General features: G+C 44.9%; 2 protein-coding genes across 2 annotated transcripts; both read right to left on the bottom strand.

Annotated features, from left to right (window-relative positions):
- Positions 1-15,671: 15,671 nt before the first annotated feature.
- Positions 15,672-17,236, bottom strand: LOC118502382. Its single transcript, XM_036034604.1, has 5 exons — positions 16,535-17,236; positions 16,360-16,440; positions 15,973-16,078; positions 15,856-15,886; positions 15,672-15,741 (listed from the first exon to the last, which is right to left on the bottom strand). The coding sequence occupies exons 1-5, from the start codon at positions 16,679-16,681 to the stop codon at positions 15,672-15,674; spliced, it is 435 nt and encodes a 144-aa protein (XP_035890497.1). The 5' UTR covers positions 16,682-17,236.
- A 4,955-nt stretch (positions 17,237-22,191) lies between these two features.
- Positions 22,192-29,940, bottom strand: LOC118505848 (centrosomal and chromosomal factor-like). Its single transcript, XM_036042222.1, has one exon. The coding sequence runs from the start codon at positions 28,344-28,346 to the stop codon at positions 26,043-26,045; it is 2,304 nt and encodes a 767-aa protein (XP_035898115.1). The 5' UTR covers positions 28,347-29,940; the 3' UTR covers positions 22,192-26,042.
- Between the last annotated feature and the right edge of the window lie 31,008 nt (positions 29,941-60,948).

The raw sequence follows: 60,948 nt of genomic DNA, 5'->3' as shown, positions 1-60,948 counted from the left end.
CTGTAGATTCACCGAGTAAGTAAAGAAAAGGCTACTCGGCTCCTTATCTTGCAGTCCAGTAGCTGTGCTGGCATGTCTAACGATCAATGGCTAAAAGCAACTTGGTTTTGTGTGGTGTGGAGTGGTGAGTCCTTGCGTGTGGAGGGAAAACTAAGAACCTAAGGACCTTTGCTCCCACTGGGTGGGAGGGTGCCTGAGCTCTATTCGTGTTGATGGCTAAAGATTTTGCCGTTTGCACGTCTTTCTGGTGGATGGGTGGATGCGGGTGTGGGCAGTTTGTAACCAGAGTTCAGTGACGAGATGCTGAGCGAGGTTCATTCATCGACAACTTAGAATTTGCAATCGATCGTACATTGTGTCGAAAGAAAGAGGAGACAACACTCCCATCAGAAGGAGACGTGTTTTTTGACACGTAAGACTAACTCTCAATAACTAGTTACTCGAACAGGATTACACAAATTGTACCTAAAATGACAGGTTGTAAAAAAGGACAAAAATGTGTTATGGATTTTATTTTTTGTTGTGTCGTTCAAGTACTGTCACAGTTTTATCTAAATTTATTGCAATGGAGGACCTATAGAATCGTTTTAGAACGTAGAATCGTCAGAGTAGATGTTTTTGGCTCCAACTATAAGAGTTTTTAGAGAGTTTTTAAATTCAAATTTCTTATTATTACAATGTTCGATTTTTTACTTGTACAGTCCCAGTACTCAAACACACATGTAAGACATGTCTTTCTGTCTAAAACTGACCAGATTCTCTTAGCTCAAAGAAATGCATCGAAGGACAACGTATTAGTCGGTACTCAGACGAGTTCTAAAAGGTCCATAATGGCCGTTCGAATTAGTCTCGCAAGGCTCTGTCATGCGAACGGCACCGTTCAACCCTGCCCGTAAAGTTTTTTTAATCTATTCATGTAGATAAAAAAAACCCAAATTCGACTTATGTTGCAACTTAGACTTAGAAGACTTATGTAGTAAATTATAACGTCTGAAATGTAAATTAATTGTAAGAAAGAAAGTGACAAAGTTTTACAGAATGAACGACTATGAAACGACTATGATTTCTAAACGTTTAATCATATTTTATTCCTCGAATCTTATGCATGGAAAAAGAAGACATCTTTACGAAATCCTGCAGCCAGGAGATCTTCGATTATCATTTATGGTTTCCATCATGACTCTATTTTGCCCGCTATTTAGACAGTCTTGGTAATACGGCTACGAGCCTAGAGCTTTACTAAATAATAAATAAATAAATAAATAGATGGTCAGTCCGCCGCAGAGACTCTTAGCACGGCAGGACCGGGACTCAAATCCTATCCAGACCAGACCTCCCCGTACACAAGACAGTAACTGGTAAAACGAAGTCAAAGTCAATATTCGATCCTACCGTATGGAGGACTGGCATCGCTATTACAAAGCCACAAGACAGCCTCCATGTAATGTAGATTTATTATTAGTCACTTTTTTTTCTCACTCGTCAATAGTTATACTTATCTTTTAAGCCTTATACAATGTTTTGTAGACAATTTATTTGCATCAGTAGCGAATATTTAATATATAAATTCACTAAGACCTTACAAATCTAAATTTAGCTTCATCTAGTGTTACAAAATCGGATTTATCTTCAATCCTCCCAAGAAAATCCATTCTACTTCGATTACAAAAGCAAAATACTCCAGAAATTCCTCCACCATCTTGACAGTTGGAATTGAATATCCTTTCAAATGTTTTTAATCCATCGAAGAAATTTGATTTCAAAACCTTACCACGGTTGGTGCGCTGCTGCCCAAGAAATAAACCTGTACCGGGAAGCATGTCTTGTGATTCTCGAAAAAAAGGAAAAACTAGCTTTTACGCTTTTCCAATAGCAACTTCCGTACGTCGTGTCAGGTACATGTATCACGTTTCCACATCCTTCATCGCGTTTTAACGATTACCGAAGTTCTTCTCTCTCGCACCCGAATGACCATGGTAACAGGGAAGATGTTTTTCAAAGTTCCATCGTGCCTTCCTCTTTTGGAAGAAACATGATACGGTCGTTTTCGGAAAAAGCGAAAGAAGCAAAAGAAAACACGAAACACATTCTTCCATCCAGGGCAGGGCATTACTATATTCCATACCGACGCCGCTCCGTCCCAATTAGGGGATGCAACAACACCACCCGTCGGGCAGAGATCCATGGCGCAGGTTAATCAATTGGCACAAGCGGCGGTAATTAATTTTCAATTTCATTGCAAACCCGCGCAGGAAACTCGGATGTTCGCCCGGGAAGGAATTACCCACCCTCCCCCCAACACTGGCTTCTGTTCCTACGGGTTCCTTGTTTCGCTTTAATTTCGTACTATTTGTTTCCTTCTCTTGTCTGGTGGGCATTCGATTTTCCAAACTCGAACTTTGTTTCCGGCTGGAAAGAACTGCTCGCAGGGAAACTTCCCATCCGGTGGGTGAAGTTTTCTCCCATTTGGTAAATTCTGCTTCCGGTCTTTGTGATGTAACAGAAACGGGACGGCTAAGAACCACGAAACGCACTTGGACTCTTCCGTACACATCAGAAATTTCATCATGGAAACCATTTTGTTGCGATCGTATGCAACTGCCTGCAACCGTTTAGCTACAGAAGAGAGAAGCCGAAAGAGTCGGAACGAGAGACGGACAACGCAAGCATGAAGAAAACAATAACACTAATGTGATTTATAGTGCATAAATTGATTTTTAATGGCCTCATTTTTGTAACCACCAACTTGTCTGCACCGAAGCCCATCCGGTCCATCGAAGGCCTTTCCTTCTCTCTCGCTCTCACTCTCCCTCCTTATATTGCGTGTCACTATTCTTTCTTCAAGGAAAAACTATTGATAAATGGAAGCCAAGTACGTACGCAAGCGGAGTCGCGAAGGAAAAACGCAGCTGGAACGCTTGGCCGAAATTGGCGTCGAGCGTCGACACACAATGGTTCGCGCCGTGTGATGCCGTATTCTTATTCATCCAGCTAATGACGTCTGTTTGTTTCGCGTTTCGGCGAGGTAAGAATCGATGGAACACAAAATTGTCCAACACAAAATAATAAAACAAAAGCCGCCACCCGGTGCCCGAACAAGACTTCCGGAAAAGCCACGCACAAACTCACGTTGGAAAGGGGCCAGTTTGACGTCTTGTCTTGATGGTCGTTAATAAAGCTCATTTTGGAGTGTTTTTTGGAGACACTCACTCACACCCTGTGCGACTAATGTGTTTGTGTGGTGAGGTTCTTGTGCTTCCCAACCCCCATCCTCCCGGACCCCAGCAACGGAAACAACCACATCAATTATAAACACTTCCGCGTGTTTAGGAGGATAGGTTCGAGTTTTTCTTTCAAGCCCCCGGTCGGGTGCAAATGCGTCCGGCAAATTGAAGGCAATTCGCTCGAAATGAACCACACCACAGCACAATCAAAAAGCACCCTCAACAAACAAAACACGGAACACGGGGGGAACGGAAGCCCCAGGAACGGAGTGGGCCATTGTACTGTGTGTGCATGTCTGTGGTCGAGGTTTCCCACATGCCTCCCGTTTATTGGAGGGACACACACACACACACACCGGCCATGCACAAGATCCAAAAAATGCGATCAAGAAGATAAAAATTAGATTGCCTTGGCCACGGAGGGATGCGAGGAAGCCATGGTGGCATGGGGGCCGGGGCCACGTTTTGAAAGGTTTCGGCCGTAATTAAACCATTCCGTTCGCTTATTGAGGGAAATTAATATGAAATCTTCAGCCTCGCGCGCGCCAGTTATCGCCAGCCGATCGACGGTTGGTTTCGTGCCGTTTCGTTCCTCGTTTTCCCTTCCCGTCTGGCTGTGGCTGGCGCTGATTGGTGGTACGTGGAAAAGTAGCAAATGGGGTTTTTGGGAGTCGAGGCGAACGGACCGGCCTGGGAGCAACAATGGCAATGGAGAAGGCTTTAAATTTTCGAATTAATTTACCGATAAACAAAAGTTTGATAATTTGCTTTTATGCGCTCTTGCCGGTTTGCTTTCTTGGTGGAGAACCTGGAACTCTTCCAGCTGCAGGACTGACTAACTAATCAAAGGCGAAGCAGAAATATAATTCCATTATTTATTGGTGAACTCGGCGAGAAATAATGGTGAAATTATTTTCTTTAATTTACGTGAGTTTCGAATTACAGTAATTACGCACATCCCATTTATTGTGCATCAATTATTCCTAGGCAACGGCAAGCCATTTTGTTTTTCACGCGGCTTATAATTTTAGAACATTCTGAGTCTTGCCTTCGGTGCGTGCAGGTATGGAATTAAACCTAAAATATTCTATCGCTTTCCATAAGATTAAAAGTGTCGATATTTCTACCCCGTCAAGGATTTTCCGATGACTTTTATTTTCTCGTACTCTCTTCCGAATTTTGTTGCCTTGGGATTTTTCTACCTGTCGTTTAACATTTTAATGATTTGTAATGATAATATCGTGTTGGACAATATTATGTTGAAAAATGAGAGACAGGTGACTGGTACAACAACAAGCTCGAAAGATCTCGGTGAGCCATTTCCAGCTTTTAGTGACATGATTTTATTCGAAACTAGTCCAGTGCATGGGGAAGGGTTCTGGATGGGTGTCTTAGGGTCAATATCCTCACTTTAAATAATGTCAATGAAGCGTATTTAAAATTTGGAAAGCAATCATGACATTTACTCCCCAAGGCCATCTCCATGAAAATAATGTCTCGACGTCTAATAATTTCTAGACGATTTACGTCTAGAAATCAGGTTCACTTCTACCTAACAGATCCTCTGTGATTTGATCCAGGTTTTTGCCAAGTATACCTCAAAAATGTTACTGCCAATATCTTGTACAACATCGATCAAACTCGAGCTTGAGATAAGTTTGATAAGTCATAGCTATCAAAGCAAAATATTTGCCATAAACAACATCAGCTTTATTGACATATCATGAGGTCGACCCCTCGATAGTAGAGGCGATAGCGGCGCCGGTCTTCACAGGTAGGACCAGGGATCAAATATTATTCGGACCCTGCAGTGACAACAATCCAACTTCATGATATCATTATGTCTCGTAAATAATTTTATAGAATCAATTGGGAAACTTTAACATTGCTCAACTAAGTTTAATTTGATAGTTTGATGATACTTTAAGATACCTACCTAGACATATCAAGTATTAATTTCGGGTTAGAAATCTAATATTTTCCGAATTAGTAATATCAAGCCGAAAAGTATGACAAACTCCAAAAGCAAACTTTTTGCGTCATTTTAAGCTGTTGCAATATCTGAAGACTTCAAAAATGCCAAAAAGCCAGATTAATATGTGAGCATGCGTGTATTGCTCCTGAACAATTTTTACGATTTTATTAGATTTCCCGGATCTTATAATTCGTTCGTTTTATAATTCACCAAATTTGATCACTTTGATACGCACGTTGACTATCCATTACGTGTATGGATACCACATTTCCCATCTACGAAAACCGATCCGAACCACCAAAGCGAAAGACGATATCGATATGCACCGACACCGATTACCAGTTTTACCATAACCAGTTCGCAGATTTGTGAGCTTTCGCTTCACATGAAATATGTTAACATGCGTGATCCTCCCGTGCAAGTTCCGCGCCGCCGATTATGATCGCCAAAAAATCGTTCCACACCCAAACAGAAAGCAACCCAGACCAGGGCATCGCCACAGCCATAAAGCCAAACTCACTCTCAAGTCATGCACGAAAAGCAACAAAAAAAAACCTAACCTCCCATGGAAAGGCCAAGCAAAGCCGGGGCCCTCGAAGACATTTGAGCTTTCCGATCACCTTCCCGGTCCTCACACACAGACACACCGGCTTGGAGCTTAATTTGCAATTTAAACATTTCAGACACGTAGCGTTGCAGTCGTGCCAGACATTAGCACAATACATATACCTGTGAGGAACGGTATACGGGGCCTGCACCGGTGGTGGGTGCGGTAATTTCCTGCGCTCTTTTGTCACCTTTGCCAATTTGAAATGGTTTTGTACCCTTGCCTGTGGTGGTGTCTCTCACCCTAAACAAGCAGCGGGTTAGTTTGGCTTTCGCGCCTAATCCGGACCGGACTATCCCGACCGCTGCACTATTGACGATGATTGATCGGTTTGAGCCAACAACGAACAACAAGCCAGGAAAAAAATGCGCTAACCATCAAGGGCTCTTTTTTCTACCGTGGTAAAGCCCTGTTTGCAAAAAGGGCCGGAAAATGGGTACTTATCGAGCCACCGATCGCTGGCTCCATGGACGTATTGAATAATTTTGCTCAGGATTGGCAGGAGCCTGTTTTTGCCTTCTACTTTCCGTCGGAATGAGAGGTAATTTATACAAGGGCCTACTTTCGCACCCCAAAAACGAGAAATGATGCTCAGAAAAAGCCCAGGCCTAAGACACTGTCTTAACGGAGAACGGTGATGTGTGTGTTAAGGTTTCTGCTTCACCGTCGAGCGCATGTCCGCGTGACCAAAACGAGAGAAACAAAAAAACTTCGAGCGACAAACATCATCGACTGTCTAATTAATGATCATCGTGTAGCTCTTCTTGCGCGTCTTCTTCCTACCCGTGACGGGCATGTCGGGTTTGCTAGACACGGAATTTAGCCATTCACTCGCGGTTGGGTTTGGACGAACTTCTTTCTGTTTCTCCACTTTTCATCTCCACTCAGTGTTGAACCTCGCTTCTTCTTCCTCAACGTTCCCTCTTCGTTTGGCGCTATCTTAAGCTGATGCCTTTCATCACGTTAATCACTGTGTGCTCAAGATGAGTTTTCGAGTGTGAGTTGGGTTTTTTATGTTTATCATTGGTTCGATGTTGGGATTTCTTTTGTTTTATTCTCCCGGCACCCCCCTCCGAACCGAATTCTCTGGCACTCGGGCGTCCGGTAATCGATCGCCGCCGATTAGCTGCGCACTCCTCAGCGAGCGAGCGAGATCGGTTTCAGGTGTCTTGCATGCGCGGCAAATGGTACACTTACAATGGATTTTTAATTAACCCTCAATACCGGGTGCCGGCGGGGTTGGGAAGCCATGGGAAGGAATGACGGGGAGAATGTATGTTAATGAGCAGCGCCGACGGGGGGCCTGCGGGGAGATTGGGACTGCACAGCGCACCTGGATTGATTGCAGAATCGATTCGGAGTGGATGTTAATGCTCATCGAGGTGTTGTTTGGCTGGTTCGTTGGTAAAAAAAGCGCGTGATTATCACTAATTCATGCACATCGCATTCGTTCGTGCAGCGCTAGGTGAAACAATGGACCCTCAATGTGTGTGCATCAAAATACCCATCCATCACCAGGACGGTTGGTATGGAAGTGAATGAGCTGAAACAAAAACCCATCCATAATTTCGAAATCAAATGTGGAAAGATATGGAGGATATCATTAGGCAATTGTGGTTTAAAAATAGGGTAGAAAAAAAAACGAATGGAATTATTTTAGGACAGCGTTAATCCAAGTTGGAATTGGGCAATCACTCCATACAAGGTTATCTTTGGTCGAATAAAAAAGTGCAGCAATTTTGTTTGAAATCAATAGCTTTAAATTAGACTGATCGTGCACAATTTCAAGAGTGAATAGTTTAATTGTTATTCCTGCGTACGGTGTTTCATCATCAAAAGCACTCTCTGACATGTCCCACAGAGATCACCTATGAACACGTTTATGAATTTGAAGCCAAGAGATCACCCGTCATGAGGACAGGTCTAAGAGGCTCGCTAACATCGTCTTACCTTAATACTAAGATACTCCATGTTAGCCATGGCTATCGCTAATACAACTGTTCGAATATCTTCAGCTCTTTAGGAGCCATCAGTTGCTACAGAATGATAGGAGAAGGACCTTATTATAAGGAGCCAATAAATCCATTTATCGTTGCTGAAGTCAAAAAGGAGTTTGGATTGGATAATAATTGGAAATATTGGCTGAAGTCAATAAGGATCTTGGACAATGATGTTTTGTCTTGTTCAGGATATTCAAATAGACATTCAAACGCCTGAGATCAAGTTTTACAACACCGAAGGTACCAGACGATAAAGTCTCAGGTTTCCTTGTCAGTATTTGGGTTCAACCCTGTTCTGTTGTAATACTTCTAGCAGCCTATAGACACATGGGTAGATACATCTTTGTCCTAACTTAGAGTTTTGTTTTTGTTTTCATCAAAATTTAATGACATTACTCAAAAGAGCTGTCTTTGAGAGCAATCCAGCAATTGTAACAAAAGTTCCTTAGCTCACCTTAGTTCACCTCATGCTTTGACTCACCGACTAACGGTCCGACGGCTGTCAAATTAATAATAATGTCTTTAAAGGTTGAAACCATATTGATAAAACTTCTAGTTGCACCTGTTACAACTGATGGTGAGAATATGCCTCACTATTGCCAAGTTCTTTTGCTAGAGGTAAATTTAATAGTACGAAAACATATCTCGTAGAAGTTCCTCCACTATTTTGTCTATAGTAACACCTCATCAATCAATAACGCTGTAGTGTTGTGTCTGTAAAGCATGATACAAATGACGAAGGACAATTTGATGGGACTCTAAGACACCTGGCACAAAGTCTTGGCTTTACAATCTCGATAGGTCTTGGTCTGCCAATAGTAGCTCCCTTGATCGGCCTTTTTCCGAAGCTGGACAGGCAGGTGTTTGTGTACGAGTCGTCCAATAGAAATTGTTCAATTAGGCCTTCTTTTGTTCTTAACAACTGACAGAAACATTGCTTTAAACTATCTCCACATATTTTTGTTCCTTTCACAAAAGAGCTCTCATATAGCTCTTTTACGGACTGTTGAGTCTATATGCAGCTTCATTTTTTTTCCTTACTCATTTTCCATCACTTCAAACCAGCGCTGGTGTACATTAATGAAGCTTCGAAGGCAAACTCAGACTGGGCCAGGGAGGAGGTAATTTTGGCAGCAAGCAAGCAAGAAACGCTTCAAAGATGACGTTTGCAGCGTGGGGTGTTCTTTTTGCGATGCTGCTTGCGCTGCTACAGCACTTTAACCACAATGGATGCCATTTCGCTCCGCACGTACACACTCTTCTGCTCGGTCTGCTTGCGAATGCTTAGTGCGCGAAACGAAATTGCAATCCGCTTCATCTTGCCGATACCAAGAAAAGCTTGCCAGAGCCATTTTCCACCACAGTTTTCCCAGCTGCCGAAATGAACGCAAACTCTCATTATCTGCTCGTTTCAAAGTGATTTGCTGCGGTTATTATTGCGCTATCGGATTTATTTTTCCTTTCAGCTATGCTTTTGCGCTCCATGCTTCACCCGCCCAATGCATCCAATCAAAGGCAGACAGCGAGCAAGAAGAGCAACAGTCACGGGAAGCTTGTGGAATCTCGGATCGATGGAACGAGGGGCACGTTTTTCCACCCCAAGTCTCATTCGTCGTCGCCTTTTTTTTCGCCATCCATTTGCAATCCATGAATCTCTTGGTAAGAGCCAGTCACGAGGCATTCAGACGCGCCCCAGCCAGCCATCAAGAAGAAAAGCCTCATTGTCGTCAATTACAATCGCTTTCCGATGGAGATCGATCGATGCAGGCCGCGATGCGATTGATGCTGGCCGCGATGCGATGGTGGCACAAAATACAATAGCTTCTTTATGAACCGTCGTCGCTTCCCACCCGATGATTGCCGGCTGGTGTGTGACACCGACCGACCGGGACCCGGGTCTCGATGGGTTGCGGGAAACTTAATCATTTAAGTGAGACGATCCGGACGAACTAGGGCATCAGCAGCAGTCATTTCAATGCCATTTTTGGCATTAGTTAGATTAGCGACGACACTGGTGCGCTGCGGCCATCCCATCGCTCTCTAATGGTCGCTGATCGTCGTTTGAAAGTTTCAATCGCAAATCTAGGACGTATTATCATAATCACTTGGCTTTATGTTATTGCTCGAAGTTTTTTTTTTAAAGAGTGCTTATGAAGACAATCGATTAATAAGGTATAAAAAACTTAAAGATTACCTCTCAATTATCTGTCAACAAAGCTTGGCTATCAAGAGCAATTTATGAGGTTGACTTAAAAAACTTCAAAGAGCTCCACAGAGCTTCAAATCCATTTTTAACTAGGATCAAAGTGAGCTTCAAAAGGCCTGGTGAAGGTCTCTGCTCCAGATTTGATATCTTGTATAAAACTCCTAAAAAAATCCAGCACCTCTCATTTCTCTGTCTCAATGTAACAAGCAGTTGAAAGGGTCCCGACTAGTTTTCATTAGCTTTTGTTACTTACTCTTAGTAATTATAAGCTCTACTAGACTCTTCAGACTCTCATTGAATCCATCTACAGCAGGAGTCATCCGAGCTGTTCAAATCGATTGATCGTATTTTGCCGTCTAATGTTTACGCCCAGATATTCTTCCAATCAGATCTTAAAAAAGTAAAATTCCAAATCTTTACAAAACTTGGAGGGCTTTGTACAGATAATTGAGAAGATCATCATCATTGATGCGGGATATAGCCTTGGTATTCTTCAATGCTTCTATCGCAGGCTGACTTTGACCTTTTGAGGCATGTGAAGTTTTGGAGGACATTCAAGTAACAGACGCTTGCCTGTGATCGCGTGGTCGGCAGTTGGCACCTCACTAGCGAATATTGAATAATGGTTTGTTGTGATAATAGAAACTGCCATAAACACTTCCATAAATGCGCAACTGATTTCTTTGCCAATCTTATGCAACGATGTTTATAAACGCCATCGCAATCACACTAATGCACGGTAAACAGAACCCTTTACACCTTAAACGCTACTGCAAAACGCCCAACCGTTCCAAACCCAAACCCATCCATGTGAGCGTGGAGAATTATTCGCACCCTCGGGAAAATGAATAGACATTCCTGAACAGATGCCACGATCCTGATAGTTCTTTGGAGCTTGCTCGGGCGAATGCAAATGTGTTTACACCCATTGAAACACCTCGTTTTCTTCGTTCGCATTTACACGTTTAAATGACGCCCCGTTTTTACCCCGGGGCACCTTCGTTCCAGAACAGATGCCAGCCGGCCAAGCAAAAATGGTTGGTTTGATGCAAATCATCATTCCAATTGTTTTGCCCTCCACCATTAACCTAGATTGATTTACGGCTTCGATTCGATTCTCCCGCCACAGCCTATCAGTTCCTGCCTGGTAGTGGAGCGGGACCGAAAAAGTACGGAGTCGCGTACGTGGAAAGGCGTGTTGTAGATTGTTACTTCTCCGAAACCAACAGCAAAAAAAAAGAGTTTGCGCTAACAACACGCCATCGGACAATCTATTGCTGTAACAGGCAACAATATGCTCTCCCGTCCGTCCCGTCCGTCCGTGCCAGTCATTGTTCTCGTCTTCTAATGATGATGGATTCTGAGGTCGTGTTGTTTTTGGTATGGTTTGTTCCTTCCCAACATGTTATCTTCCATCAAGCAAACACACATACGCGACCAGCTGTTTGGGGGTCTCTGGTCCAGCTCTCCCAATCGCGTAGCTCTAATAACAATAGTGGATATCTACATAAAATCAATCTGGAATTCTCCAGCCATAATCACATTTAGCGAAACAAATAAGTCCCGCGAAACGCAATGAGAATTGAATTGTTTTCACAATAGTCAGAAAATCAATTATCGTCCAATATCGAGACGACAACCTCACGGGGGTCTGTAGGGGACCTAAGACTGGCTGCCCTCATTACGCACCGGGGAGAAGATAAAGTACGCTCCGATCTGATCGCACGCACACAGACTGTGACGTGGGGTGATGCGTGTTTGGCGTGTTTTCCACCGTCTGTCAGACCACTTTTTCGCGACCACTGTTCCCGTTGCGACAGCTTTGATTTCCATCCATCTCTCACGAGTGAGACACTCGAGATGTCAGTGTGGCAGGATCATGGAGACGCAGTAAGTCGTGGCAATGCGTCATGTTAAGCCTTATGACGTACGTTGGACGAACAATTCGATGTCAGGCTATTGTTTCGCGACGCCCTACAAAACAGCCCCCGGCAGATGACACTTGCTATGGCCCAACTGTGGCAGGAGGCCATAAATTGAAATCGGATGTGTCTGCTAATGACGCACCGCGTCACTCCCTCGTGCTCCAACGGTAAGCCCTCGGAGTGCAAATATTTACTATTTTCTTCAACTTGCAGCTTATCACTAACCACCACCGTTCGGTGCTTGCACCACCGGCACTAGGTTGTGTTCGATAGTGCATCACGTTGCTACCGGAATGATGCGAATCCCCGAGAGCGCTGACGTCACCGGCGAATCATGTGCGCCCCCCTCTGGAAGGTGGAACAGCCGGGTCAAATCAGCTGTCATTGGGATATGAGGAGTTTGGGATTCGATGGGAATTCAATTCAATTACTGTGGGGGATTTTTTTTTTCTTTGTGCTTGCCCCACCGGCATCCTCCAGCTGTAACACGGGCCTGACGCAAACATTATCTCAGGATCGCGGGTGAGTGTGCTTAATCACCGCTAGCCGTCGTCCCGGTCGTGCCCGTGTGATAATTTAAACGTGCCAGCGAGTACACTTGCTGGCGTGTGACTTTCGAGGCAAATTTTACATTGAACTACACTTGATGGTGTTTCGCTATGGGTTGGAAATACGTTCCAGGGTCCTACCTACCTACCTACCTACCAAAGCAAGCGACAGGATGGAAAATTGATTTTTAACATCGTGAAACTCGTAAAATGTCGATCTCGGAACAGTTTAGTTTATCCTCGACATCAGTTTGCAATTCGCGCCTCGCAGAGTCATCGCCGTCTGCTCCAACTTCTGGAACTGGAAAATCAGACACTTCGGGTTGGCCGATTGACAACCGGCAACAAAACGAGAACGGAAAATGATGCCAGCCAGTCAGCAGAAAAAAAAACGGTCCACGGTTCCAAATATGCTTCAACGCGCGCGTGACAAGCATGCTGGGGCAAGGGTCTGCTTTGTCAGTTCTTTCGAACAACGCTTCCAAACATGCACACACTCCCCAGAGTAGTGTTGGTCGGTTGGCATACGCGCGCGGTTCCCACGGGGGAACAAACGGATGACCGATCGTTGCGCTAGCGAACCCCGTTTGCCGTACCGTACTCGACGTGACACAGAGTCATGTTTTATGAGTCTTTCCTGTGTGTTCTCTGGTCTTCTGGGCTCTTCCTCTTCTTTTTGTCACTGCATCTCTAGCAGTGCTGTTTTGACACGGGACGAACCATTAACCCTGCGGCGAAGCTGTCCAACAAACGCCATGCTGCTGAAGGACGCATGGAACGCAAACGGAATTGTCAAAACCTCGTACGAGTACGTGTGTGCGCTCGTTGCGCTGACACCGAGACCATAGAAGCTGCCGGTCAACTGCTGCTTCTGCTGCTGCTGATCATCATGCTGATGTGTGCCCTTTCCTGTCTGTGGCCAACGGGGCCATTTCGGTCGTTTCGTCGTAATTCGGGGGGTGTGTGTTTTTTTTCGGAGTCCCTCTCTGTTGCCTTTCTTTCAAAACCATTCGGCATAACGCCCAGTGTCATTAATTACAAACATCTAGCACATTAAGAGCCACCCCCGTGACGAGTGTGTACCAGAGTTGGCGTCACATACACCACTTTGGGCCAAGGCGTACGGTGGAGTGTACAAAACAGTATGCGATGCTTTTCGTTTCTTTGTTTTTACTTCACTCGTTTATGAAGTGCTACAGTTTGTCCATGACAAATGGGGAAGAAGGCCGCATACACGCTCGTACATAGAATCCGGGCAAAAACACCCCCCCAACTCGTGTGTATGCTTACTACGGGTGGTTAAGGTTTGGTAGACTGGGTTGGAGGACCGGCTTCAAGGTAAGACGGGCAGGGCACAGAGGCAAAGCAATAATTGATTGATGATGATGATTTACGACCTTTGATCGGATGGTTTAGATGAATAGGTACTGCTTGAATATTTTAAATGTTTTGCAGTGTGTCATTGCTACTTTCATCCGATACCAAAAAGGGGAACGGGAACCGGGACAGTGACAAGGTTGACTCAATGTCGTAGGTGTATACTATATTTAAATTATTTAGGAATTGCGACAAAACAGGAGTACTTGGATTCTCAGAGAATGAAGGAATGCATTTCAAGTTCAACACGATCTTACACTTCGGGATCTTACAAAACGAGCGAATTAAATAGAAAATATTAAATTACCTTCATTAAGACCTAACAGGTAGTTTAGCCGATAAGAGAGATGAGAGAAAGACCTGCTGAACAAACAGATCTATAACAATGATTTTAAGATCTATAACAATGTAAAATGTTATAGATCTTAAACTAAAATAATATCAGAATGTTATAAGATAAAGTTGAAGGTGAACACTCACAGTGTCTTCATATAAAAGTTGTCCAGCAGGAACTTTTGAATCACTCTGGTGGAATATTTCACCTGAACAGTGGAATATTGGAATACAGGAATATACCAGAAATTACCATTAACCATGCCACAATCGAGTTGCAAATTTCTCTTAACTGAATACAACATTTGAATGTATCGTTCTAACTTTCATCAACTCGACCACGTGATTGTTGCTGAAATCGGTGGTGGTTTGTCCTTCTTCTTCTTCCTTGGCACTACAACCTCGAGAGGTCTCGGCCTGCCATTTCTGGCTTTCTGCGCCTTAAATTACCCGTAGCAAAGTAGTCAGCCCTACGTACGGGGATGCGCTCTGTATGGGATTTAAACCAGTCCTGCCTTGTGAAGACCGGCGCCGTTATCGCCTCTGCTACCGGCCCGCCCCGGTTTGTCCTTAGGGAGCTGAATTGGCGTCCGCCAGGAACCTACCCAGTCAGCAGCTTAGCAAATGTTGGCAAAATCCCTCATATAGAGAACCTAATGATTCAGTAAGGACTGACTATCCAATTACGTAGTACCATTAAGTATAGAAAGCCAGAAATGGCTGGCCGAAACTTCTCGTGGAAGAAGAGAAGGAGCCTCATGAAACGCGAATTCATGTAAGGGGCACGATATCTGGAACTCTGCCACCTCGTGTAAGGAGTCTACGATCTAGCTGTTTGGAGCCTCTTGGATGTTTTCCATTCTGCCTACGACCTCCAAGCTGCTTCATCCGCCACTGGTTAAAACTATCGAACAACTAACATTTCATCCTTTTGGCATGTACCGAAGAACTATTATCAAGATCAGGCTAGACTAGACACTTCAAGAACAATACTATGATGAAGCAGTACGCCACTTTGTAGACCTCCGTGATGGCTAAGATACCGAAGCAAGTGAAGTCAGTTATTGGAATCTATTTTGAACTATCTGTACTTACCTTCTAATCAATCAGTGCTGGAGTTCCAATTAACCATGATGGCCGTTCTATCAGATCCATCCACAGCATTGAGTAGCCTCCGTCCGGATAATCGTTGTTCTTATGGACGGCACAAGATAAGCTTTTGGAGTTAGATCCATCGGTGCCACCACGCTCGTGATCTTGGTCTGGAAACCAATTTTTGAGCCCCTGGTAAAACCTTTAGAAAGCTTCCAGTTCCAGTAGAGATCGAAATGATGATTCTTTCAAAATTTCACAAAAATGCTTCCATTGCAATAATCTCTTTAATCATTCCACCAGCTCCAATGAAACACAGCTCAGCCGCACACTACCGCGCTCAGTGGCTGTCAGGTTCTATTTTCATTCTTGCTGGCATGCACCCTATCTCACCGGTGCCATCGTTGCAGTGAGCGTGTGCATCACCGTGCTCGGGATGACGATAAACTTCCACCTATAATGATTATGAATTGAACAAAACAGCAAAAAAAGGGCAAAATTCTCTTTTCGATCAAAAGTTTCCGATAAAAGGCGGGAGTCACAGTCACGTAGTTTACCGCCATCTTACCCACAGTCAGCCACTATCGTGTTTGCTGAATCTGAAGCCACGGTGAAGCGAAATGTGTTATTAGTTTGAAGTTAAATTTAATTCCAAATGCCCGTCTTCCAACTGCTGCGCGACTACCACCGCATTGGCTAAAACAGTCCTGCCAAGATAAGGATGTCAACGTCGGGAACATAACATCTCCCCTTCGTACAGGCAGTTCCCCGGAGAAGGATGAGCCGTGCAACTGAGGATGGAAGCCGATTTGGAAAAGCGATTACAAAAGTAACGACGAGGAAGTTCATTCGAGTGTCCAAAGTTGAAGACAGTAGTGAACTCTATCCAACCGGGCCTCGATCGATAAGAAGGCCCTGGAGATTGGGGCGAGTCCGTGTGCAGCAGGGTAAAGCTAAAAACTAGAACGTGTAGAGCTGCTGCAGCACCGCTTATCTTATCGACCTGAGCTGACATCCCGAGCTGGATTCCGAGACCAAGCCCGAGACCGAGCGGGGATTGATTCGCACTTACCGATAAAACTAAAAATGGTTCGCCAGCCCGGTTCTGGTGCAGTTGATCGATCGTGACATAGGGAGCAGGAATTAAGTGTGCCTTTGGGAAGGTAGTGCAGGGACACGGGAAGACAGGTAGATCATTGCTTGAAAACGTCACCAAAAAAAACCTCCTCGATAGGATTTGTTTTCACCGTCAGTAGGATCACAGCTGCCAGATGAGGATCGGGAAAAAGCGAAGATGATAAAGCCTCTAGTGCGGCTTTCTCGTGGCTTGATGCCCACACAACATCACCATCACCGTCAATCGATCGATCGACCAGTTCACAGTCGTCCAGCATCGCAAAGTGTGGGCAGGTTGGAAGGTTCTAACCAGCAATCCTATTAGCCTCGCGCAGCCATCCAACGCCTATATCTGAAAAAGCCCAGCCGGGGGTAAATCTTTTCCCAATAAACTTAGAACTACCCGTACCCTGTTGTCCAAGGCAGGTCTGGGATGGTGGTCCGCCCCCGGATCAAACCAACCGTAAGAGGAAAGTGATAAAAATGGAAACGAAAGATTGTATTACGACCTTTACGGCGCAGAACAACCAGCAACACACACACACCCCATCTCTGTCTGCCTGCGGCACAGGTCGTATAAACTAATAAAATAAAAACGAATGAAGCAAATGTGGGCCACCACCACCACCACCTGCCCTCGTCCAGCTTTTCCGCGGCTTTTGCAGAGCCGGTGAGCCCTTTTTGGCTGGGTTCATGCGGGCACATAAATGCATGACTTTGTTGTGTACCTTCTTGCCCGTTCGTTTCCATTTCTTTTCGGGGCCCGAGTCCCACACCATCACCGCGTAACTCCCGAGAGAGTTTAAAATAATAACAATAAAACGGATTTTTATATGCAGCTTTTCACACACACACACGCGCACAGAGAAAGAGCATTATGGGGGTTGGAAAAGCTGGTGGCCATGTAGCTATTTTGGCATGTTCCTGCTGCTGCTCGGTACGGCGTGTGTTTTATATCTTGTGCACCGCCTCTGCTTTTGATTTTGCATCCTGAAGGGACCATTAGCTAGCATACGCACAAACACCGGGCGAAAGATCCGTCCCGGGTCCCAGGTCCGTATGATGGTGTGCAGAAAAGGAGCAACTTTTCCTATTTTGTAGTTTTAGAGATTTTGGGTGCGAAAAGTTTATTGGGTGTCCTCAGCTAGCTCGGGACACGGCAGCCGGCAAAGTTGCTGAGTCTGTGTGGAATCGGTTTAATGCTACACATTGTGCTACATCGGTTTGAGCTGCTCAGCTAGAGCTTTGTCTTAGTCCAGGCTTTATGGCGCTCGAGTACAAAGTATGGAGGCCAAGACAAAGCGAGATTTCAAAGTTTAGAATTTCATTTTATCGTCATTAATTCGTTGTATCATTATTCTTCAACTTATTTCCGACAAATTTAATAAAAAGTAGCAGTATTTACCTTCCCAATAAAATCTCTAATAGCCCCAAAACCACCTTCGTCGTGACCATTAAACCGTTTGGCGGCCCCAAGCCGAAAGCCAAAGTTCGGAGTTGCTTGAACATAATTATGAAGCATTGCAGCAGCCTCGAAGTGGCCACATCACGTAAGAAGAATGCTTCCTTTGTCTTGCCAATCGGCAGACACTTTTCCTCGAAGAGTTCTCTCTCCCGGTTCGCTTGGCCATCACCATTTCACAGCGATCGAAGTTAAAATTGATGAAGGAGAAGGAAGTCCCCGGCAATCAGATTTTATTTTTATGTCGGTTGATGGTGACTCCGCGAACCTTTTTGTGCCATTCCCTAATCAGAATCACCGGTCGACAATCGGCTGGTCGGAGACACGTTGGACGCCGTGTGGGTTTGCCTGCCGATCGGAATATAGCAAGACGAACGTGAAAAGGTTTTTCAACGGTAGGAAACACCACCGCCGCGGGAGTTTATCGCTTAATTTATCTTCCTTCTTTCGCCGTGCCTTCGCCGTACAATCTAAAGGTGGGCATCGTCGTCACTGCTCTGTTGGAGTTCGCTGATGTTCGCTGAGCTGGGCTCCACACACAATGTTATGCTGTGTGAGCCATTCCCATTCATGTCTGTGTGTGTGTGTGTATGTTTGTGGTTGCACCAGGACGAACTTCGCGGCGGAAGAAGTCACATGGTGCAGCAGCGGGATGGCGGCTACCACGCCCGATGACGTTCGGAATTCGTTGGAAGCGCGCATGTTACCAGGAAACCAGCTGTTTTCCCTGTCCGGCTTTGCACGTGTATTGGTACGACCGTCGGTACGACCGGCTGATGCCGTACAATTGCGCATATCCACGCGTACCCGAACCAGGCCCGAACACTTTTCCCGAGAAGCCAAAACGATTTTCCTTGCCCTTTTCTCTCTTGCCCAGGCTCTTCAGAGAATATCGTGCATCCTTGTTGGAGTCAGCCAGACACCGCCGACCAGCTGGTGTGTGGAGTGTGGTGGCCATTTTTGTTTTGATGCCCCTCCTTTCATATCCCCCCCTCCTTTGAAAGGCTCCCCTTCAATTTTGGATGTGTATTTGTGCGGGTGTGTCGGGGCATACTCGAACACACGCATACGCGAGCAGGAGCATGACAGCAGCAATCGATTTATACCATGGTGTGGCATTTTCTCGTGGAAAAGTGTGTGCGAGAGCTATCCCCAAATTAACTTCCTTCTGCGTAGTTTTCCTTTTTGTATGCCAGTGTATGTGTGTGTGTGTGTGAGCTTGGGCAAGGTCGACGAACGCGCACGGCAATGGACCACCAGGACGAGGACAACCGAAATGGTATGGATGGAAGCATTTTCTGCCATGAGTCAATTTATTGGTCCTTTTTTTCCCGGACAGCACAAAAATACCAGTGCAGCGCACTTTGGAATGATTTAAACAAACCGGCCGTATTCGCAGAAGGTGTCGGTAAAGGATCCACTCTCGGAACTTGAATAGGGATGGTGTGCAATGGTGTGTGGGACAAATTAAATGAAAACATTTGTTTTGCGATTAATTTTGCTCGGAAAGCGACAACTGGCATCACTCACTCACCGGCTGCCATATGGAAAATCCCCCTCTGCCGAAGGGGTTGCCGAGCTAGTAAAAGGGTAGATCACTCCACAGAATTATCCAGCACTTGTAGCAGCGGCATTTAAGTGCGAGCCAATTCACTTCACTCGAGTATCGTTCCGAGGAAATAAAATCGCAAAACATGTGGAAATGTCAGTCATAAGGGGTAATAAATGAGTGATGGAATGTACTGCACTCACACCCAGCCAGGCCGCCTGTGATGCAACCTAGCCAATCGAATGCATTACACAAAGCTGTTACCGGTGAATGCAGCAGGGGAAAGTTGTTGGCAGGCATGACATGAAGATTTTTTTTATTTCATGACGTTAAGTACGGAGCTTTAAGTTCAATATAATTCCGCAATTTGTCCTAGCATCGCAGACTGCTGTAGAAAGCAAAATTGTAGGCTACAATATGCAAGCTTATTACAACGACAGTGGCCAATACTAAAAGCTAGATTTAGCAGTAAATGGCTTACTCTCTTAGACCAAAGGTCTGCACCAGAAACATGTGTTTGTCTGTTTTCGCAACGCAACTCTTAAGAGGACACAATCGTCTATATGACCCGGTGAAACGAAAACTATGTAGAGTGAGGCTCCAAATATGTATAGATGGTTCTTCCATCGCAGGATAATACGTCTCCCAAATCGCATAGATAAAAATACATCAGAGTTTATCTTCTGTACGCCAATCCAGATGACATACATTGATGACACAGACAGTTACTAGTTTGTGGTTCTCCTGAGGTTAACAGAAGCTCTCGGTTTCAAGATCAATGAGGAGAAAACCAAAATTATCGTGGCACATGCAGAGGTCTAGCCCAAAACATTGATCAGTGTTCATCAGAGAATCGCTAAGACTTTTCAGATCGCAAAAGCTTCTACAAAAGCCGAGACTGAATGATCTTCCATGCTAAATAAACCATCATGTCTTTCGCTATTCCCGTCCTTCTCTCGATGTAATGAAACTTTGCACCGAATTAGGATCGAACGATCCTCTTCTTAAATGCAAGCGTCGCTTCAAACAGGTGTGAGGCGCTCCATTTCATCGAAATCAGCTTCAATCCAATGTTTCCCCCATATAATTAATTCCAAAATTCCTTTAAATCGCCTATTTCCATTCTCTGATGTTGTTCTCTGAAATATTCATACATACATAACACGTTTATAATCCCAGTACTCACATATTACTCTGGCACATAAAATCTGTCGAATGACAATAATGAAAGTCTCCTCGATCGAGAGGAAGATGATCAACATCCGAATCCTTGGTTTCAGATGTGACTTTCAATGAGCTGCATAAAAACCTCACTATTGTCCAGCGAGTCGGCAAGCTCCAGCCTGTTCATGTCATGATAATGGCACCGGACGACCCAGCAAGTAAACAAGTTATTGTGATGTCCTCAGATGATATTCTCATAGCAGCCGTTGATATTGTACACGTCCTTTCAGCGCTCGGTTAATTGCGTGCAATATCAACGGTTACTACGAGAATATCATCTGAGGACATTACAATTAAAGGTATTTGATTTCCCTGTCATACGAAGCCGTTTCCATGTCAACTAGCTTTGTTTGCCATTAGTCTAAGGAGCCTGCCATAAAAATGGATGCTATTGCCCTATCAACTGAAAAACCCTGTAAGTATGTAACTCATGAAAACATTTTTTGGCTATGTCAAATAAAATCACTCCTAAAATGAATTCCAGATCAATGTCCAAAGATATCCGCAAAGCATCTGCACCAACTACAGAACACGTACGCTGTCTATTCGTCCCCATACGCAACAACCAACCATCCAACCAGCTGACCCAGTTTTATCCAACACTGTTACTCCGACCCAACCATCCATCCACCTAACGAAGAATCATATAAGCGGACATGCTAAAGCAAACCAAACCACACATCTTCATTTCGCACTGTCATCATGGTTCCGCCAGAGGGGAGGGGGTAGACCCGAGCTCCCTTAAATCATTAAATTCGCGCCCCCGCGCAAATAATAAGAACCAAACAAAAAATAAGTAAAAGAAAACACACTTAAAATGCTTTTGTTTTAACCTTTTTTTGCGATTATTATTTTCATCCTCCTCTCTTTGATTTTGCTTCGGCAATCTCTCACATCATCGACTCCCCAAAGGTCCTCCCCCACTGACTGATCACTGATCACCCACCTACCACCACTGCCGACCGAGATACATACAGCGCGCGCATTTTCTTCCTTTCTTCGGATTTTATTCCGTTTACGCCATCATGATCATCGGCCCCCTTCCTTCTTTCGCGTCTTGCGCGCGATTATGTTTTGTTTTGTGGTCTTTTCTTTTTCGCACGCGCGATCAGGTTTTTACTTCTTTGTTTCTCTCACCACCCGGTTTTTATGCTATACTTCCTCCTCTCTGCGTCTTTTGGCGTGTTGGTTTTATATGGTTGTGTGTTTATGTGTTTGTGAGTCTGTTTTCCAGTCCAAGTTTGTGTGTAACTACTGTTGCGTTATCGACGTCTAGTAGCGAAGAGCTTTACGTTTTAGTTAGTTAGTTACTCTTTCTGTCCGCGCCTGTCGTGTCACGGTGTATATTTGTATTAGTATGTAGGTGTGTATGTATGTGTTGATGTTGCTGTCTACTCTTTGTTTCTGTTCTTTAATTAAATAATTAAATTATCATAATTTATACACAGATTACTTGTATGCTGCTACCCACCTACCCTCTCGTTTTTCCGCTTCCGTTCCTTTCTTTTTGTTTTTAACCGTCATTGTTGTCTCTTTTCCGTGTTTTTTTATTCTTTCTTTTGTGTTATGTTTTTCTATTTTCATCACACGTTTTTTTCTCTTCCTTGCATTTACCCCCAATCTTGCAAACTACACTTTTTGCACAGTTTGCATTTGACTATGCTGTGCTTTTCCATTAAATTCAGTTCGGTTTTTTTACCATCCTTCTGCCTGCTTGTCAGTTTTCCTCGCCCACTACTATTATTATCAGTTGTTTTTGTTTGTTTGTTTGTTACTTTATTCTTATTAGTTACTAGTACTAATTTCAGTGTTTTTTTTTTGTTCCTTTTTCTTCTCTCTTTCTATCAATTTTCCACTCTTTTTTCATGTTTTTTCATGCCTTTTGCAGATTTTCTGTGCAGGGCATTTTTGCGTTTGTTTCACATTGTTTATTGGAATTTCTAACGTTCCGCTCATCCTCTCCCCGTTTCCCGGTTCCCGGCCTTCCCCCCCCCCTCCCCTTTTCGATACCATTTTCCATTTTATTTTCCTACTAAACACGATTTTTTATTATCAGAGAAATAGTTGCGTTGTGACTAAACGTTTTTGACTTGCTGTCCGTCGGACTGAGTGAGTGTACTATCGGTACCGTTTGTGTAATGTGTTACGTGTGTTTGTATGTGTGTCGATGTTGGTGTGCATGCGCATATCCATCTTCTCTATAGCCTCATGTCTGCCTCATTCCCACTTGCCAGCCAAATCATTTCCATCCCGTTGCTACCAGTTCCCAATCCGACCGACCAACTCTATCGCCGACCTTCGAATATGTACACATGACACAAGTGTTTACCACAGTAAAGCCCTAAAGGTAGTACACACCACAAGGTGTCGCTTGCTGGCTAGTTTTCCCCCATTTTAATCCGTAGAATTTGTTATCATAGTTTTCTTTTATGCTTTTAGTTTGTTTTTGCATACATCCTATTCTACTTTTACATAAGACTTGTTTGTGTACGCTTTACAGCAGAGTAGTTTCTTCCATCCGTTTCACAAAGAAAACACAAGAACAAAATAATATTCATTTCTCTCCCCAGTACTGAGCTGCTGCTGCTGCCAACCAACATTCGCGTCATAGTCATTCCCAACATTCCTAAACCCATAATATGTCTGTCTCTCTCTCTCGTCCAGCAAGCACCACACAACAGCCAATTACGGTCACGAGAAGTTGTCCAACCAAATTCGCAATTCCGACTGAAAAATGTTCTGCCTTTACCCTGAAGAAGATAGATGTTGCTGTAGTGTTTTACGTCTGAGTATATAATTTTCATTGCCATTTTAGTTGCTGTTCCGTGTGATTATGCTCCAAATGCCTATTTTACGTATGCGCCTAGACTAGTGTTTATCTCGCCTTCCGGTTTCCCATTCGATTTTTTTTTCAGTTAGTAGTCTCACTGTGTTATATTAACCGTTTTAAATTGCCATTAATTTCTAGCCTGAATACTCTGCAGTTTTTGCAATAGTGTGTGTGTGTGTAGTTGTATGTTGTTTCGTTTGCGTTACTTTACTTGATTATTTAGGAGTTTTTGTTTTGCCTTTGCTGCTGGGATCCGAAAAAAAGTCTATAACAATTTAGCGTCCAGTTTTCGCATAGAATGTCTTTCGGTATGGTTTGATTAGTAGGATTTGTTTTGTTTTTGTTTTGTGACTTTCCTATTTAGTTTGCTTCTATTATTGGCATACATTTTCAGGCGATCATGCATTAACATTTTGTCGTACCGCATTGTTTGTATTATTCTGTTTTTAGTTTTCCCTATAGTTACCCTCCCCAAATCGGGTTAATGTCTATTATGTTGTCGAACGTTAGCAGGCAAACATGACTGGTGGTATAAATGAACAGCGCTAGCGAAGGATCGGTTCCAGGGCACTTGGTTCCACAACAAACAAGACTAATCTCTGGGAAGCGGTGTGTATCGGGCGGACTCTCGGCCAGCAAATCCATGGAGGAATGATGTAGGACTTTCGAGAAGAGGTGGACATTAAGGTACATAAATTCGATGCACCCATGGAGAGGCGGATGGAGATATTTGATGGAACCCGCACGCGTCACATTTAAGGGGCAGTACCTAGTGATGATTGGGGGACGACGACGAAGACTCCCTTATCCTAGATAGTTTTGGTGCTTGATAAAAATAGCGGAACATAAACCCCAGTATGTATGGCAATGTTCATTCTATATCACAATGGGAAACAATCGAGGAATCAGATCAGAGGATCAGATCGTCAGCTTACAAATTCTTGGAGGGAGCGAGAAATAGGACAGGTCTAGGAGAGACCTCCGGACAACACATACACACGCACACAAAAACGACAACACAAACACACATTTAAATCTACAGACATGCTGCTGCTGCTGCTGCCCCCACAAACGCACGCAAGAACGAAAGGATCCCGAGGGCGGACATTGGGTACGAAGGATAGCAACCAAGTCAAGGAGCAATCAACAAGGACACACAAGGCGAAATCGAAAAACAACTGCTGGCTTCCTCCGGGTTGGGACATAAGGAACCGAGATTTCGCAAAGTGGGTAACCAACCCTACGATAACTACCTCGATCCCTATCTTCATAAGCATATCCTGTCCCTTCAAACCCTTTTTGCGCTTCTTTCTTTGGAACACATACATAGAGACAGAGTAAGGGGTTGGTTTTGTTTTGTTTTCAATTAGTTTTTCCACTAACTTAGCTAATCTGCTTCGTTTTATTTCAGTTCATGACTTATCAGCTCGTTCTTTGTGTACGTTGTTCTCGCACTCTCTCTCTCTTTCTCTCTCTTTCGCTATCCTTCGATTTTGTCTAATTGGTTACATATGTTCGTCTTTCCGCTGTTTTGCTTTTAGTATGAATGCTTATGCAAGTTTTGTTCATGTTTTTGTTGTTTGTGTGTTACTTTTCTCGGGAGCAATTTTGTTGAGGCTAGATAGTTATGTTGCTTCTTCTTCGTTCTTTTCCAACTTTTCTTTAAGATATATATTGTATGCTGTGTGTGTGTATAGATATATGTATATTATCCCGTACTACCGTTCCATTAAAGCCAAACACTCACTACACGTCGGACACACGCCGGTCGCTTGTTTTTTTATTTATTTTCTTCTCAAACATCTAGCAACATAAGTCTTCTCGCTCTTGCTATTCGTTTCCAAAAACAAAAGAAAAATCGAAACGAAAGAACGTCATGTGATCCATCTTTCTACATCTTCTTCTTCTTCTGGCTGTGTTTCCCTTTTGTTCCTCTTCCACAAAACAGTTTCGTGCATACGCTTCTAATTCGATCCTGCTCCTCCTGCTCCTTTCCTTCTTCATTCTTCCCCATTTCCTTGCTTAGTCTTCGATTTTGGGTTTTGTCCACAGAGTTTCCATCTTTTAGCTGAAGTTATTTTGGGAGTAAAAACTACTATCACATTTAAATTTGCAACAAAAAAGTTGCTGTCTATTTTATACATGCTTTGACCGAGCGAGCGCGCGGTACGTTCGTACTACTCTGCTACTGCTACTGCCCCCCATGCTGGCACATCTCCTCAAATTGTTGCCTTCTCAACGACGCCACGTCATTTACCCTCGCACAGCACAGCGTTGCTGATTTTCTCGTAACGACCAAATGAAATAATAATAATAATAAAACAAACCGAGAAAAACAACTTCAAACAGCGGTCGGTCAACACATCACTGCTATCTTTTTTTCTGCATGTTGGCCGCCATGTTGCTTATCACTTATCCCAGCCTCGCACAACAGATCTGCCAACATATCCTGCTGACCATTCTCTTCAAGGAACCAACACTTGCTTTGATCACCACCACCATCATCACCACCGCTCAATGCACCAACCTCATGCGAGAAAACACTGGCACAGGCTCCGGTTGGCCGCTCTAGAATCACACGTTGTAGCAGGACACCTGCTGCATCGGCGGGAAGGCCGCCGTCATCAGCGGCGTAAAGCTGGAGCTCATCATGTACGGGTGAAGCCGATGCGAGACCCGCTGATGCTGTCGGTGGTACTTGGCGAACAGGAGCTTCTCCGAGGCTTCGGCCGCTGCCGCTGCAGCAGCCGCCGCCACCGCAACCTGATGATTGTGATGGTGTTGCTGCTGCTGCTGTTGCTGCTGCTGATGGTGAAGGTGTTGTTGCTGTTGTTGGTGATGATGTTGCTGCTGCTGGTGTTGCTGATGCTGCTGCTGCTGACGATGCTGCGACTGACGGTGTTGCTGCTGTTGTGAGTGATGTTGTTGCTGCTGCTGTTGCTGTTGCTGCTGCTGCTGTTGATGATGATGTTGCTGGTACTGCTGTTGCTGCTGACGAGCGGCGGCCAGCTTGTTGCAAGCCGCGAGATGTTCCGGACCGGCCGCGTGATAGTCCCGCGGTATGGCGGCGGTCATCGAGCTCTTGTCCGGCAGGGTGGAGTTGCTGCTGCTGCCGGTGTTGCTACCACCACCATTGGCTGCCGCCTCCCACAGGCTGAGGTCCGTGCTGGGAATGCCGGTCGTAGTACAACTGCTACTGACGCCAGTATTGTTGTTACCGGTGTGACTTCGGTTATTACTATTACTACTATTATTATTATTATTACTACTATACACTGCACAGCCGCCGGCACCGGACAGCATCGCGTCCCGCTTGCCCCCACTGCGGTAGGAGGACGGGGGTGGCAAGTTGGCGGCGGCGGCGGCAGCCGCCACTACGCCGCCCGCCTTCATTGGCAGTGATTCGGGGCCGGCCTGGAAATCGCGAGGCACTGCCGCCGCCATTGAAGTCTTCTCGATGTCGCCCCATCGCAGGGGCCCTGCACCGCCACCCTCCACCAGGCCACTGCTGACACCGTTGGCGGTGCTGTTGTACACGGCGCAGCTGGCCGGCATCAGGAGCTGCTGTTGCTGCTGTTGTTGCTGCTGCTGCTGCTGAAGCTGATGTTGCTGGTGGTGTTGTTGACTGATACCCGTATTACTTGGATTGCGCTTCATGGACGCGCTAGTGACACTTTTGGATTTGTTGCTATTGGTGACGTTGCTGTTGCTGCTTGGGTTGCTACCGTTGCTGACAGCTATCCCGTTACCACCGTAACCGTTGGCTACTTTGTTGCTGTAGTTGCTACCGCCGTTGCGCACAACGACACCTCCACCACCTCCTCCAGCCGCTCCACCGGAACTGGCACAATCAGACGAGCCCAGATGATACCGGCCCCAGTCGGATGATGATACAGAGCCAGATTGTTGTTGCTGCTGCTGCGACTGGGACTGGCTGTTGTTGGTGAGGTTGTACTGATTCGAGGACTGCCCTGCGAGGTGCTGCGACTGGTGATGATGGTGGTGAGGTTGCTGTTGCTGCTGGTGGCGACTGTGGTGTTGCTGCTGTTGATGATGATGCTGCTGTTGTTGCTGAGCCTGCTGCTGCTGCTGTTGCTGCTGCAGATGACCAGTGACTGTGTTGTTGGCAGCACCGTAATGCTGCTGACTGTTGGCCGCCGTCGAGCGGTGCATTTGCCGCTGGACGTAATCGTCCAGCTGGAGTTGAAGGAACTGGTTGCTGGCGGATGCGGACGACGACGATGACGTCTTGTGCGCCGCATTCCGCCGGCTACTGCTAACGTTATTCACAACACCCGTCGTCGTGCAGCTACCGTTTAGAACCGACGGATCGGTGGCGGCACTGGTGCCGCCGTTGACGACGACGTTGCTACTAGCACTGCTGCCACTGCTGCCAACATTGCTGGCACCACCACTAACACCATTCTTGGCCGCGATCGACGAACTAGAACTACGGGACGAATTTGGCATGTTGTTGATGAACGGGCTTCGCCGCTGACTCTCCATCTTGCGGAAGTAACACGGATGGATCATCAGCAGCGGCTCGACCCGTGCCCCGACCGGCGGTTTCGCCTGGTTCGGCAGCTCGTACTCCACGCTACAGTCCACGTGCAGCGGTATGCTGAAATCCTTCTGGACCGCCATGTTGGAGGCGGCGGCTGCGGCCGCTGCTGCTGCTGCTGCTGCCGCGGCGGCGGCCGATAGCCGCGAGGACAGATGGTGCAGCTGACTAGTGGCCGCCACCGGGCTCTGCTGTTGTTGCTGCTGCTGCTGCTGTTGCTGAAGCTGCTGCTGCTGTTGCTGAGCCACGATGCTGGCTGCATTTCTGCTGCCGCCGGTCATGTGGTCGTAGGTCGGATAGCACGCTGCCATAGCCATTGTGATGACACTGAGTCGCACACACCCTTCCTGTACTTCACAAACCAAGGCCTGCTACTACTCCGCTTTCTGGGTAGTTTCGTACGCACACACACGCACTTGTCACTGCTATTTCATTTGGCACCGATTTTCTTGTGTAATTCCTCTGCCTTCTCACACGCACTCTCGCTTGCTCCGGTTTGCACCAGTAACTGATTTCGCGTTTTGTCACACTTGCATATCTCATCAAACGCACCCTCTGATTGTGGTGGCGGTTGTGGCAGCTTCTATAGCTTCAATATTTTCACACACTTTGACACAGCAGAACACACACACCACGCACTCTTTATTCCGTCACGGAGAACACGGCGGCAGATGATAGGCGACGAGTAATCCTTTCGCGGGGTGCTTTGCCGTCGCGTTGCTATGCAGAACAGCGCGACTTGTACTGCTGCTCCGGTTGTTGCTTGTGGTCAGTCTTGTGCTCCTTCTCCAGCTACTGCTGTTGCTGCTTCTGCTGCTGCGCTGGATCAGCTGTTCCTCAGTCTTCCGCAATGCTTTGGCGACGGACTAGAGGATAATCCTGGTACCGTCGTTGTCAAGCGTCGAATTGCCGTCGGGAGTTGTGGTACGCTCCGGTATACTCCCGTTCGGCACCGTTTCTTTCTATCACACTAGAGAGTGGTTTGCGAACCACACCAACTACACACACACGTACACAAACACTCGCTTATGAAGAAGTGCACTCTCTACGGCGCTGTGCTGGCTGCGTTGTGGTCGCAGTGAAATCAGTAAAAATCACTACTAAAACTTCACCGTCACTTGATATATTCTTCCACCTCTTTGCTCTGCTCGAGCCTACTGAACCTTGAGGTGATGGCGTTACGAAACAAAACTTAGCACTCGTTTACTTGAGGTACTGGCTGCTGCTACTGCTGCTACTGCTGCGGCTCTCTGCTTTGACCCGAATTACTTCGAGAAAACTGCACAAGCACTTCTGTTGCTTTTTACACACCCCCCACAGGCTGTGCTTAGTTAAGCTGAATTTTTACACCTTCCTCGGAAACACACTCACACACACTTTCTTGGCCAACAGCACAAGCGTTGCGAAGAGTGGTTGCGTATGCCTGTTGTTTTGCCTCACACACTCAACCGATTCGAAGGACCAAAGAAGGACTATTGATTTTCTGCCTTCTTCGTCGTCGTGCGCCACTCTTGCCTCTTCTCCTCTTCTTATTCCACCGACACAGCACACTCGCGCACACACTGCTATCACATGCACACAGCCTCTATCTCGCTTTCTCTCTGCCCATCTGCACGGGCCTGTCGAGCGCTATCACTCTTTCACTCACTCGCTCACGACAAAACGGCTCCGATTCTTATTGATATTGCTACACACGCTTCTCAGTTCGGCGCACTGCTGTTTGCTCACTTGCTCCGGACTGCTGTCTCGTACTCTCTCTCTCTTTCTCTTTTCCACCGAAACAAAAAAAACCCTTAACACTACGATCGCGGTCCTTCCTTGGAAGGTATCCTTGCGCGTTTCTTCGGGCGCTCTGCAAGCGCTCTTGTGGAAGTTTCTTTTGCGAATGACAGGCACGGTCGGCCATTCGCCAGTGCACAGCCCCGAGGTTTCGGAGAACGAACCTCGGCTCGTTCGGAGATCGTGTGCGCACTCACACACACGCAGCGCAATGGTACGCACACTAGCCCCGCACCAATGAGCCAGTGAGGTTGCGTTCTCTCATTGCACACCGTTCACGATGGCGCTGGTACCGTCCGATGACGTAGCAGCGTGTAGCGGATGGGAATCCCGCTCGGTGGTGTGCGTGTTGGTTCGGAGAAATAGCAAAGCGCACGTTCCTTTCAAACGATTCCAGCTGATTTCGGTGACCAACCAACGGAGAGAATGGTGCGCACCACTACCACTGCTGTGCGTGTATTCACCTTCTCACGCACATTAACGTGCCGTGGTAAGGCAGGGCTCGTAAACCTGGATCGGTTAACAAGAAGTTTTCAGGCCGATTTAACTTTTTGAATGAATCATGCTGTGGAAAGCATTAGCTTATATGGCACTTGATAAATTTTATGAAGCGGCTATTGCGTTTTAGTTTTTATTTTAGTATGCATATTTGATGTGTTAGATATAAGAGCATTTATAATAAGAACTAAAACAAATGGTTGCAAACTTTGTAGAATTTATTTTCATCGTAAATTTTCGCCTGAAACATAATAAGTTCTCGGAATATCGACATTCATCTTCCCTGGTACTAGATTCCCATAATGCTAGTGGAATTATGCTGGCCCGCATGTCACGCACACACACGCACGCAATTATGCTCGATTCCGACTTTCCGTGTCTGTATACAGCATTCGTAACATAACTCTGCCGCATGCACCTTGCAGCGTAACGAGGACAGCACAACGGTACCTATCTCTCGCTCTCTCTCTCTCTCGCCCACTCTCCAACACTTACTCAGCCGGTCTTGTGGCAGCCTTCATAAAAGTGTCATCTTCACGATTTGACCATCTCTTATGAGCCCGCCCGTCACGACCTGCTCCGCCCCAAGAAACGTGTACGGTTCGTCGAAGCGTAACAGGATTTACTTTCTTTCATTCCTTCATTCTACCCGTGTCTTCTGCCGCTACGCACCCAGTCCCTTCACTACCCTGTCCCCGGAGGAGTACAGGTAGCTTGACGACGTCTTGATGGTCGTTTCTTCGATTAGTCGGCAACTCACTGTGATTCACATAATCTTCCCTCACGGGTGGATGTGTCGTCACCCTGGGCCGGGCGCAGATTTTGCCTTTACCTTCACCTTCACCGGTCGTAAAAGAGAAGACTCCCCACTCAACTTAACCCTTTCCGCTTGGAAGGGGTTGGATCGATCCACGGTGGCAAGGAATCTGCAGGTAATCGAGAGTACTCGACTTCCATCGCTTACTGCCTAACATCTTCGTCACACTTTTGTTTTTTGGGGGGGAAAAAGAGTTGAGCCGTCCTACCGTCCTATATCATCTACCCGCAGAGCGGTTTTTGGCTCCCAGAAATGCGGGAGGTCCACCAGATTGCTTTGCGGTCTTGGGTGGTATTAGCGTTTAATCTTCACCACCACGATTGGGTGCTCGAGCTCAGCTTATTGTCAACCGAATTTAGCTTTTGCTTTTGCTGTTCTCTTACTTACGGAGGTTAGAACACACTTTCTGGAGGTTACATACGCCGTTCGCAGCCGTTTCGACTTTCAATTATTGGTTAAGAAAAATTGGTTCCAAGAGGAAGTAAAAACGTTCCCAGGCTGGTACATTCGTCTATCTAGATTAATGATCACACTCTAGTTTTGCTAGCTCGGATTAAGATTAGTCATCGTGTACCGTCAATCCTTTCACATCCGCATCCATCAATCGACGGTCTAATAAATAGCTTTTCATTTATTTCTCCATTCACCCACTAGACAAAAGCGAATAACGGAAAGGAACAGGGAGCCCGTACAACAACAAAACAGACAAAACAGCACCGACTCCGCCTCCTTTTGACGCCCGGAACGCACGATTTACTTTGCCAAATATAACAATGGCTCCGATGGTTTTGCTCCAACTCCAACTATAGGCAAAAGCGTGCTAGCCAGTATGTACAATTTGCTTATCGGTAATAATGGCCTATCAGTAAACGGCAGTCCAAAAGCAGCATAATCATCACCATTTAGCGGACTTTTTGTGTCATGTTTGGACCAAAGAGCGACCTCGGAAAAGTGTTATAGTTGGATGAAGATGTCGTGGTCGAAACCATTTCAACAAGGACATTGGAAAGGAAATAAACATACACATATACTTCAAGCCCTAATGTCATTAACGATCGCAAAAGGGATGATTTTATTTTTATGACGGAATCGATTATGATTCTACATTTTATCACTTTGAAGCTCTCGCCGGCAAGGATTGTGTTGGTTTAATTACCTAGGAAACGTTGGGAAGCCCTTATAGCTTAATCACACATCGTGTTTTTTTTTTTAAATTATTAAATTAAAAGGCACAAATTGTTGCCTTTCAAAAAGGAAGCAATAAACCAGCACCAGCAATAAGTATGGTGGATTTTTCCTTGAATTGGTAATTGGTAATTACCGAGCTCCGAAATGGCCCGCGACCGTGCACGAGTTGTAAATCCAATTATAGATTAATTTGAAACACATTACTTCAAACGATGGTTTGGAATCATTTGCCTTTTCGATTGATGTGTTTGATGATGTGAGGGAGAATGTTCGAAGGTTTGCTTAATCGGGTTGGTTATTACTGTTCAGAGTATAACGGGTAAATAACCTGATATTTTCAATGTCTAACCTAATCATTTTCTTAATGGTATTTAGTTGGAAAAATATATATTTCAAACTGTCAAGCATTTTGTTCAAAAAAAGGATAAATAAATACATAAAAAAATGGATCTCTTGTCAGTGCCAAGGACGCCATATGGTACATTTCTGTTCCGATTTTAAGTTAGCTGGAAATTTGGTGCAATTGGAGAATTTGGCCTGGTTTACTCGTTTTTTCTTACATTTTAAAGACATCTTGAAGTGGACAAGACATTGAAATGAACTTGATTCGATTGTTAGAGATACCATCAATTCCGTAGACGATGATTGTAGAATTATTAGCAAAACAAAGTCCTCAGGAGTTCAAGCATTCTCAAGCTTACGGAAGACGATGAGAAATATTTCCTTGGATGTTTAGGTTCCCTGATGTCAATATCTTTTAATTCAAGATTAAAATTTCCAGATTTAGAGTCCTTTTTTCGTATTTTTCCGATCATCTATTGACATCAAATTTTTAAGTTTTGAAATAGAATCTTTTGATATCAAAATTCCTACAGCGAAGCATCAACATTGGACAACAGAACTTTAACTCAAAGTATATTGTTTCTACCGTCGTGTTTAAAGGCAAAGCATTAATTAATTAGTGACTCACAACGGTCATTTGAAGCTCTCCCTAACCCAATAAAACTAAAAGTTATTGCTTACAATCTAAAGCAACTTTAAATTGTTGAGCCTCGCAACTTGAAACGCCGACTAATAAAATGCAAAAATAATCAACCATAATTGAGATAAAATTCACATCCATATCACATTTCCCTCTCCGCGCATCGTTCGTCGATTTTATGGTGCAACAATGAATTGAATACATTTTATTACCGCTCTTGGTTGTGAGCGTAGCTTTTATTTCCACAGAACACAAAAAACCGCCTCAATTTTCTCCGGCCGTCTCACAGTTCAATCGCGTCGTTCGCGGAACCGATTATGTTGTTGCCCAAATGTCAAATCTAGCTTAAACTTTTGCGCGGCCCAACGTCCTATGACAATGTAGTTTCCCCCACTCCCCCCTAATTCCCAATTACAGAACTGCTCGATGTTATCTATTTTACTTTTATGTGCCAAAGGAGAGGAAAACGAGAAAAAAAAGGATGAGCATGGCTCATAAAACCTGGTCCGCTTCATTACCATCTTCTTCACCGTCGGCACCGTCGTGCCCGTGGATGATGGACGGACGGACAGGCAGACGGACGGAATTGGTTTGGTCCGGATGGATGGATGGATAAAATCGTCTCATTCATCGAAACTAACGAGTGGCTGTGCGCAGCAAGCGTTTGCATCGCAACCAGGCCCAGGTTTCTTCCAACGTTCGTGGCCGTTGTAACCTCCGGGACACAATCGAAAGGATAATTAATCCCGCAACCGAAACGAACGGCCCACGGAAAACGGCGGCTGAGTCAAATCGGCGCGCATGCAGCGAATATAGAAAGCAAAAGGTAATATAAATCCTCCCAGGTTCGACGAAAAGCTGGCCCGAATCGATTGTTGCGCATTCCCCGGCCAGACCAGCCGACCGATGATGATTCGTGTTCTGGACAGGGGGCAATAAATGCGACCCGCCAGGACCGAAACTGAACGAATCATCTCCGTTTGAATAAATCTTTCAATTATTTTAATTAAATCATCTTTCAATCTGACCCGGCTCTCTGATGCGGCTCTCCGATACGGCTGCGTGTGCTGTATATTTTTATGATAATCTCCCACCGATGGTTCCTTTTTTTATGTTTCGTTGGTCGTGGCCTTAAGGCCCGTAGTCGGCCCGAAACGGCTTTGGAGATCAGTTGATCAGTCGTCAGCAACGAAAAGGGAACGAACGCTCGTACCAAGGCTCGACCCAGGAACGCGCAAGGAACCGGCCCAGCCGTTCTTCCGTTCGCCCTGCTAGAAAGAACCACAACCAAGTGGGCGACCGGAGCCGGTTGTCGACGACCGACCAACCAACAGCTACAACAGCGACGGTGGGTATATCTGTTTGGCCGTATCTCGGCTCAACACGAAAAAATGGCCTCGCATCCCCTAATCCGTCGCAATCGGGGTTTGTTGTTGACTTTTGCGCTGGTTTTGTGCTTCGCTTGCTGAAGTTATTTATGAACAGTGTATTACAATTTATTCCTTTCCGCAGCTAAACACACGCGCGGACACATACACGCACCGCCACACATCGTGCCCGTGGTGAGTATATGCTGGCGGCAGTTGCGATGATGCGTTTTGTTGTAGACTTTCAGGCTTTTCCCGACGCGACCTACGAACGAGATCGTGCATCCAGCTGCCTCGGCCACGTTTTTGCTGCTGCTGCTGTTGCTGCTTTTGCTACCTCCGCGACCATGGTGGTAGTTCAGGGCCAAACGACCACCCCGTGCGGGTTTCGGTCGGTGGCGACTGTGGCGCGAGGGCTAAATAAAAATAATGTAATATGTATGTAGCATGAGGGCTCCAAATGCGATATTTATGTATATTGCGCATTCAGACACAACCCCTTTTTCGAGATGGGGTGTTTTTCGGGCGGCCACTGCTGCTGCTGCTGCTGGTACGCCTGGTGTTTAGTGTTTTCTCTCACCCGGGGTGGGCAAACAACCGGCACCAGGATCGGTTCGGATGGGAATGTTTTTCTCGTGCACTGTTGAGAGAGAAAATTGTCAGCGATAAGTACCCAAACTGTCGGATTTGGAAGAAACCTGAGGAGCGGCGAGGTGGCTGCGAGGAAGGAAGGGGTTTTTGTTTTTATTTTTCCGAGCCACTAGAGAAGATATTTTTTAAATGTAAAACTTGAGGGATTTCAAAGTGCTGAATTACCAAAAAAGACGAGCGCATAGATGGCAAGATTTGATCACGGCACGATTGACCTGGATCTCGTTGCGGTAAAGCCAGCCAACCAACCAAGTTGGAACGTGCAGTAGTTGTTTTGTTTGAACTTAATTTTCTCTAACGTTTGAAGACACTACCGGGGCTATGCTTATTTCTATAATCTGTGGAAACATTCCGGGGAACGTATCTCAGACAAAGAATTACCGAAAATGTTTTAATAACCCATATCAGTAAGACCTGATGAGTGTCATGGCTGTATGCTGGTACACTCATGGTTTCTTTGCATCTCACAGTCTTATCAACTTATCTTTTATCTCTTGGAGACAGAACGACCGGTATTTCTTCTTGGTTGACATATCCATTTGGGGTAATCCTTTTGAAGGACGTCCTCCGCGAGATCTTTACTTCTGATATTCTTCATAGTTTAACTACAATTTTACGACCTGCATTGTCATCTTTCGCAGCAGTGTCTTTAAATTCACACACTTAACCTTTGACTTGAAGCCATAGTCAAAGCAGTCGGAGAACTGCAATTGAAGATTGGTTCGTATCATTAGCAGTTTGCGAATCAAGGTCTTTGAAAGCCCCGAGCAGAATGGCAGTAACGGCCCCCTCTAATTGTGACTCGTTTGTAAGTAAGACCAACAGGAATTCCCTCGTCGAAAAGGTCTTGAGCGGTCGATCTAGTCAAACCAGTGATCATTAGTTTGTATCCTTGGGCGAAGAAGTTTAAGACCGTAAGACAAACCCAGATGAACCAGCTATGAAACCTTTTAGTGTAATCACAACTTCAGAAAAAATAAAATGTTCTAATAGATGACAGATTCTGGCCATGAAACAGTGTCACCGTGAAATGTAGGAAACACTGAGGAAATCCAAGGATTATCCTTAACTTACCGTCCACGTTTAGGAAGCCGGGAGATATGCATTAAGAATGAGCAGCTGACAGCGCTTGTGAATAAACATCTTTATGAAGTTTACTGATCGTCGATTCTAGCCTAAGCTGCGATCAGTAGAATTTTTGGTGCCCTTTTCTGGAATTGTCTCGAAGAAGGTTATCAAAGCATTTTGTGTAGCCAGGAACAGAGCATTAAATCCCTGAAAAATGCCGTACCCCTGTTGTTAAGATAGTTTAGCGCTTAATTCGTAAGTTATAAGGCTTTGACGATCATCAGTTAATAATTCTTAGGTCTTATGCCTCTACTAACAGCTGATGAGCCAATAAGGAAGCAGTCGCTATATTTGAATGCTCAGAATAAGTCATTTATTTATCAATTCCAACGCTTTCAAATCTGCCAAATTACAATGAGAGGTATTCTATTGCTGTTGGCTCGTAATCTTATTGCCTAATAATGCTCGCTCATTTTTGATCCGTACGAAAAAAGTTATCAAAAATCTTAAACTTTAGTATGATTTATTCGACAAGTCTTGTATGTATAACCTTTAGAGTTATTGTGGTGTAAGCATGCATGTTTCAAAAACTGAGCTAAAGGTGTTTAGCCACGTTTCGATCGTTTCATTTTCATTGCAGAACCGACCTTTAATTTAACGAATAAAGCAGCTGGCTTGTTTCCTGTTTGTCATGCAATGCCCTGAGCTTCACCAAACCATGGCCTAAAATCCAATTTCTCTAAAACAACTAATTGATAATGAGGAAAAAACATGTTTGACATCAATCGATTTTACGTTCGCTCAACTGTTTAGCAAAAACAAACAACAAATCAACATGCATGTGGCATTTTTAATTCAATGGAAAGGTTTAAAATGCGCCAAGCTGTTTACATGCATACACAGAAACGAAACGAGTTGTACGCCTGTTTATCATAACATCACAATGTAAACCACTATCAATAATATGCACAAAATTGGAACTGTGGTTTGTGTTTCTTTTTTTCGGAACATGACATAAAAACAACACTAATTCACCTTTTTGAATGTTTGCTATCCATCCGGCATTCGAATCAAGGCTCAGTCAGCAACAATCGAACGATTCGATGTCATACTGTCGTGCCGTTTGCCGAACGTGTATGTTATTAAACCTACCCCATGGGGTGGGTCTCATGCAGGCATGCACCACAACAACAACAACAGCAAAACGGGGTGGTCAGTAAATATAAATACAATAACAGTGCCGAGCAGCGCACATTTGCTTAGTAGTGCAATGGCACTGCAATTTGAACAAAACACTTCATGCAGAAATCCTACCGCACAGGTTTGTGATGATGTGTTTGCACGCGAGAGGGAAAGATAAGGGAAACACGAAACGACCGACCGAGGTTTGGCATACTTTCTTAAGCTGCTTGGTTGGTTGGTGGTTAAGGAGGTGGAGCCGTATGATGGGGTGGCCTGCGTTCCGTGCACATTCCACACTTTAAATACCAATCCGTTCGGGGGGCTTTTTATGCACCGGTGCAACTTCGGCGCTTCATGTTTTGATGAATCTTCGTCACAAAACGATAATTAACGAATGTACGAAAAAAGCGGCCGACCGACCAACCGATGGATGGCGGCAACGAATGCGAAATGCGTTTCACCGGTTCTAACTTGCCGCTTGATGGTAATTAAAATTTAATAACTCTTAATCATTTACAGCCACACATTTGGGTGGGTAGGAAGGCAGATGGAAGGTACGGGGAAGGCCTGAGGCCGCACCGTGTTTGGCATGTGTTCATGTTCGTGTGGTACACGTTTCTCTTCTGGTTTAATTTGCCGTTTGGATACTCAGCTGACTCAGCTGACAGAGAACGATTCGGACAGCAAACGACCGTCCGACCGACCATCCGGGTCCGCCCGTTTTCCACACCGCCACCCCGAAGAAGCGAACGAACTAAAATTCTTCTCGACCTCGACCCTTGCAAGACCGCTCTTGCGCGATGGTTTCTTGATGGAGGCGCCGAATAATGAAGGAAAGGAATTGGACAAAAAACCAGCAACCTCAAAAACTAAGAACTTAAGTTGTGATCGCGCATAAGGGGCCGCAATTAAGAAGGGCGGCCCTCTCGCATCCCTTCCGCAATTCGAGAATTGCGTGTGTTTGTGTTGTAACGCACCGCAAGATCTGCAATCTTGTGAATGCTCGCCAACCCGGTACCCTACAATTTCCTCAAATCATATTTTCCACTTCCTGCTACCGTGATGGGGTACGCTCGATAAAAAGGCTTGTCTCCTGATGAGATCGGCCGCATAAAACACGGCCAACATTAGCAGCAATAAGTAGAAGAAGACGGGGAGAGAGAGAGAAAAAAATAAAGCGACATCCTGCTTCATTCGGCCACCCCTACGTATGCAACCCAAGCCGTTGCACGTTGGAAGGATAATTAGAACCTGTAATTACTATGCAATTACATTACATCTCGGAAGCACCCAGCGTGTGGGGTTCGAGTACTTCGCTCACGTACAACTCACAAGGGTCGCTGTGGAAGTGTAGTGTGGTGGCGCCTTCTGGGACGAGCATGACTAGTAATCTGGGAGAAACCGAAGGCACTATCGAGTACCAAGAATGCCTTTGAGGAGCGCCCATGAAAAGTGGTATGAGAAATGGAATCAATCAAGAATTGTTCATTTGATCAGGCCGTTTCCACGTTTTCCGCAGATGATAAATGCATTAAAGCCGGTCGTCGTTAAGTGGAAATTCAATAGCAAACCGGGCCAGAGTGAAGATCACGAGTTGCTGGGCTATATTTACGTTATCATTACAATTATTAATTCAAATTCATTCCACGCTGTCCCATTAGCGTAAATGGGTACAATTACGTATGCATTAAAAAAACTGGACTGATTTGAATGATTCATGAGTGGCATGAGCGAGCGATCTAGCCGTCATTCTATATCTGGGACCTCGAAAATGCCTAATATAAAAAAGGCTGAGTTGTTTGTAGTTGGCAGACTCCAATAATATGATGTTCTTACTACGGGCTTGGAGATCCATCTCTCATGACACTAATACAATTATTACTAATTTGGATAAGTTCTTCTAGGAATCTCGCAGAATCTATTCACAAAAAAATTACTCGTTCACCTTGTTATCTGCTACCATGGTCCCGTGAGGTTTCATATCCTTCGGCTCAGTGTATTTTCTTTCATAAGCTGACTAGCGGATTCTTGGAGCGAGTGCGTCCACCCCGTACATTGTTGATTAAATAAACTATCATGCTTCTAGCAGTTTCCTAAGAATCTGACCGCTGTTTTAAAAGAAACTCAGAACATCAGAATTTGGCTCAAATGAACCCCCTTTGAAATTGATCTTACAATTGTCTAAATAATACTGTAGATCCTCAAGAGAGCAATAGAAGAAAGAAGATAGAAAAGTAGAGATTTCTATCGTCCTTGACATAATTTACCTGAAGATGATCATAATACGCAACACTGACTATCCAGCTACGGGTAAACTAAGCTAAGAAATCCGTTGAAGGTTTACCAAGACTGAATACTGTAGTACTAAAGAAGCAGAAATAGACTCCTAGCAATTTATGGCAAGTTGCCTGATCTAATAAAAATAAAAATAAAAATTCGAATGCGAGGAATTCGCTGATTGATCCGAGTCAGCAGAAATTATTAGCTGATAAATTTACAGAGACTTAGATTTTGATGAGAGACATTGATCAAATTAATTGTTGGTATCTTTTACTATTGTAGGGATACATTTCCATCTTAGATCTGTGTTAGAGCATATTCGGGAAGTGCTCGGGATCTCGGTGCAAGGTCATTCAATGAAATATTCCTCTTTCTAGCGTCGGTCTTTATTGTGCGAAGGCACCTTATCCTCGGTGTACTCAGACGCTTTGTTGTCTAGAATTCGGTAATCCATTTGCGAATTCGTGTTCGTTCTCAACTATATCCCTATCGCGTTCGGATGCTGTTCTATCCTGGAGCTGTATAGTTTGTTCATGAGTGACGTCTCTCTTGCTTCTCACCGATTTGTCCTTATAATGATTTGGTCTCTGCAACTACATCAAGCTGCAACTGTGTGATCAGCCGGACTTTTTGAAGCTAAATGCTATGTTGCAAGCAACGTTTTATTATTTAAACAATCTCAGAGCAGTGTTCCATACGCAATTTATGGACAAAACCTACAAAATACAGACAAAAAGTACAAAATATATCTATTGTTCAGGACATCCACCAGGTTGATAAAAGAATTCTCGAAGAAGAATACAATAAATGAGAACATCAAACAACATTAGCACCATGTGCTGTGAAAATTGTTGCTTTATTAATGCACTCTTTAATGAGCCAGCAACATTAATCGTCGTCTGAAAAAAACGTAAACGCAACTAAATACAAACCATTTCCGAGTCTGCCTCTCTTTTATTAATAATGTTATTCACTGATAATAATCTTCGTTCTGCCATATCTAGTTTTATTTTTGCTTCTCCCTTGTTTAATGTCTCGTTTGGCCGTCTATAGCGCGAAACGTGAAGGACTACAATTGCCCTGATGCCCAAAAAACGTCGGCAAGGTACGCGCTAAATATGGTGCGGAATGTGTCCGGCACATATCTGCTCATTTATTCATTTATCATTCTAGCATTCGAAGTGAGCGTGTGTGTGTGTGAGGTGCTTTGGGTTAGTATTTAAATTTCCTACCCTTTTCTATTCGTGCCACAGTTCTCGGTTGCCCGGTTTCCCCCATTTTGCTAATGAAAGGTTGTGTGCTAAACCGGCCACCAGCCTGGTCGGAATCGGTCGGTTCTAAGATGTTGAAGTCCCTTTTCGGGTCTCGGAACAAAGCAGCGGGTATCATTACTATTATTATTATTATTTATACTTTCCGAGGGTAATTAACCCTTTTTGCAACAAAAAAAGAAAGATTGAATCTATTCCTTCCTGCTCTTGGCTGCCTGCCTACATCCAGCCCGATCGCCACATAGCTCTAAGCCCCGTATTAATCACGGGTAAGAATTGTAAGCGCGTACGTTTTTTTCTTCCTTCTCCAATTTCTATTATCGTTATTAGAATTAATATTACAGGTCGCTCGGAATGGTTTCCGGCGGTTGTGTTCGGTTGGTTAGGTGGTCGTTTTCTCATGGTCCCCGGGACACAGCCATTACCAGCCATCGGAACACACGGAACTGTAGGCGTCGACGGGCAGAAGTGTTTGGTGAGGGAATCTTATCCTTTGACATTTGATGGGTCCAGAGGGCGAGATAGGATAGAGCAGGACGGCTCAATTGCAATGGTTGCGTTACATTTAGAATCCCATGTAATTCTACCCCGACGAGAAATGAGGGAATTGATGAAGCACTCTTGTACGGAGTGGACAAAGAAGATTCATAAATTACAACCAGCGTTGTCTGGAAGTTTTGCTTTAGCATTAATTTCTCCCCGGTTCTAAACTGTTGTCAAACTGCTTACTCCAGACAGTTGAACTGAGCATCTGTAGAGCCCATAAGGAGGTCAGATAGGGGGTAGGAAAAGGCTGCTGCTGATTGTATCGCGTCATTTACAACGAGCGAATGAAATCCTTCCACCATCATCAACAAGCGCAATGGTTTCTCCCAAGAGGATTGGCAAAAGGATTGCCACCCATCATTCAAATTCCATTCTACCGTATGTATCAAACCATAAACCCACCCCTCCCCCACCCCCCCCAACATAAGCGACGAAGAAATGAAGCAATAATGAAGGAGGCACGAACCGAACACAAGCAACATTCGTTAAAATCATTCAACAATAAAAGTCCGTAATTTTCAAAATAAATGCCATAGATGGTGGCGATAGTAAGAACGTTCCCCATGGAACCGTCCCCTGTGAATGTGTGTGGTGAGCGGATGAACAGGATGCGCGTGGGCAAGAAGGGTTCGTTCGATTTGTACCAGCCGCCACCGACAACCTCGGCCGAAGAAAGTGACGAGGAACCGGAAGAATAATGGATATTATTATAACGATAACGACTTTCGTCGTCGACATTGCCGTAGCCATGGAACCAACCGAACCGTCAACTGGTTCCAGGCGGCCAACCGACCGGGCATCCATGGACAAAATGATGACAATTGTTGATGAAGAGTCGTTCAATGAGCCGATCCGTTTCGACCACCATCCCGAAGTTGGGAACGGAGTTGGGAACGGTATGTGTATGATGAGTGGATGAGTGCCTTCAGACTTGGGGTTGTGTGCGGCTTTATTCTTGGCATCCGGACAAACTTTGGTGATAGGAAAGCGGGGACGGAAGGAACGGGAAAGAATCTTGCGGCAGGGTATGGTACAAGTACAATGTTTGTTGCTGAAACGACACGGTTCTTGCCTGTGTGCCGCCGTCGTCGTCTATGCATGCGTGACGGTTGAGGGTCTTCTGTGCGAGACCTTAATGTTTACACGTATGGACAAAACACTGGCAGAATCGTATGCATCCAGTTATTGTGGATGAAGATTTGAAAAATAGTTGCATAGATAATTTTTGACAGCATTCCATATATTTCTTAGTGTGTCAAACAATGTCAAAAACCCATAAACAAGTAAAAAAATCTAATCTAAAAATAAATGGACTTCCCTTCGATACATTTTTCTACGCAATGTTTGGGAAACTGTCAATAAGCTGTGGGACGGATTAAGGAATAACTGGGAAAATGCAAAAGTCCAGGATACTCTGTAATAAAAAAAAAACATAAAAGGAAGTGTTTCATCATCTTTGATGAAAAATTCGTGCCAAAGCTCGTTCGTTTGATGAAAGCTCGTTATTGGTTTTGAATAATTCATACATTAAACGGCTGATAGTGCGCCATTACTGTGAGCAGCAGTGTGTTATACAACCGTGTCGTAACGGCTAAGGGATGAGATACTTTAGCTGAACGGTTCTCATTAAAAACCGATCGAAATGTGTGCTTTATGTTGCTGTTGGCCGCCAATGACAAGCGTCGCTCCTTCACCTTGACTCTCCAACCCCCGGTGCCCATCAGCGCTAGTAACGCTTTCCTGGTTTTCCGATTTGGTTCCCTCCGCTGCCCCTTGTGTCCTCGCCGTACAGTATAATCACGTCATTAACTACCAGTGCACTTTGTTTGTCGCCAACACTGTCGCTCCGGCCGGTCGGGCCGTGTACCGGTGAGCATTTGCCAGCTTGAGTGTTTGGCAGCTCGAGAAACATCGCCAACATGCACGACCATCAAGACACACGAATGTTTTCGCTGCATTACGCGGATCCACCTTCCGTACCGATTGCACGTAAAGCAGCGACACACACGCACGCATTCACGTCGTCAACACTCGCGCGTCGGTCGGGATAGCGTGCACGTTTCTCCGGTGTGGCTCCGGCGGATGTCAGGCGTGCATCTGAGCGATGGAACGGATTCGATAAAACTGTAACGCTGTCATCTTCAATCGTAACGATTTGTAATGATCGCTGTACGGGTGGTAGGACTGAAGGTAGCGTAGCGAAGGAGCAGGGAAAATGATTTAAATCTGAATCTAATCGAACGGAATCCCGGCACGCACCTACCTTAGGTCGAGTTTGGCTGTGTGAATGGGAGGACCGCGAGACAACTTCGACCCCTTCCGGTGCTCTCCTCCGGTGGGACTCATTAGTGCACTGCGCCGGTAGAGTAAGTAGTGCCTATAGTGTTGCTGGTGGCCATAATTGACGATTGGAAGACATGTCCCAAGAGCCAATTAGAAGTGTTTCCAACGAAAATAGACTCCAACTAGCGTCGTGGGGCTTTTTTCGACGTTGTTGTTGTCGTCATGCAATCTCATTAGAATGTTGAGCGTGCTGGTAGCATATTGATTGAAATTAGATTTACGCAAGGATAATGGGCATGGTACTGAGTCAGTTGAAAGTAGGATGTTGTTTAGTTATAAGTACAGCAGTACCGCATAGTTTGCCAATAAACAGAGTTTGATATTAATGAGTATTAAAATAAAATGAGACAATTTTGAAAGCGTGCTACATTAAATGATCATAAATATGTTTTCCGATTCTCAACTAGTTTTAATTGTTCTTAGAACGATAATATAATGTTCTAAAAACGATCATGTACAATAGTTTACTTCTGTATCATATTTTGCATTTATTGCAAGGACATAAACTTTCTCTTAGTTGACTGGATAGAATAAGCCGACTTCGTTACAGTTCATGGCATTAATTTATCCATTAACTAAATATGTCCAAAAACCAAATAATTGTCTTGTTGCCTACAAGCCGTCTCTAATCTAGGGCTAATGAAGGCTGTTTTGGATCTTTTGCGTTCGTAAAATGTATTCCAGATCATAAAAGAAATGTGCTCAAGTTTTGGGACAATGCCAGAGACAAGAAAACCTGTACTTTCTTACTTATTTGCTTACTTACTTATCGAATTAACAGGCACTACAACCGATTCGCCATCTTAGCCTGCTGTATAGTTCCTCGAAATAGATCACCGTCTAGTGTCGTTGTCTGGCAATCCATTATTTCGGCCGTTCTGGCAGACGCATTAATGTTATTGCTCCATCTTGATTTGAGATTCTGTCCTTGTGAACGTCCTAAAAGAACTTTACGGGCTGGGTCGTCCGGTTCACAGGAAACGATCAGCCCTCCAGAGCCTGGCAAGACTAATTTTCTGCACGATGGTGAGACTACCGCACTGATCATAGAGCTAGTCATTGTAAGAGGTCGAACATTGTCCTTCTACACATACGGAGTCAAAAATCCTTTTGAGCATCTTCCTCTCGACCATGGCTTCGTAGGATTTCGTTAGTTCTGGACAGGTTCCATATCTCAAAGGAGTATGTGAGTACTGAGACTATAAATGTTCTATATAGTCCCAGCTTCATCCGTCGCGTCAGGTATTCAGTGTAGAGAAGATTCCTCAAACTGTCTTATAACGGATTGACAGTCAACAACCATTATGCCTATTTCAACGTTTTTGTTATTTTCGTTGCTGACTTTTGACCCCAAATAGGTGAAGTTTTTGACTTGCGAGACCTGGTAGTATTCAAAGCTTTATTCTTAACCATTTCCGCTTAAAATGATTTTGTAATTTGCAACATTTCTACTTTGCCTTTTCAGCCAACCAATTTGTGTAATCCTTAAAGCTATGCTTTGATTATTTTTACTAAAGTTGCTAGCTTTTCATTTACGGTTGGCATTTTATCAATTTAATCTCCTCTATATTTATTTATGCTTAAAATTTAATCAACCAAGCAAATCACACTAATTATTTCCATTTATTTATATATACCATCGATCCGTACCAGCGTTAATTAATATAAAATACAGCACACCGCCAGCTAGCAGCTTAGCAACAATTATTCGGCTAAATAATGCTGCAATTGCACCATGGCCACTCTACACTTCGCAGCCCAAATATTCGACACACTATAAATATTAATTGAAATTAGCTTTCCACACACACACGCACACCCTCGGCAACCCACATTTGCGGCAATGATGTTGATGATGGAAAAAGCAGAAAAATCCCGATCGGCAATGCAGATGGCAAGACACGAACAACGTTGTAACGAAAAATCACCATCAATACATCAGCACAGCTGTGCCGGCAGATACACACACACACACCCAACACGGTGATGGCGGCCGCCGCCGGGTGCTGGGCGGTTTTAATGAGCCAAACCATTATAATTTACGAGCGATTTGCAGTGGCACTGCTGTGCACAGTGCACACAATGTTGCTTGTTACTTCACGTCCTCCATCCTTACCTTCCTCTCTCTCTCTCGCCTCTCGCTGCCCTTATGCAACCCCAAAAACCCCCCAATTGTCAACAGCGTTCGGGTGGCGTTTCACACGTGTTCCAGTTCTGGCGATGAGATTAAGCAGAGTTTGTTCGGAATCGAAAAAATGGCAAATCGGAATGGCGTCACTGCAGCGCGTTCGCATTGCAAAACCAGCACAACGGCATCATATGTGATCCGGAAGCACCTCCCTGGGAATAGAGTGTTTGCAATTTGGACGGCCACAAATGTAGAGCAGCACACACACACACATTTTCCCGGCAAGCTTTTCCACCTCCTTTTTCCTTTCGCATCGGATCGGTTACACGCCAGGGGAGCTAGCTGCTCACACGGATCGGTTTTTCTCACTTACGTGGAGCAATAGTGTGCTTCCGTTTCACACAAAAACTACATAAAATTGCCTTCTCGACGACTTCAGACTTCAGACAGCGGTGGCGGGCAAGAAGGCATAAAATTCCACGACATTGTAGGTTTTATTATGAATATTGCCTCCGCTGCGCTATGCCAGCAGCCAGAATTCTCCGGCCAGTTGACAGACGCGTCATGTGACACACTCATGCATTCGTCATGCTGCGTAGGAATAGTGCAAAGTAGAACCGGAGACGTTAAGGAATCCAAAGATACGGGGTGGTGGGAAACCCGGGAAACTGAACGTCAGTCGGCACTCGCGCCAGAATCCCAAACCGCTCGCAATGCTCGTGAAGCGCATAGCAGCGAAATATGAAAAGAACCGAAAAATGAAGCAAAGCAAAAAAAAAACGACCGATGTACAATAAAACCAGGAACAATCCTCACCGGCTCACAACACAGTGGGAGATCACGTCGATTGTCGGAGTTGCGAGCGAGCGAGCGAGAAGTTTCTGTAGGACGACCGGCAGAATTTATTGCCCCGTCCCAAAAGAGCCGTCCAACAATCGGGGCCCGTCCTTCAGTGTTTTTCAGTGATGCAGGCCCCGGGGTTCTTAAGTTGGTGCCACCACACTCTCGACTAGCAGCAGCTAGAAGAGCGCCCGCTGATGGTTCTCGGGTCTTATTGCGCTGAACCATGAATAGAGTCTTTGGATCCTCTTCTGTTGGGAATTAATTGGTTTTCGGAAATTGTGCGAGATACAATTTATGAACGATTTCCTTTTGAGCGGAACAATGTACGTGTCTAAAGTTCGACCGGGGACCGGGCGGGGGGTTTTATCGGGAAAGCATGGACTTTGCACGCGGTCCAATTTTTTATCCCGCAGCAAAAGTGGTGGGAAACATGCTTACAGTTCGAACAATACGACTTGTTTAATGCGTTCTTGGTCACATGACAATGATGCTGTTGGCAGCAGCAGCAGCATAATTTAAATTTTAGTAAATCGTTAACGCTTTAGCTTTAGATAAAAGGACATTCCGCTTTTTTCGGTCTCAGTTTTCCTTCTTGTACTTGGGGTTTTGAACTGAAGGAAGGGGTTGTGAAATGTGATATGATCCTCTTGCCATCTATCGGACTGCCAAACCGGCTCGCTGACCAAAATAAAGCCTTTCGACCTGGTGGAAAAATAAATACCTTTCCTTCCGACTAATGCTCCCGGAGGGAAAAAGAGATCAAATATCGGGCACTCTCGCTAGATTGCCCCCTTTCCGAACGGTGTATTTATGCACGATCCAATGTTTTTATCCTAATCGCGAGAGACGGCCGGGATTCGGGGCCCTGTAATAGCGAACCGTAAAAGGGAAAATTCAAAAGATAACAATAACAACATAACCTTTACGCAGGGAAGCCCTCGGGCACGGCGCGGACTCTGTGAGTGCCGTGTCCGAGTGCAGAATCTTAAAGCACCTCGAGCGATTTGTTAATGAAAATAAATACCACTTGGAATGTGGTGAGTAGGCAGAAGGAGGAGAGGAGAGGAAAGCGGGAAAAACGCACCGCACCCATTATGTGCATCGTTCGAGAGCTGTAAGATAAGCTGCTTGAGATTAAGCGAAGAGATGAAGTCCCTTCGCACCTTCTCGCATTTCTCCTTTTCCCGGTACCGAAAGTCGAAAGCTGCAGGAGATATTCGAATTTCGGTTCGGGAGATACGAATTGAGCCAAGATCTGTTCCTGGGGGTTGATGTTTTTTTTTGGACTCCGAGATAGGCCCAAGCAGTCGCCGGTGGTGGTGGTGGTGATTTGTAAACAACGTATCGTTTTGGGTGTTTGTAAATTTTGCCCTCCGCTGGCCGGTATCTTGCCATCGGTTGATTGATTTCTGGCTTGGACTTTTTCGTTGGCACTGGAGATCAGCGTACGGGATCGAATCGATTCGAAGGTTTACGGTGCTGGTGACTGTTCCTCACATCACGCACCCGCAGGTGATCTGTCTTGTGCGTGTTGTCCGTTGATGTTTCTTGTTAAGATCAGTGACGAAGAACGGGCCGGCAAAGGGATCCTCTGTTGTTTTGGGTATTGATTTATACCGTACGATTTTTGGTCTCGATCGATTGCGATCTACACTCCGGGACATTGAACGAAATTTTGGCTGCTTGAATGGATTCAGAATGGTGTTTTGTTTAATAAAATGGTTTGCGATACACGTGAAGACGATGGGAGATAAGAAAACTAAGAGAAGGACTTATCAAGCTATCGTTTCGCTTTTGAGTATTTTAAGAATTCAGATTTCAGTAAAAATATTAAATATAAAACACATTTGATTTGGAGTATACTCTCTGACTTTTTTTCCTATAGGAAGTGAGTACCTATAAGAAGAGACGTAAGCATTGGTCAAAGGACAATTGATGCCCTAAAATGATTTAAAAACTCATCATTTGCAAAATACGTTTTTAGATTATTGGCGATGACCATAAGTCCCATCTTTGTTAAAACATTTTTTAGAACATTTAGATTTTCAAACGAATCCTAACTTGACTGTTGCTGACTGTGCGTTTCAATCTCCTTGCAAAACCCATCATGGTGTCAAATCTCTCCCCGTACTAACTTTAGGTACTTTTGCAGATACTTCGATATCATTATTTGATTCAATCACAGCACGATGAAACTAGATGCATAACTAAGTATACAAACACAATCAACCCTTCAAAATCCCAGTTGAACACCTGCTGTGACACGGCAGGAGGTCTATAACGCCCCTCAAAAGCAAAGGGTTTATGACGATGTCGTAGAATATTGTGCTACAACTACAATACTAGTTCGAGCGCTGGTGGAGTGCAATCATAAATAAATTGGCTTTATTCATACCTATAGAACGGGCTGGCAGTATTGCTTAAATAAATTGGCTTAACATAAATCATCCACATTACCCTTGCTGTCGGCCTTCATCTTAATTAGTGACTTAGAGAAATACTTTTGGTTAGAGCTAGGAAAAGGATCCTTCAAAGTTCGTCCTCTTGCTAAGATAAGGAAAAGTCTCACTGATGAAAGCAATCGTCCAAATGGCCCCTCATTTTCCAAAGATTTCAGTATGTTGATTGCACGTATAAGACATTTACAAAATTTACAAAACAAAGAAAACTTCAGTTACATCAACTTATTGTTTAGAAAATTCAGATGAAAAAAGAATTGCAATTATTCAACTGAACAATGTGAACCTTTTTTTTGTCTTAAGTTTTTACCACACGCTGTTACTGACCGTCCTCTGCTTCACAGCCGAAGGACACATCCAGCATTTAGCATACAACAACGATTCATCCGGCATCCCTGCGGGGCATTTCTATTATCAGAACGAACCGAATGTCACCATGTCACCATCCATCATGGTTAAGCGTGATTGCCGTTGCCCGTTCCATCTGACCGGCTGACCTTCATCGAATCCGTCAGGACACTGACGGATCATCGCAGCGCCAGACTTGTTCCCTAGCTGCCAGCGCGCAGAACACTACCTGGGACGGCTTTCGTTCCGTAAAGCCAGTAGAGCTGATCCTTTCTTCATACAACCGAACGGACGCGCTTAAGCCCGGTACACAAAACCAACAGACCCTGGCTGGATTTTAATGATCGTCGATCAACGCTTCACAATGTGTGCGGCTCATTAATTATTCTTTTCCGAAGAGTTAAGCTCCCGTAACAGAGCGAAGCTGGTCGTCCAGACTGTGCAGGGTTGTGACACCTTTTTGCGTTCAGATTAGGGCAGGGGACTGGCAAGGGGGATTTCTTCCCGGACGAGATGGATAGTGGAATGATCAAAGAAAATCGGGGTTTGTACGATAGACAATGATGGAAAAGGTTTTAAAAAAATTTATATGAAAGAGACGCTTAATTTAGGTGGCTCGAATGTTCTCCCGGAGGATATAAATTTACTTATTGAAATCAAATATGTCGCAAACGGTACAGCAAAAACCGACCGGTTTATTTCGGTTGGCGAATTGTTCAGAAAAGCAAGGATAGGATTTATTCGCCGTAAGCAGACACCGTGTCCTGAGAAGGGATCGTTTCGTCTACGGCAGCATGTAATTGAGTGCGAGCGAGTCCCTTTTTTGGGTTCAGATTGTTTTCCGAGTAGTAAAACTGATTATAATGAAGACAGAGCTTCTATTTCCTTGGTATCAGCTTTTGTTAAACGCTGTATTCCATGCCAGCGCCGCTCGCTAGCACAAAGAACAACCGACCGGTGGAGGACCGACCGGCGGAGGGTTTGTGTGCAATTGTGATTTTTGCAAGAAAAATGGTCGTTCAGATTGGGCACGGAGCAAAACACGAGTCGGAAGCGCGAGTAGGAGAGCAGTGAGTTTCCCATTTCCCAAGACCGAAAACGTGTCCGTGAAACGTGGCAACCGATGATGCGAAACAAAAGCAATCCGCGAAACAATGCGGTTAGACACGGTGTGGAGGCGATTTCGCGACCACAACCAGAAGACGCTTTTGACCCTGCCAACACTGGAAAGAAGCCAGGAAGAAAACAATTGTGTTATTGGACACGAATGCCTTCGAAACGAATCACTTTGGTTTTGTAACAAACCCGTGGCCCGGTTCGATTCTGCCAGGAAATCAAGGGAATAAAGAACGACAAGGGAACAGAGTGCGGGGCAGGCAAGCATCGGAAGGCGGTGGGTATTATTTTTGATTGATTTCAATTATTCAATCACAACAATAGAGAACGGACCCCGGGGGGCTGGAAGCATTATTCTGATGAGCATCGCTCTCTTCGTCAGGCCAGGTTGGAAGGGCCACGGGCAAAACGAGGACCGTTGCCGTTGAATTGCCGGCAGAATGGATGCCGCGTCCTCGAAACTTTCGTCCACCGTTCGTCGGTCGTTCGGTTGGGAATGCAAAACAAATGGAACGAAATTTCCCTTTTGGGTGTGCGCGACTTTAGGCGTGACATTCGGTGGTCGGTAGCACACTATAACAATGTAGAACACAGTCACTGTGGCTGGCCTGTGACAGGCGCATTGAAGATTGCGTTCGGCCAAGAAGCAAAAAGGGACTTGAGACTCAATCATTCTGGGCACTGAATTCAGGCCATTTCGGACGAGTGCTCTGGGCTGGTATGAATGCGTGAAGTTTTGCATTGAACCCAGCACTGACCCCAAAAATTATCAACTGTGAGAAAGTTCGGTGGCAATTGTTGTGTCACACCAGCAGTGATGAAGGATGTTTGAAGTGGCGTTCGTTGATTGTACGGAGCATTCAAAGGCAGACAATCGATGTGCTTCCGAAAGGTCAAAATATTTCGAACCCAACTTTGTAAGAAAGAGAATGTTATAGACAAGAACTCGGAATTAAAAACAACATCTGCTAAATTTTACTTTCATTGCCAACGGCTACGGCCAAACCTGCACCCAATAAATATCCCAGGCAACTCACGCACCATGAAAAGCGACTGCTAAGAATGCTTTGGTTTTTGTTCTTCTGAAGTACAGTTTTTGGAGCATGTCTCCGATATCATCCGAGGGTCGCCAATACCTCGGTCTGGTCCGCACCAGAAACATTGGGACGATTGGGCGGAATTGACAGCAGAAGTGACAGCAACATTTTCCATTCTCTGTCGTTGCACGGCGAATCGCTAACTCGATTGCCTGAATCTGGGCGAACGAGTCAGTGTGTGTGTGTGTGTGTGTGTGTGTGTGCATGACCGCAACCTTTCGCCGTGCGGTCCCAGTAGGTCATATTAGTATTCCGTAACCGAACCCCGGGTGTATCGTCAAATGGCCAAGGCGAGCCGTGCCGTTAGTCGTCAACATTGCTGTAAGCATCATCATCATCAGCATCGGGCATCGGCAGCAGTGTGTTTGTTTCGTTTGTGATCCCCGAGCTCGTCGTTCTAAGGGGTAGGGTTTAGGTTGCGCTCGTCGGCTCGTTTAGCATATAATACACAACATGTTACATTGTTCGCAAATTAATGGCACACTGTGTTTTCTGCCGGGTCCGTCCGTACTGCGCAGTTGAGCGCAGTGAGAAGCGATTCAACGACATGCTGCTGCAAAACCGGAGAACCAGAGAACCCAGAACCCAGTTGTTGTGGCAGTTCAATCTCGAACTCAAATGAATCGTTTCCGGGGATGAGTGTATGCTTTTTTCTTCTGATGCTTCCTTGTGAAAGGAATGTGTGTTCTACCATTGCTTTCGGTTTGATCTTCTGTAGCTTAGCTTTATAGAGCAACATTTTGCTGCAAAGTGGCTCTTATTTACAAAGGATTAAGATGATTTACTGACGGATGCTTATGAGTATGAAATTTTATCAGCATTCAAAATGCATGTGGGCACCGATGGAAGTGAACTCGGAATGATTGGGCAAATTTAAAATAAAAAGTAGTCTGCTAGAGTTGGGTTATGTGGGCTTATAAAACTGTTCACTATAAACTACTTCAGACTGTAGAAAATTTGGCGTTAATCTAATCTCCTGACACTGACAAAGGCCACATCATTAAAATCCTAATTATTTGAGTGAATGCAAGCATCGGTTCAAAACTGATAACAACGGAACTGATCCTTCATTCCAGATATACAAAGTACATTGATCGACATGCTCAAGAAATAAATCATTAACACAACAAAAAACTAATAACCTTTTTAGTTTTAAAGCTAGAGAAATCCAGTAGGTGTCGTGGCAGTTTGACAGTTTGGATTATACGGTAGGATCGCATCCCCAGTTTAAATGAGTTTGGGAATCCTTCCCCTTCTTTAACATCTCGAGAGATTTTGGCCTGAACAGTTCCAATAAGCCAAATTACACGTAGCTGGTCAATCAGTCCTCGTGGTGAATTCGCAAATTTATTAGACTCTCTACTGGATGAAGAGGACTATGTTTAGGTACGACTGGAATTTGTTGCACTTTCTCAAGTCCGTTCAAGTTGAAGTTAGAGGTGGATCCAGGTAGAATAGAAAGTTGAAGACGTCTCTCTCAAAGCTGCTCATGTTCGCAGAACTACGTTCGGCCAGCACTTAGTATTCACTAGGCCTTTTTTGGCTGAAATAAGCAAGATGGTCCTTAATCTTAACGTTAATCAAATAACTAGACCAATATCAAGAACTAAACTAAACTAAACTCTAGAGGATTTTTAGGATAATGAATGTTAAGGAACCCAAGTGCAATGATGGCCTTTGTCTACCATTTCTAGCTAACTTGACTCTTTTGCTTACCCGTAGCTGGACCATCAGTCCTCCAAAGGGCAAAACAGTCTGAATAAGTTTTGATACCAGTCCCAGAACGCGGCATCATTGTCGTTATAACATCTGGTCACCCTTGTTAAAGTCTTTCTATAAATGTATCAGGCTGCTTAGAATCTTCATCATAAATGAGTTTCACGGATGATCTGAAAACTTTGTACAGACGATGATAAGTCCTATTTGTTTAGCATTTTTCCACCATTTCATTGTTAATTTTTTTAGAAAAGAGTTTCTCACACACGCTATAATAGGCAGTGGAATACAAATGCTCCTGAAAAGGAATCACACAAAAAACCCTTTCCATTCATTCTTGCTCCTTTTTTGTTGTCCTGAAACGCCAAGCCAGTCTATTGTAATACGGAACTCTTAACACCGCACGCCATTGAGTAACCGATTGCATGTGTAATGAATTGAACTTCGATGTGCGGCTGTCAGGCTATGCAAATGTGCGACCATAGGACCTACCCCCATCCGTGACAGCGATCGTGTCACAGCCCTCGCTGAGTGCTTGAATGGATGGACGGATGGATGGATGGATGGATGGATGGAGTGAAGAATGAAACGACAGAAAAACCTTTCTTGTCTCGCGGGCCCAAAATGGACCGCAACATTCAATGTGCGCCCATTTCACCGCAGCAGATGCATATACTTCACCGTTCGTTAATGACGATGACATCGAGCATGGCTGTCAAGCGCTGTGCGATGCGATCGCTGTGCAATAATAATGGATAGACACAACCCCGGCAGTGCCCGGGGTCTGGGACACGACGACGACGAAAGGCGACAACGCTGATGAGGCCGGTGACGACGACGATGTGGGCAAACGCTCAAGTGCAGATACAAATCACGATATATGTGGCAAAATGCTTCCTACGGTGGCATACCCGCTCGGATCGACGTTTCCGTCCGCCGGTCCGCGACCCGAGAGTCCGAGTGTATTATTATGTTTTGCATTATCTTCACCGTAACCATCTAAAGCAAACGGATGGCGTGTCACTGACAGTGTCACTGCATATTGCACCACTCGGCTGCGCTGCGGTGTTTCCTCTCGCACACAATCGGGCCGCGGTCGGTTGATATTCAAATTATTACTCACCCTCTTAAGCTGGTTAGCACAATCGGTCGAATGGAGGAAATCAGAAAACTGTAATCCTGCGTAGAAAAGAAAAAGGTCGAGACCGTCCAACCGTTCCGGAAAGCAGAGAAAAATTAATAATATTCAGCCAGTTTATGCTCAGCAAATCGTTTTATTTAATTGCGATTTTGACTCCTTGCGAATTACACTCTCACCAAATGGAAAGGCAAGCAGTAGAAGATCGCGGTGAGATCGTGTGATCGTGACGAAAAGATTCGAAGCGGCAGCTGTTCTTTTAAAGCGATTGTAATGCTATTAAGTTCGCTTTCTTTAACCCCTGGAATGTCAGCTGTTAATGGTGCTGAGGGAGAGAGAGAGCCGTCTATCTGCATTTCGATAACATTTTATGTAAATTGAAAGGGCACAAAGATGCATCGAAATATAACGAACTTTCAGATTAAGTGAAACGTGCTGGAATGATCGCTATTTTATCATTCCGCGCGTTACACTTAAACTTATTTCTGGAGAATGTAAAACGGTATCAATATCAATTTCTGTTTTCTTTACAATTTGCCTACAAACATATTTAACTTGTGCAATATTAAAGGTGCTTGAGCTCAGGTTCGGAGCGGTCCGGTGGATCAAATCCCATCCAGACCGCCTCTCCGTACGTAAGGCTGACTACTTAACTACCCGTAAAATTAAGAAACAGAAAGCCAAAAATGGCAGGCCGAGACCTCTCGAGGTTTTAGTGCCAAGGAAGAGGAAGAAGAGCTCAGTCTCAATGAAGTTATATTAGCAGCTGCTAGGCATTACTTATGCCTACACAATTTGGATTCGTCCCTAACCGATCTTTCTCTAGAAACCTCATCGAATATGTCAGCTGCTGCAAGACCAATCCGACCTAAAAGCGGCCTTCAATTCAGAATTTCATCCTATTCAGGTGATCAAAATCTATGTTTTTCTGCCAGAATAGTTGAATGGACCAAACCATATCTCTCCCGCGCTATTATATAGCGCTAAGATGGCGGATAGTGTTGCACAGTTGGCACAGGACAACTATTGATCTTTTCCCTTTTCATCAACGCACAGCTAAAATGTACTTAATGTGTTAAAGATCTTTAGACTTCACACGATAAGCCTAATAGACCAATGTAATAATAATCTCGATGTTATCTAGCGTCCAACGAGTTTTGCTATGCTGCCAGTAAGCAAAGGCTTTCTTGTTCGCTGGTTCAATTAGAGTTTGCCATATAGACTCAATGATACACTCCTCGAATATCTCACTTGATGTCTCCAGCCAATGGCAGCACGACACACAACAGCTCATTGTCCGTTTGGTGCTAGTTTAGTCAGTAACAATTCAAATGGAGCAGCTCTTCTTAGCTCAGAAAACTTTATTGTGTCAGGAGTCTAAGACTGCGGGAAAACATTCGTTCAACTTGTAATAGAACAACCTCAGGACCTTTCAAATGATCCAAGGTCTCTATAAACAAACCAACTGTATATCCCAATCTGCGTTTCACGGTCGTATCCGTTTGCGTCAACTATTGTTCCATTTTGACTCATGTATGTCCGACAAATTCAACGAACGAAATATCTGGCTTCAGTTATTACTTTTACTCAGAGCTGATAGCATAGTAACAATTACGATCGAACAGCACGCCAGAAATGAATAAGCAAAAAAGGCCTCACAACTCGACGGGCCTGTATGACTCGACGGTCAGCCAAGGGTTGGTGATTATGTTGTTATTGTTGTTTCATTTCTTTCTCCCGTTTTCACCCTGCTCTCCTTTACTACATCCACTGCCAAAGACCTCCCGGGAAGATTCTAAGCGCTGCATGTGAGCAAGATGAGGTGCGAGGTGCGTACCCGACACGCCAGTATGGTTTATCCAACCGGGACTGAGCGAGGACGCACCGGGACAAAAAATAAACAATCAAGAAAGCGGTCTCAAAACAAACCAACAACCTCCCCAGTTCGGATGCGGTGCTGGTTTTTCATAAAATTTTTACATACAGAAGAAAATGTCACGTCACTCTCTCGACATGTGTGCCAATTTAATCGGGGTTCGCTTTTCGCCCGAACCGTTTGTTTGCCGTCCTCTTCACGGTGTTTAGAAAAGTGCCAGCGAACATCATGTCTTTCCCATCGTGCCATCGGTGCCATGACGCATGTTGCCGTTGGATATCTGCTCCTGCTGCTGCTGCTGCTGCTGCTGATGATGATGATGATGAAGTTGCCGGTATATGTGGCGGGCGCATTGAAAGGAAAACCCCTTTACCAAATGACACGGAAGCTCTAGACACACAGGCTGGCTGGGAATGTTTTCCCGGTGCCAGCCAGCGTTAAGAATCAACATTACTACCTTTCTCCAGGGTTTTGACATAACTGTACGATGGAATTAATTCACCAAGGATCTTTGGCTCTAACCGTCTCTAGGAATGTCTATGTGGGCTTCTTCCAGTTCCACGACTGTCCGGTTTGATCCAGACGATGGTAACGACCCTCCTGAGTCCCTGCTGGAGTTCCTCGCCGATGCAGGGACAAGAGCCGTTCGGATGGACGTGATTAAAAATAAATAAAAAAGGACGCATTACAATGGCCAACAGGGGGTTTTCCCGGGTTTAATTTATGTAAAATCAAAAACGTTAGTTGGGTAGCAGGCAGGATCACCCTGTACCGAGTAAAATGAGAAGGATCACCTTGGGCAGAGGATGAAAAGTAGATCAGTAGCGAAACGTCAGCAGAGCGATAAGGTCATGAAATAAAGTTGCTGCTCCGTAAATTCTTCAGTTGTTCCATTTCTCCCATTATTACATTTGGTGTCAGAAGTGGGATATACCTATTCCCAAAACCCGTTTGCTGTGTGCGGCTGGTCGTGTTAGTGGTTGCTGTGTGCGCCAAAATAAAGACCTGCACGGGTGTGAATATACCGATACGCAGAAAAGGTTCGCTTTACTAGCTGTGTGCGGCAGGTCGTGTGAGTGGTTGCTGTGTGCGCCAAGGGATCGACGTGCGCGTGTGTGGTAGGCGATTCCTGGAAAGTATTCGGTGCTTCGGCTGTGTGCTGTTTTTCATGTGAGAGTGCTGTGTGCACTAAAAAGAAACAATCGACGTGTATGTGAGCTGTGTGTTACAGGTCGTGCGGTGTGAATAAACTATGGAACGATTGGTGGAAGAATTTACGCGTGTTGGCCTAGTGCGGAAGTGTGAAATGGCTGGCTTGGCTACGTCCGGCAGTAAAGAGGACATGGCGAAACGGATCATGGATTCCGGAATAACGTTAGAAGCCGTTCCCGAACAAAATCCCATCGAAGATGCCGCGAACACAACGGGCTATATGGATGCGGAAAGCGGATCGCTAGTAGACGCGACAAAAACGGCCATAATCCATACACCAGTGCAGCCATACTCATTCCGAGATGTGGAGGACGGAATTGAGCCCTATGGAGCGGATTTGACAAAGGATATTAGAGCGTGGTTCGACGATTTTGAGGGTGTCGCAAAAATGGCACTGTGGTCCGAAGACCAAATGTTCATCATGTGTCGACGTAAGATGGTGGGCATTGCGAGAAGTTTCCTGGCGACGGAAAAAACTTTATCATCCTACCCGGTGTTACGATCTAAACTGATAAAGGAATTCGAAAAGATAGTGCGCTCGGGTGATGTTCATAGAAGGCTTATGGCTCGACGGAAAACGCATAAGGAAACTATGCTTGAGTACGTATATGAAATGCAACGCATAGCTCGTGACGCCGATATTGACGAATGCAGCCTAATCGAATACATCGTGGACGGCGTGACCCATGAAACAAGAATGCGTGCGTCACTGTATCGAACGAGCAACATGACCGAGCTAAAGCAGGAATTGTTATTCCTTGAAAGAGCAGAAGCCAAAAGAACATCGGAAAAGAGTGTTACGCGAGTTGAACCAAGAAATCAACGAAAATGTTACAATTGTGGCGATGTCGGACATGAAGCTAAGAAGTGTGTTAAAGAAGAAAACCCGAAAAAATGCTTCGAGTGTGATGGTGTTGGTCATCGAGCAAGGGAATGTGATTCTCGAACAAAAGGACCGAAATGTTATTCGTGCGGTGAGCGCGGCCACGTGTCGAACAGTTGTCCAAGAAATCGAAACAGGCACAATCCTGGGAATACGAACCTCGTTTCGAGTGAAAATAGTGGAACTGTTGACATGCGCATCGGGCAATACTATTTCAAAACGCTTTTTGACACCGGCAGCGAATACAGTTTGTTACAATACAGTGTTATGAACAAAATCGGTAGCCTATTGTTGGCAAAGACCGACATGGTATTCAACGGTTTTGGTGGAAAAAAAACGAAGGCATTGGGTCGGGTAGAAACCGAAGTGTGTATCGACGGGCAAAATTATCCGGTAATGTCTTTTTATGTGGTCCCAGACAATAGCAGTGTTTACGAAGTGATTTTGGGAAGGGATGCGTTGTGTGCGATGGACGCCTTGGTAACTGCGGAGGGCGTTAAACTAAAACCAAGAGTGAGCGAGAATCAGGAACAATGCGATGTGTTGTGTGCGAATGCTTTGACGATAAACGGCGCAAATGAAGTATCAATACATCATCAGTATCGGAATGAGATAGGGCAAATGATCGAGGATTTCAAAGATAAGGAGAAAACCATCTCGAAATGGTCAAGTAAAAGTCCGGTTGAACTGGAAATTGTTCCCGATGGACAAATAATGCCATTTAGGCATGCGCCCAGCAGGCTGCCTTTCGTGCAGGAACAAGCAGTAAACAAACAAGACGATCAGTTGAAAGCAATCATGGCTGTGTTAGAGAAAGCAAAGTACGATCCTTACAAAATGAAAAACGGTCTATTGCATCGAGCTGTGGAAGGGCAAGACTTGTTGGTGGTTCCGCGTCTGATGGAAAGGCAGATAATATCAGATGCTCACAACGCAGGTCACATTGAAGTACAAAAGATGATGCATGGTATAAAACAAAAGTTTTGGATCCCTCATTTGGAGTTGAAGGTGCGACAACACATTGGCAATTGTGTTCCGTGTATTTTGCACAATAAGAAGCTTGGATTGAAGGAGGGTTACCTGAGTCCTATTCCGAAAGGGGACGTGCCTTTGCACACACTTCATATGGACCACGTAGGCCCCATGGATACCACAGCGAAACAATACAGGTATATTCTAACAATAGTTGATAGTTTTTCTAAATTTGTTTGGTTATACCCCACACGTACTACAACTGCTGAGGAAGTACTACGGAAACTGGAGTGTTGGTCAGCCGTGTTTGGAAATCCGACAAGGATTATCACCGATAGAGGATCAGCGTTCACGTCCAATACATTTGCTGCGCACGTTCAGAACCAGGGTATCGAGCACATCGTTTCTACTACCGGAGTGCCACGGGGAAATGGACAAGCGGAGCGAGTTAACCGGACGGCTATAGAAATGCTGGCGAAACTATCGACAGAAGATCCGTCAAAATGGTTTAAGTGGGTGAACCGAGTGCAACGTGCGATAAATGCGTATTATCATTCAACAACGGGCAAAACACCGTTTGAACTGATGTTTGGCGTGAAGATGAAAAATAGCAGTGATGATCAGCTGAGGGAAATTATAAATAAAGAATGGTATGAATATCATGATAACGTAAGGCAGGAATTGCGAAAAGACGCTCGTATTGCTATAGAACAAGCGCAGCGGCGCTACAAGGATCAATTCGATAAGAAACGAAAACCTGCGTCAGGGTATAAGCTAGGAGAGTTGGTAGCTATCAAACGAACGCAATTCGTTGCTGGTAAGAAACTTGCTAGCGAATACTTGGGTCCCTACGAAATTATGCATGTAAACCGCAACGGGCGGTATCGCGTTAGGAAAGTAGGACTTGGCGAAGGACCGCTAGAGACGAGTACAAGTGAAGATAATATGAGGCTATGGGCTTATGCGTTAACAGCAGAAGAGGGAGATGATGAAGATCAAGGGTCTGACTTCAATCAGGACGACCGGATGTAAAATCAAAAACGTTAGTTGGGTAGCAGGCAGGATCACCCTGTACCGAGTAAAATGAGAAGGATCACCTTGGGCAGAGGATGAAAAGTAGATCAGTAGCGAAACGTCAGCAGAGCGATAAGGTCATGAA

Source organism: Anopheles stephensi, chromosome 2 (assembly GCF_013141755.1).
Source record: "Anopheles stephensi strain Indian chromosome 2, UCI_ANSTEP_V1.0, whole genome shotgun sequence".
Taxonomy (NCBI): Eukaryota; Metazoa; Arthropoda; class Insecta; order Diptera; family Culicidae; genus Anopheles; species Anopheles stephensi.
This window is presented reverse-complemented; position numbering and strand designations above follow the sequence as displayed.

Coding starts and splice junctions, on each gene's coding strand:
- LOC118502382 (XM_036034604.1), bottom strand. CDS start 16,681: ATGCTGGACGACTGTGAACTGGTCGATCGATCGATTGACGGTGATGGT. Junction 16,441..16,534: donor CAGCTGTGATCCTACTGACG/GTGAAAACAAAT, acceptor ACCTTCCCAAAG/GCACACTTAATTCCTGCTCC. Junction 15,887..15,972: donor CTGTTTTAGCCAATGCGGTG/GTAGTCGCGCAG, acceptor CCGTGGCTTCAG/ATTCAGCAAACACGATAGTG.
- LOC118505848 (XM_036042222.1), bottom strand. CDS start 28,346: ATGGCTATGGCAGCGTGCTATCCGACCTACGACCACATGACCGGCGGC.